Here is a 72,089-nt window from a genome sequence, read left to right on the forward strand (position 1 = left end):
GCAACCGAAGGACCCGGAGAAAACCCACAAGGTTGGACAGGTGACCTACTCACGTACAACCAGAGAATCAAAACCACACAAGTTGACTCAATGACATACCTTACGATACAGCATGCGCTAACTATTCAGCAATCCCCCCCACACACCCTACTCCTTGTCACGTACAACTGGGGAATCGAAACCACACCAAGTTGACTCAATGACATACCTTATGATACAGCATGCACAAGTTAACCATTCGGCCACCCAACCCCCCCTTAGTTATTGGAAATAGTTTTAAGTGTTTTTGTAAAGGAACTTCACGTGTCATTGATTTTTATTTCTGTAGACCTAGCCTTATTATTTATATATAGATGATTTCATTGTTTTCATTGTTTTAAACTGAATGAATTCAGATCGATAATTCTACTCAATGAACTTTTACAATTGTTTCGCATCGTTGAGAAGAATTTGTTCGATCAGAGGTACGTTTCAATTTAGTCCAACAATTAGTTGATCCTCAGATGCATGAGGAGCCACGGTGGCTAAGTGAGTAAGACGCTGGCTTGCTAGTCTAGAGGGTGTGTGTGAAAGAACCCCTGGCAGTCGCAGATGTGTTTCAATTTAGTCCATCAATTAGTTGATCCTCAGATGCATGAGGAGCCACGGTGGCTAAGTGAGTAAGATGCTGGCTTGCTAGTTTGGAGGATGTATGTGTGACAGAACCCTTGGCAGTTGCAGATTATAAAAACTAAATAAAAATGTGTAATTTTTATGTGCTCAATCCCCAAAATTTAGAAACCGGGCTACCCCCCCTGACAGAAATGTCTCAGGTTCGCTCCCATTATTGGCCAAGTTCCTCATGATTTTTGGGCATGGCTTTGCGGTGCAGAGCAGAGAGCTTGTCAAGGATGGTGTCTAGTTGTTCATATGGGATGAAAAACCTAGCTCCTGTGTACACATTTGAGTGCACTTAAAAGAACACTTGACAGTTGGAAGTCAAGATATGTGTAGGCTGTGACGCCGCTGCAAAGGAAAAAATTTTTATAGCATGCTGTAAGGCATATGCCGGTCTTCATTAGCACTGTCAGTGTCAAGTTTTTAGGGCCTGGAAGGAAAGTGACTAGTTCTTTGGATGGTATAAAAAACCAAGCTCATGTGTAAGGCATGTACATAAAATAGTAGACCATGGTGCCACTGCCAGATAAAGATTTCCCTGTAAGGCATATGTCCATCTTCATTATATTAGCCCCCATTCGATGCAGAATTTGTATTAACCAGTAGTCTGATTCCAGGTGTTTCTCATATATAATAACAGTTGATTTTATTCAGGTGAAAAAAAAACCCCTGTATACAGCTGTTTAACATTAAGACAGGTTTCAGGTAAAGGTCATATCTATAGCCTCTAGGTCTCTCTACTTGCTACAGGCAAAGATGTATAGGCTATATAAATCTCACACAAAAAGTTGAGTAGAAATACATAATAAATGTGTTTATAAATGTGACCATAAACGTAATGTGTACAGTTAATATCTATGTGTAAATGTAAGTAGTTATGATTTTTATCACTTCTTTTTTTAATCCAGAGGGTTGGGTGGCCAATTGGTTTAACACGTATGCTTCCAATCCCCGCTTTTATATGACGACATGGAGTAAGGTTGCCTGTCCAACCTTGTGAGTTTTCTGCGCGTCCCCTCGTTTCCAATTAACTGCTAAAGACCTCTACCTGCACACAAATTATTTAACTAAATTAACCATGTGTTAGTCCCAAAATGACCTATTTTGTGTTTAGTGGATGTTAACCCCATTTCTCTCGCTCATTTTTAACCATAATAACTTAATAGCTAGAGGTAATAAGACCTTATTAATATAATGTATTGAATAAGGTTAATATTTTTGTTTACATTATCCGTATTCTTTTCATCATAGAGTTGAATTAAACTTTTTTAAATTTAAGATCCTTGCACTTGTTGGTTTCCTCCCACAGCTAAAGTCCCTACATGCAAGCGTATTATTGAAATAAAATTGAACCATATGTTAGTTCTGAAATGACCTAGTTTGTGTCTTGTGGGTGTTAAACCACTGGGCAATGAAATGGAGTTAACTTTGTGGTACATCAAGTATTTACCAGTTGATAAACGGCTTGTGTCCAAAACAGGTGCTGGAATTAGAACTACTCTATTTTAAATACAGTCTTGTCAACTTTGTTTGTTGGGGGATATTACCTATACATTTATAGAGTCTTAGGGAATAGAATAAAAATTAGCTTTTTGTTAAAGCGGGAATCTTTTCTGCACTAGAATTTCAAGTATTGGTCTCGGGGGGAGGGGGGGGATATACCTGGGGTGAGAGAACAACACCACAATGTTCCCCCACATCTTGTCCTGCTGCTCATTTGATGTTCCGACGCCCCTGGTAGCATGTTCATGTTGTCGACAAATATAAACGATTTATGCCATGCGTAGAGACATTGCAAAACCAAAACAAACAATCAAAGCCCTCTCACGTAAATATCATAATATTGCATAAATATTATTATAAATTAATTCTCTGAGTATTTTAACCACATTTACCATATGTAAATTGAACCATATGTTAGTCCCGAAATAACCTAGTTTGTGTCGAGTGGACATTAAACCCCATCCCTCTCTCTCTCTCTCTCTCTCTCTCTCTAATATATATATATATATATATATATATTAGGTGTGGGTTCCATGCAATATATAAACTAACAACATTCCTTAAACCGGGATGTATTTATATGAGACAACATGTGTGGCAGGGCAGCTTGTTTTCTTAATATCATATTGTCAACATTCTGAGTACTTCAACTGGAATTTTAAGATGCTGATAAACCCACCAGCATTATTTTCTCTTATTTTCTGTTATTTTAAGATACGAAATTTTACATGAGATTATTAAAGATGCATTCTGTAAGAATTAGATAAAAGAGCCTTGAAACACCTGCTTCGACATAACTGCATAACTGTATCTATTGCTAATTTAATTATTATTTAAATTGCCTGTTTGATTTATATTCCATTGCAGTTCATCTTTAGTACACATAATTTAAAGTTGGGGCATTTCAATTGTTCCTTTTTTCTTTTTTTTTTTGTACAGCGCCTTTTAAAACCTGCATTATGTAAGATTTAGATAAAGAGCTGGCCATTCTTGCTATCATAGTTCAAAAATAGATAATGAAAAGGGAACACTTTGAAAATTTCAGTCTAATTACTTTATTCTGAGCAAAGTTTTGACAAGAATAGCATAGACTCGATTGTTATGGATAACATTCACTAGGTTTATTTAACTGCAACGTTTCATTCAGGATACTATCACCATTATCAAGCAATGAGGGTATCCTCATTGAAACGTTTTAGTTAATAAACCTAGTGAATATTATCCATAAAGCTGTCTGTTATTATAAATGTCTAAATAATAATTTATATAACGTTTGAATTTGAAGCCAGAAAAACGACCTGCAATATTGAACTCTTACATAATGCTGCTTTAATAAAGTACAGTATACAATGATATACCTGTTTAAAGTACAGTAAACAATGATATACCTGTTTAAAGTACAGTATACAATGATATACCTGTTTATATAATTAAGCCTATAACTATTTCTCATCCTATGATTATCAAGATTCTGAGTACAATGATTCAGAATCTCGATCTTGTACAGTCACTCACTTTGCATCACACTCTTACATATAGCACTAGATAACACTAAATTACTAGATTAACCTTAGTACCAAATTTACCTTTAGTTACTAGATGACCTGGCGCCTGGTACGTTCTGGCATTTTTATGCGCGAACTCTTAGGTTTTTTTTACTGGCATGCGCACAGGTACTATTTCTTTTTCTTTTAACAAGTACCCAAATCGGGGATTTCGTGCGGAGGTAGTTCGGAGGTAAACAGTCTGTTAAGTACAATACTTGCCACTGTACCTGTGTATCACTAATTATAAACCGAATGTGTGAAGACAGTTCATACATATCACTCAAAAATTTTTCAGTACAAACTCAGTTGATTCACGCTCGATTTACTACTAAACAAACCCATCGGTTTATTTTCTCAACAGTGTGACCCGAAGTGACCGCGGATTTATTGACCTTGTATGAACTTATCCATAGCTATATCCTTACACCAAGAGAAATTATCTAGTCTCGGTGAAAAGAACCATGGTCATCTGGTAGAAAATTACTTTTGTATTTTTTGGAACGGAAAACAGTGTTTTTAGAAGCAAACTAACCTGCCGCACATGAGGAAGTCATTATACTAATAATAAAAGGCGAGACCTCTTTTTGCGGCGCAGGCTTGTCACTGAGTAGTAAACCGTCCACAAACAATAATATAGGAAGCCTAGTGACGAGTGTAGTAAGTAGGCTATAGACTATAGGTTTGAGTCGAGATTACTCGCTATCAGTTTACTCTGTTTTTGCGATAACCAATTATGTGAGAAATACCATACTGACATTCGGTTTTTAAAAGTTGTACGCGAACTAAATGCGTTTGTTAGATACTGACAGAGCAGCCCCGAGTCGAACAATCGCCGCCCGAGCTGTCTTCGTCAGCTAGTTTCACAATATCGTGCAATAGGTGTATTAATGTGATTTTTAGGTTTAACCCAGCAAACAATGCCAAAATAGTGTTTTCACTGCTTACAGAAAACTGAAATTTAAAAAAAAAAATTTTTATGAGGGTGACCCTCCCACACACTCCCTATCGAGCTGCCGCTCGGTCTGCGCAGCCTCATGCCTGGCACATACTGTCAACATTGTATATTTTTCCGTTTCCGCCCTTCCCCCCCACAATATATATTTCACGGCTACGTTGCGACGGTACCAGCACACCCAGTTGTTGACACCCATTACATCACTCCTGTCTAACAAATCATAAAGCTGTGGTGTTACGGTGGCGGCATAGTATTTCACCGTAACACCACAGCCACTCTAACCATTCATAATACATCTAACTATCCCTTTACAGCACTTCACTCCCTACACATTTCCCCTCGTCCTACTTTCCCAAACGTCAACAACACATCTCATACATCCAGTTCGCTGATTAACCCTTGTACCACGTCTACTGGATTAACCTCAGTACCAAATTCACCTTAAGTTAGTAAATTCACCTCAGTACAAATTCACCTGTAGTTACAAAATCAACTTCAGAATAGCTCTACTATTTTTTCCCCTTGTAAATTGTACAGGACGGAGGAGAGGTCATTCTGATTGAACGAAAAACTGATGTCTGGTGAACACGGTGGGATGCATGCATAAAAACCATTGACAGTTGGAACTTGGAATACCTGACTTCATTCGCCCAGTCAGAGAAGAAAAGTAGGACGTTAAACCCCACTTCATTTAATTTTCATTGGAATAAGTGTAGACTGTAGCACCGCTGTCTGGTCAAAATTCCCTCATAAACCACACTGCATGGCATATGCCTGTCTTGATTAGCTGAGTTCGGAGCAGAAAAGTAGGATGTTAAACAGTGAACCCTATTTCATTTCCTTTAGAAGAGTTACTTAATTAACATTACTATCAAATTGCCTTTACTTCTAGTTATCATTCCATTATATAATTGGTTCCAATTTACCCCCACGTTCAAATAACACTCTTAAAGTAGACCTACACACAGAAAAATGTTAATGGAAGCAGTATGTGAAATTCTAAACCTTAACTTTGTTTGATATTTGTTAAAGTACATTTCTCTACTACACCTACATGCATGCATAGTGGCGTACACAGGATATTTGGGTAAGGGGGATGGGGGTGGTGGGAGTTGTGTCGTTCGTGAAAATTTTGACATATAACGGTGTCTAAGGTCACGACCATAACATTAAATTTGATCAGCTAAAACCACACTCAGATGTGTGTCCAGGGCACATTTTGTTCTCCTACAGTCATTGGAATAATATCGAACAAACAAACATGCTAAGCATTGCCATGATTGTGGCTTCACTTCACTGTAATCCAATACATGTATGTACCTAAATGAGAAGAAATATTGTCTCAGAACTTCTGATTTTATCAAATTCTCGGGTGGTCCCCCAGACCTCACACCAATCCTGACGTTGTCTAACCTCCCCCCTGTCTGTGACTAAGTGGGTAAGATGCTGGCTCGCTAGCCTGGAGGTCAGGTGTGCGATCCCTGCATTGGCCGAGAAAGTTCATCCAGATTTTCCTGCATGGTTCCCCCCTTGTCATTGATGCAGGACGGAGTGCCTGACAAGGACAGCTGTCTAGTCGTTTGGATGGTACGAAAAACCGAGGTCCCGTGTACACATTGGCGTGCACGTATAAGATTCCTTGACAGTTTGAATCTGATATAAGAGTAGACCGTAGTGCCGCTGTCTGGGAAAAACTTCCCTCATAACACACTGTATGCTGTATGCCTGTCTTCATTAGCCCAATTCGGAGCAGAACAGTAGGACATTTCATTTCCCCCACCCCTGTCTGCTCCCCACCGCCTCCCCACTGCTCTAATTCCTAAATATCCCTCTATATATGCTGCAGTTTACTGAATAAGATTTTGAAACATATGACATATATTAAAGTGTTATTTAGATGAGGGGAGGGGGGGTCAGACCCCCCAAGTCTCCTCTCTGAATCAACCCCTGTAAATGAAAATAATCGGCCATTGTTTGTTGTTTTTGGTGTTTTCTCAAGCCAGTTGTTTTATAATCTGTATTACATCACATGTAACATGAAGAACGCAAACTTTACAACATGAAATTCCTTTTATTTCTGCAGACATTAAGTTTTATTGGCGACTGTTTATTGTTAAAAGTTTAAAGATGTAATCATTAAATTTGGGATGGTCTTAAAATTCATGTCATTTAGATTATAATCCAAGTGGTATTTTACTTTTCTCAGCTATGATATCAGTGTGAAGAAAGTTTTAAAGCGACTTGCTGAATGTCAGTTCTTTGAATTTGTTAAATTGTTTCCATGGCTTTTAATAATTTGATTCGAAATATACAAGACACAATTTTATGGAGGGGGGTTGGGTGGCCGAATGGTTAACGCGTGTGCGTTTGATCATAAGGTCTGTCATTGAGTCAAGTGAGGTGGTTTAAAATCCCCGGCTGGTACGTGACAAGGAGTAGGGTCATTGTCCAACCTTGTGGGTTTTCTCTGGGTCCACCGGTTCCCTCTTACTGCTAAAAACACCTACGTGCTAGTAAATTATTGAAATAAATTGAACCATCATGGTACCGAAATGACCTATGGAGCACAATAACTGTTTATTACTGAAAAAGAGACATTTTGGGCAGGATTCTCTAGGCTTTGTCATTGTTTCGCCTGTGTCAGTGGATGGGATGATAAAACCAAGATCTGGTATACACACTGGAGTGCACGTAAAAGAATCTTTGACATTCGGAATTCTAAATAAGAGTTGGCCATAGCGCCACTGTCCAGGATCTTGGGATGAAAAAACGAGATTCTGTGTACACATTGTCATGTATGTAAAATTTCCCTCATAGCACATTGTATGGTGTATGCCAGACTTCATTAGCCCAGTTGGTGCAGTAAAGTAGGATGTTAAACCCTATTTAATTTCATTTTTATTTGCTTCTAAACATCATATTTAATACAAGTAAATGGCAGGGTAACTCAGTGGCTATAAACAATTTGGATTATTTAGGGAAGAATTTCAGTTTATTTGAACCAAAGAGAATATTTATGCAGTACTAATTACTGCAGGCATCATCTGTAAGCATGGGCGTCACATAGTAGGCCCAAACTCCTATTTATTTACAACAATTATAAGGATTAGTTAAGATTCTATCTGTATAAAACCTGTACATATCCCAATATGGTTTACATTGCTAAAATAAAACACAGAGAGAATCATCCTGGAAACATGTGTGAAGTGAAAAGTAACTGTGTTCCATAAAATTGTGTCTAGTTAGCCTGTCAGTAATATTTTGTTAATTTTTTTTGCCACTTATCAGAGTGAATTGCATGTAGGTACCCAAAAACATTATCGCCTAAACCAAATATTTATCGCCCGCTCAGCCACCCACGTAACAATAATACTTTGTACACAGTGTCTGGGCCAATGAGCAAACAAGTTGTGTATACAGCATGGCCACATGGTGTTTGTTTATATTTTTTAGGTGTTTTAAAAAAGGGTTAGGGTTAGGGTTAGGCTACGCCTCTGTCTGTAAGGTATCTTTATACCTTTCTTCACCCAACATCAATAATTATAAACAATTTGGAAAATTTGAGGGAAGAATATCCTTTATCTTTGATACCAAGGAATACATTTTTTGCCATATTATTTATAGAATGAATGCTCTGATGCTTTCTTTCTTCATTCTTCATAAATGGTTGAAACAATTTGGAATAGTTGAGGGAAGAATATCATTTCTTCAAAATCAAAGAGAATATTTATGCTGTATTAATAATTAATATTGAATGAATTCTCTGTAGGTATAAAATTTCTTTTGTTCATACATCATCAGTGCTATATGAAGCTTGACTGAACATCAGGAGAGTATGCAGTGGATGATTATCAGTGGGCAGACACTTGATTGATGAGTGTTCTGAGTTTTGTGAAGATCAAAAGATCATAAAGGTTTTAAAGTGGGTCAACAAACAATAATTGTTTTGAGTAGGTCAACAGATGATAATGTTTTTGTGTAGGTCAACAGATGATAATGGTTTTGAGTGGGTCAACAGATGATAGGTTTTGGGTAGGCCAACAGATGATAAAGATTTTGAGTAGGTCAACAGATGATAATGATTTTGTGTAGGTGAACTGATAATTATGGTTTTGAGTAGGTCAACATATGATGCCCAGACAGCAGCTTTTCTGCCTACTGTTTGTTAAATTCCAAGGATTCTTAATTATACATGCATGCCAGTGTATACAACTCAGGTTTTCATCTCATCTGGATGACAAAATGCTTTCAAAAGTAAATCAGTCAGAAGAATCTTGAGGAACCTTCTTGGTCATCAGTAGGATTGAACCCAGAGCCTACAGTGGGATTGAACCCAGAGCCTACAGTGGGATTGAACCCAGGGCCTACAGTGGGATTGAACCCAGGGCCTATATTGAAGTTGAACTCAGGTCCTGCAGTGGGATCAAACCTGGGTCCTCCAGTGGGATCAAACCAGGACCTGCTTGTTAGTGAGCCGATGTACTTACTCACTGAACCACCGTGATTCACTGAAGTATTAGGAACCTGGATATTATAACTAAATAATCACAATTAATTTTCATTTACTATTATTAAGACATGGATTAAATCTTTACATTTCATTGTAACTCTGGTTACATCACTCTTCTAGAACAGTCTTGGCAGGGAGGTTGGATGGCCGAATGGTTACCACGCGTGCATTGTATCATGAGGTCTGTCATTGAGTCAACTGGCGTGGTTTCGATTCCCCGGTTGTACTTGACAAGAAGTTGGGTCGACTGTCCAATCTCGTGGGTTTACTCCAGGTCCTCTGGTCTCCTCCCACTGCTAAAGACCCCTACACACAAGCGAATTATTGAAATAAAATTGAACCATATGTTAGTCCCGAAATGACCTATTTTGTGTCGAGTGGAAGTTAAACTCTCTCTCTTTCTCTCTCTCTCTCTCTCTCTGGATTAGCGCAGGACTCCTATATGTTCGTGGGGCACTTGGGCAATTGCCCATGCGTTAAGATGGCCCTGATTAGCCCTCCCTCTCTCTCTCTCCCTCTTTTTCTCTCTCTCTCTCTAAATAATGACATAAAAAGCTATTGAGTGAAGTTTATAGTAAAACATCTATGGATGACTTTTTTTCTAATTTTGTTTGATTGAATGCACCTGTTCAACTTATCTTCAACCCTAATTCTTGTCTTATGTACAGGTTCAACACTCCTCATGAATTTTAGTTTGTCTTGGGATTAACACAAACTTGATGAAAATAACACACTTGACAAAATCTTTTCTTATCTTTCCTGCCTTTATTATTTAACATTTGGTGTTTTTTTTTAAAAACCTATTAAAATACTGGCACACCACATTCTTTTTTTAAAGTTTGATTTCACCTGTTTTCAATCAGGATTTAGAGCATTTAAAAATTAACAATGTAGACTTTTAACACATGTCTTAATTAAAATGAGATATGTGCATGTTGGCTTGGGAGTGCTTTAATCTTTTTGAGTGTAAAAAATGTGCATGTCTTATTTTTAATCAAGATTGCAAGATATAAACCAGGGCCCTTATTCACAAAAACTTAAGCTAAGATACAATCGAAATTTTAAGAAATACTGCAATTCGATTGGATGACCAGTAAAATCAATTTTCATATATCCAATGATGTTGCAGTATTACTTACAATTTCGGTTGTAACTTAGTTTAAGTTTTCGTGAATAAGGGCCCTGTTCTATGAATGAGGAAATACTGGTTTTCATTAGCTGGTTATAGTCAGTACAATCTGATTCAAATATAGATCTATGTTTCGTTTCTTATTTTTATACTTTCTATGGCCTGCACTACATGTAGATCTGATAAGTTGTACTGGAAGGTCGCATCAGGGGTCGTACGAGCGTCATTTGCCCCTATGACGTCAGACATTGATTAATCAATCAGCTTTGACATTTCTAGTGGTTTACCCACATTTCTGTGTGTCGCACGCCAAGAACTTGTCATAATAGACCATTTCATTGGCTAATCCCTCACTCCAATCAGAACGCAGGTTATATAACAACTCTTCCAGATCCTAGTGTGGTACAGACAAATAAAACGAAATTTTGAACTACGTATAAAAAAAGAAACGAAATAGGATCTGTGTTTTAATCAGATTGTAGCCACTAGGACACACAAATTTGAATTGCTCTTTGGGAACACCTATTGAAATCCTGCTTCCTATTTCATGAGTTGTGGGAAATCATTTAAGATAAAGGGGTTGGGTTGGGTAGCCATATGGTTAACATGTGCGTGTTGCAACATAATGTCTGTCATTGAGTCAGATGGCGTAATTTTGATTCTCAGCTTGCACGTGACACGGAATAGTGATGCTTTCCAACCTTGTGGATTTTCTCAGGGTTCTCCAGTTTCCTGCCACTGCTAATAAAGACCCCTACGTGCAAGCAAATAAATAAAATAAACTTGAACCATGTTAGTCCCAAAATAACCTAGTTTGTGAACGTTAAACCCCATCATCTCTCTCTCTCTCTCTTCATTTAAATAATTGAGTGGACCAAATAAATTTCATGAATGTATATATATGTTTTACATGATTAGATAAGTGAATACAACATGTTTTATATTAAAATTTGTAAGATTTCCTGTTTGTAATAAAATGTCTAGAGTACAATAATCATTATTGTAAGTGTTACGTGTTTTTACGTGTTGTTATGTATATTGTACGTGTTACATGTTATGTGTATTTCCTCAATGGTTTCAAATCGGAAGAATGTCAATGGTTTCAAATCAGAAGAATGTGATAAAGAAAAAAAATCACTTGCTTGCTCTTCTCAAAAACCTTTAATTCAATATTTAATTTTTTTAAATTCTAAACAAAACATTTTTCCATAAGACCCTAAAAAAAAATTTGATTGCTTTAGCCCACCTCGATCTTATTTAGAGGTGCACAAAGTACGTCCTATTTTATGGAAAATATTGAAAGAAAACCACCCCTGAAAATGTTGTGTTGTACTGTATATAACTGTAAAGTTTATGATAAAGTAATGCACATGTTTTAAACATACATTACAGATTAAAGACATCTTGTAATAATAGATGGTTAAGTATTTTTGGTCTGCTGAGAATTCATTCAAATGTTACATCACCGTCTTGATCTTTAAGATATGTGTTTTAGGCCACACAAAATTTGATTTTCTGTTTTATGTTACTCAGGGTGTTGATAAATAACCACGTGAGTCACGTTAAAGATTTTTTGTTTCAAATTCCAAAACTTGGACATTTGGAACTAAAAGCTTTTGAACATCAGAACTCTGCACTTTTGGATGTTAAAGAAGTTTTTTCAAAGAAGTAATAAGAAGGAAATTTTTACTAGTTTTCCCAAAGAACAGGAATTCAAATTGGTCTGGCCTTATCATCATAAGAATGAAGAAAGACTTGGGTTTTGTATTCTATTATGTTTCCGGTTGTCAGTTTAATATCTAGGAAAGTATTTATCTCTAAACATTTACTGGAAGCTTGGTCAAGTGTAAATTTTAACTCAAAGACAGAAGGTTCTTTTTATGTATCATTTCTGATGTTTTATTTTAAGCTTAGATGAACTGTTATAGTCATTCAGATGGGCCAAAAAACCCAAGGTCCTGTATACACATTGGTCCTCATAGCACACTGTATGGCACAAGCCCATCTTCATTAGCCCAGTCGGAGCAGAACAGTAAGACGTTAAACCCCACAGGGTACTGTACCACCATTTTATGGGGAATGTTTTCATTATATCCCTGTGTTGGCAGAGCAATTTCCTCTGTATTTTCAAGCAGGAATGAGGACCTTACAAGGAATGTTGTTAAGTCATACGGATGATAAGAAAAACCCTTGGTCATATGTGCATGTAGCTTGGAATTCATTGAAGACTAGACGGAAACACCCCTGTCTGGACAATTTTTTTCTCATAGTACACTGTCTGGCATATGCCTGTCTTCATTAGCCCAGTCGGTGCAAAAAAGTAGGACTTTAAACCCCATTTCATTTCAGTTTCATTGAACAACACAGGATTAGTAATGGGTGCTGGAACCCCATTTATTTATGTGCCTTATTTTTAGGGGAAGAATTTCATTGCACCAATTGAATTTTGTGATTTGACTAGTTACCAGCATCCTGATTAGGGTCGATTGATCTTAACTTTTATTAATGATGGACAAGGAGTAGGGTCGCTTGTCCAACCTCGTGGGTTTTCTCTGAGTCCTTCAGTTTCCTCCCACTGCTAAAGACCCCTACACACAAGCGAATTATTGAAATAAAATTGAACCATATGTTAGTCCCAAAAGGACCTAGTTTGTGTTAAGTGGACATTAAACTCCATTTCTCTCCCTCTCTTATTAAAGATGAGAGATCTAGATATATAGGTTGAATGTTCACTTAACACAATCTAGGTAATTTTGGGACATAACCTGACAGACCTTCTGATCTAAAGTACATATGTTAAATCCCTCAACCCCAAAACCTGATAATGAGAGAAATGAAGCAAGTAAAAAAATCATGAGTCAAAATATTTGTAACTTTAGTATGGATTTTACAAATTCTGACCCAAAGCATTCTTCCAGAAGGATTTTACAAATTCTGACTCAAAGCATTCTTCAAGAAACATACAATAAATATTTGATTTATTTCTGTTATTCGACATTTGATCCCTACTATTAAGAATAAAGTTTGATAAAGACTTATGTTATTTGTGAGGGAGCAGATTATAGAAATAATGTATAAGATGTAAAGTGGTTCCAATTGTTCCTGGAAGTCTAGAAATGTCAATAGTGAGTGGAATTCTGATATACATGTAGATTATTAAATATAGAATGGAATGTAGATGATTCTTGTATGATTCAGAGACAAGATAGGGAGAAGGAGGGAGGGGGGAAGAGGTGTGCCTTTTTAGCGTCTATTCAACCATCAGTTTATACAATACTCTATTCCCGACAATAATTACATAAAATATTCAGAATAATAATAAATACCTAAAACTCTGCATAAATAATATGCATCCATATTTCGACGGGGGTTGGGTGGCTGAATTGTTTAATGCATTTACATGAGATCACAAGGTCTGTCATTGAGTCAAGTGGGGTGGTTTTGATTCCCCGCTTGTATGTGACACTGCTAATTAAAGACCCCTATGTGCAAGCAAATTACATAATAGAGCCATGTTAGTCCTTAAATGACCTAGTTTGTGTCCAATAGACGTTGAGCGGATGAGCCCAATTTCTCTCTCCATATATCAACATATATAGCTAGATTTTAGAAACTAGCATATCCTACTTTTACTTTCATCCTGCCAGGGGATCACGTGGGTAAGACGCTGGCTCGCTAGCCTGGAGGTCGGGTGTTTGATCCCTGCATTGGCCGAGAAAGTTCATCCAGATTTACCGGCGTGGTTTCCCTTGTCAGTGATGCAGGACGGAGGGCCTGACAAGGACAAATGTCTAGTCATTCGGATGGGACGAAAAACCGAGGTCCCGTGTACATATTGGCATGCACATAAAAGATCCCTCGGCAGTTGCAATTTGATACAAGAGTAGTCTGTAGCACCGCTGCCCGGGCAAAATTTCCCTCGTAGCACACTGTATGGTGTATGCCCGTCTTCATTAGCCCAGTTTAGGAGCAGAACATTAGGACGTTAAACCCCATTTCATTTCTTTTACTTTCATCCTGCCAAACGTTACTTTAAACTATCAAGATATAATTGTTTCTAGTGGATTAGTTCACAATTCTTTCATCTTCATATAGATATGTAAGGCGTGGATGTGTAGTGGATGGTGCTGGGTTGCATGAAAACAATCTAAGGAATTTTTCCAGTCAATGTTGTCGCCTGGTTGGTGTGTCACGCAGTAGTAAAATTATAACAAGGATGTCTTGTGAACTCAATCAATTTTGGCGGAGTTTGGTGGGCTGGGTGGTCAAGTGGTTGAATAAATGACAGACTTTATGATCAAAAGCACACACCTTAGATCATTTGCTGCCCCCCCCCATCCCTTGCGGTCTCTGTTAGAAGAAGAAATTGTAGAAATAATGAGATTAAGTGCCATCTAGATGAAATTGTAGATGTCTTAATCTTTTAGGATTGTTTAGGATTCTTTTGATAATGTTAAGAGAACATGTGTCAAAACGTCATGCTATGTGTGTACAGAACTGTAATTGTTTTCCATATAAATAAATCGGGTGGGGCGAGGTTGGATGGCCGAATGGTTAGCACATGCGCGTTGTATCATAAGGTCTGTCATTGAGTCAACTGGTGTGGTTTTGATTCCCTGGTTGTACGTGACAAGAAGTAGGATCGCCTGTCCAACCTTGTGGGTTTTCTTGGGGTCCTCCGGTTTCCTCTCACTGTTAAAGACCCCTACGCGCAAACAAATTATTGAAAAAAATTTGAACCATATGTTAGTCTCAAAATGACCTAGTTTGTGTCGAGTGGATGTTAAACCCCATTTTAATGTCTAAATCTTTTTGACTGTTCGGATAAAAATCGTGCTACTTAGGATTGGTTCTAATCTAAAAAAAAATGACCAATCTCAATGTCATGCAAATCTAAGACTATTTTTTCTCATGAAAGTCGAACAACTTTACTACCAATTAACCTACTTATGTTTTCATTGGTCAAAAGACTTCTATTTTAAGTCAGGATTAACCAAGTTTTGTTTATTCTAGAAGATGAAAGTGATTCATAAATAAGCCCAGTGTCATGAATGGTTTAAATGAATATTCAAATGACCTTTGAACCATTGTTATTGATATGTGCAGGGAGAATCTCACCATAATGTACTTGGTGACCCAGGATTTGACAGACTTTAAAGAGAGAGAGAGGAAGAGAGTAGTTTCCGGTTTTGTGGTTTATTTATAGAGATAACCTATACCTTTATACATCCATTAGTTAATGTGGCTACCTGTATTGTGGTTAGGGGGGTTGGATGGCTTAGTGGTTAGCACGTGCGCGCTGTATCATTAAGTCTGTCATTGAGTCAACTGGCGTGGTTTCGAATTCCCGGTTGTACGTGACAAGGAGTAGGGTCGCCTGTCCAACCTCGTGGGTTTTCTCCGGGTCCTCCGGTTTCCTCCCACTACTAAAGACCCCTACGCGCAATCAGCGAATTATAGAAATAAAATTGAACCATATGTTAGTCCCGAAATGACCTAGTTTGTGTCGAGTGGACGTTAAACCCCATTTCTCTCTCTCTCTGTATTGTGGTTAGTGGATATTAGTTGTTGAACAAGTTACAGATATATTGATTTTAATAGGTGACTTATTATTGTTGTTAGGAGGATGTTTGTGGTCCAACTTTATAAAGATATACATACATGTTATCAACAATTATTATTTGAAGTAAAAGTATGACAACATGACCAGTTTTATTGCCCAAACTTTGATTAACGTAACAAGAGTAGTAAAATCACCTTGTTCACATAAAAGTGTGGTTGGATGGCCGAATGGTTAGCACGTGAGTGCTGTATCATAAGATCTGTCATCGAGTCAACTGACATGGTTTCGATTCCCCGGCTGTACGTGACAAGAAGTAGGGTCATCTGTCCAACTTCGTGAGCTTTCTCCGGGTTCTCCAGTTTTCGCCCACTATGTTAGTCCCAAAATGGCCTAGTTTGTGTCTAGTGGATGTTAAACTCTCTCTCTCTCTCTCTCTCTCTCTCTCTCTCTCTCTCTCTACATTTAAATCATGTAGTTGATACACTGTTAAAGCATTGCTAGTTAAAAAGAATTTTAAAAAAATATTCCACATAATAATTGAGTGGACCAAATAAATTTCATGGATGTATATATGTTTTTCACGATTAGATAAGTAAATACAACATGTTTTATATTAAAATTTGTAAGATTTTCTGTTTGTAATAAAATGTCTAGAGTACAATAATCATTATTGTAAGTGTTACGTGTTGTTACGTGTTACGTGTTATGTGTATTTCCTCAATGGTTTCAAATCAGAAGAATGTGAGAGGAGTATCGTGCATTTCACAAGTCATCATTTTCATTCTTCTCAGGCCTCAAGCAGAGGTGTGGAGATATTTTGGGTGTAGTTGAAACTATAAATAAATGTATTACATGTTTGCCATCTTAAGTAGCTCAATTCTGTTATATAATTATTTGAACATGAATTATTTCATCGATGAAATTAGTGTTCCTGAAACCAGATAAGGATATTTAAAAAAAAAATAGTCCCAAGTGATTGGGGTTAAAAGGTAAGGCCTAATGCTGATTTGGTCAAAGATAACAAGATGCAAACCGGACTAGAGACGTAGACCTAGCCCTAACCCTTACCCACAATCTTGTCAACAATCACGTGCCATAACCCTATTTACATCTTGCGACGAAATCTGCAGTAGGCCTTAACTTTTATCTTTTACAATGTTATATCCATTCTTTGACATGATCGTGTTCTCTATACTATATGTTCTCCAAAAGTATGGATGGTGTACAATGTGATTTATTAATGACTAAGATGAAGCAATATATAAAAGTATTTAACATAATATTAACATATACATGACATATACCTTTAAGAATAAAAAATAAAGTCATAATTCCATCTTAAAACTTTGGTTGGGCTTGAATTAACAAAATAATGAAAATGAATGACCAAACACATCAATTTTTGTAAAGCCGTGGCCAAGATTTTTATTTGTATCTTTTCTAAACTACACCCTTTTAGGTCAGTCGGTCGGTCGGTAATGACGTTTAACGTCCACTTCCACCAAGGGTGATATCGTGGACAAGCCCCTTTCAGGATACAGTACACCATTTTATGTCATCAGGACAAAATTCCCATGGATTCTGATAGTGAAATGACACATACACAGTACCATGTAAAATAGCTCTTGTAGTAATTATATGTAATTAGTTGTTTCACATGATGTGCAATATATTGTTTAAATGATGATAGCTTCTGATATTTTGATGTTTGTTTTCTTAATTAAATAATCAGTTTGAGAATATTTACCGGTAAGAGTGGATTAAGGTGTGAAAAATTAGATAGGCCCTATTGTTCATAAACTAGATGGGCCCTGTTGTCCATTAATTAGATGGGCCATATTGTCCATAAACTAGATAGGCCCTATTGTCCATTAATTAAATGGACCCTATTGTCCATTAATTAAATGGACCCTATTGTCCATTAATTAGATGGGCTCCTATTGTCCATTAATTAGATGGGCTCCTATTGTCCATTAACTAGATGTGCTCCTATTGTCCATTAATTAGATGTGCTCCTATTGTCTTTCAATTATATGGGATCCTATTATCCATAAACTAGACAGTCCCTATTGTCCACTTATTAGATGGGCCCTATTGTCCATAAATTAAATCGGCCCTATTGTCAATCAATTGAAAATGACAATCAGCGATTTTAAAATAGAACATTTAAGTGTCTGTCTCACCCTGAATGAAACTAATCATTTGTTAGGCCCTATGGTGACTTTAAAATAGCCTATTAGATAAGTCAAAAAATAAAGACATTGTTAATCTTGCTGTTAATGTAGATAATAATTACTTTGCTATGATGTCTCAAATAACTTATTACATGGGTTTTTTGTTTGTGGGGCTCGCTAGCCTGGAGGTCGGGTGTTCGATCCCTGCAATGGCCGAGAAAGTTCATCAAGATTTTCTGGTGTGGTTCCCCCTTGTCAGTGATGCAGGACCGAGGGCTTGACAAGGACAGCTGTCTAGTCGTTCGGATGGTACAAAAAAAAATCAAGGTCCCGTGTACACATTGGCGTGCACATAAAAGATCCCCGACAGTTGGAATTCAATATAAGAGTAGGTGTAGTCCGGTCAAAATTTCCCTCCTAGCACACTGTATGCCCGTCTTCATTAGCCCAGTTGGGGTAGATCAGTAGGATGTTAAACACCATTTCATTTTTTTATTTGTAAAGTTTGGGCTTATTTATTAAATAAAGTGGTGGACTCTAGTTACAATGATGTATGTTACTGAATAAGGTTGGAGGTATAATATCAGGTTACAGGATTTCAATTTATTTTAATTGGGTTAGTTTCGGCCCAGGATTAATATAAATATTACAAATGGGGGTTAGGAGGGGACATGTATCCTGTTCCCTTTTTTGGAAATTTGAAACCAGGATCATGTCATTTCAGGATGTGCCCAGGGAACTTTATAGCAATGGGAGGAAATCAGAGCATTGAAACAACACTCATCAACTCAGTGACAGACCTTTTGCTCTAAAGCGCAAGCCTTAAACCGCTTGGCAACCCCTTACACCCCACCACCTAAAACCAGGATCATTGTCCATGTTTTTTACTTTATATTTATAAAGGTCCAACCAAATTAATTTTCTGTTTGAGTGAAGTTTTTTTTTTAAATACCAAAAGGAAAACATTTTGGAAGCTAAAATCTTTTGAGAAAAGCAACTAAAAACATTTTTCAACGACATAGCAGATTAAATTTAAAAAAAATTGTGATTGTTGAGGTCTAAATCGTAATTACTGAATGTTATTTAATACAAGTCAAGCAGACACTTGTAAATTACTAAAAATGTACTTTAATAAAAGTCAAGCAGACGCTTGTAAATTACTAAAAATGTACTTTAATATAAGTCAAGCAGACACTCGTTCGGCTCCTTGTGATATATGAGTCGGGTCTTTGAAATAATTAATCTGAGGTTAATCCCTCACCCATGTAAAACGTGACCCTTGGATCCTGACCTGGAATAAATCACTCCTTTAAACCGTGTGTCGCACACCCCTACACAAAACCAGCAAAGATATTCGACAATTTTGTCTAATATTTTGGGTAAATGTTTGAGTAGAATGCTTAATCACAGTGCAGAACAGGCGACCCTACTCCTTGTCACATACAAACGGGGAATCAAAACCACGCCAGTTGACTCAATGACAGACCTTATGATACAGGGCACACATGCTAACCATTCAGCCATTCAACTCGCCCATCAAAAACAACTTTAATTCAAGACTAAAAAAGGCTACCATACTCACAGGCTCCTCTTCAGTCCATCCAATGATATATGGGTTGTACCAATGGAACCCAACAATAATGTTATAGAGGAAAGCCCAAGTATAGTTCCATGTCGCTATAAAACTTGGTAGCTTTTGTCCAGGTCTCAAGAAAACATATGCGGTAAAATTTTCAATTTCCACTTAGGTCAGGCTGGATTAAGGTTGATGCTGACTGGACTGCAGCCAGGGGCACAAATATTAAAGGGCGGGCCCCAAATTAGTTTTAAAAAAAAATAATAATTATGATTTTATTAATTATATTGTATATGTCTGTTCCAAATCTATCTATCATACAGATTGCATTGGTGTGATCGGGACGGACACTGACTAGAATATGACCTCTTTTTGATATTGATGTAAGGGCTCCAGAGACAATTTCAGCCATGGGCCCCATGCTTAATCTGGCCCTACTCTAGGTTAATCTGGCCTCTCACTCAATGAATGAACTTTCTGGAGACACTTGACTTGTCACAGAGTATTTTTACTATGTTTACAACATAATTTTGTTTAGGATGGTCATATTCCGGTAGCTAATTTATTTTTTTGAATTGTGTGTATTCATTTGCACTGAAGTGTAAACAGATCCCTGAGAACCATTTATGAATATATCCTGTTGCGTACAGGGGGTGTGTATATATGATGTAATTTACAACATAAATAATTATTGTATATTTTATTGTTTACATCCTATATATGTGGATATAAACATAATGGTTTCTTTTGAATTTAAATGGACAATCTGTGAGTAATTTCTTTACATCTTTTGTGCCACGGAGTGATTGTATAGTATTCATTGAGTGGCATTTAGTACATTTAGTCCATTTAACAATTGAGCACAATAAAGAACACAACCCAGTTAATATGGAAAATTAAAGGGTGTGATGTGGGATCGTGAAATGAAATGAAAGGAAATGGGGTGTACTGTTTTGCTCCGAACTGGGCTAATGAAGACAGGCATACGCCATACAGTGTGCTATGAGGGAAATTTTGCCCAGACAGCGGCACTATGGCCTACTCTTATATCGAATTCCAACTGTCAAGGGATCTTTTACGTGCACGCCAATGTGTACACGGGACCTCAGTTTTTCATCTCTTCCGAACGACTAGACAGCTGTCTTTGTCAGCCCCTCTTTCCTGCCTTACTGACAACGGAGAACCACGTCGTAGAATCTGGATGAACTTTCTCGGGCAATGCAGGGATCGAACACCCGACCTCCAGGTTAGCGAGCCAGCGCCTTACCCACTTAGCCAACGTGATTCCCCCGAGGTGGAATCGTATATACTAATCCTTGAGTAGCATTTTACCATAGAGCTCTATAAGAAAATATATATGGAAAATATACCAGATATAGTGTGAAATTTTGATGTAATGTCATGCTCTAGTGATTGTTTTCAATGTTTATTATTGATTGGGAGTCACTATGCTTGCCATAGGCGTACGTGGCCGAACTTGTTTGGGGGGGCCAGCATATTTTCCCGACAAATATATTTCTTTAGAGTCCGCCCGTGAGCGCCGGAGCCATGAAGCGTCCGATGGGGGACGAAAATTTTGAAAACCAGACGGCCGTAGACGCGATTTCCAGGCTTTTCGAATACTTTCTAGTAATTTGGAGTGGGTAGTAAATTATGTCAGTTGCAGCATAAAAACTGGTAAAAAGTCATCTTTAAAATACAAGCTCTATTACTACGAAAACAAGAACAAGTCGAACGATTTACTTTTGCCACATTTTTCATTTTATGAGACTTCACATTTTTTATCCAGATCTCAGATGTATAGAAGACTTGTATATACTTTATCGACTTTTAATATATGAATGACCATTTTAAAAGAGTTCAAATTTACAATCTATATATTCCGTATTACGATTTACTTTTGCCACGTTTTCCATTATATGACAGTTCACATTTTTTATCCATATCTAAGATAGATAGATCTAGAATCAAGATAGAAGACTTTTTGAACTTGTAAAATTTATATACTTTTAATATATGAAAGACCATTTTAGTTCAAGGCATAAACAGAGGGTTTATACTGCTTTTCAGCTGCTCACTTCTATCACTGGGCTCGTCCGGTGCATGGAGTTGGATGCCAGTATACAGGAACACAGTACTCAAGAACGTGCTAGTTCTATTCAGATGGCGTGCATGTTCATCATTGACTGGACTGCTTTCTTTTCGCTTCCATATTATTAAAAATATTCAAAACCCGACAGACGGCACGACGCTTCCCGACAAACTGAGCATTCATTCCCGACAAGGCCATACCCCTACCCCATTTTCAAAAACTCCTCGGCTAATGACCGATCTCACAATTCTGAGCTCTTTTCAGATTTCTATTTTTTTTTTCACGAAAATATTTGGGGGGGGGGAATTGAAACCACAGTAACTTGACTCAATGATAGACGTTCCAATGCAATTTGACAGTTGGAAATTCAAAAGTTACGGGACACAAATTCTTGTATCTCACATTGCACATGTGACCATAGAAATATAAATTAACGTATGTTAGTTTCAAAATGGCCATAATATTGTGTTGACAAGGCATTAAACCTTATCCCTTTCCATTCAAATTGACCAAAGCATTGTGTTGATGAGACACTTGAGTAAATTCTAGCAGATATACTCTTATCATGAGCAATCTGAAATCAACATAAGCTTAAAGATACATTATGGGAGATAAGATAAAGAGCTGGCAGTTCTCACTATAATAGTTAAAAACTAGATAATGTAAAGGCAATTTGCTGAAAATTTCAGTCAAATTGATCCACCATGAACCGAGAATTAAGCCCTTGAAATTTCAGCATAGACTCGATCATCATTACTAAAGTCTGTGCGATAAACAGCATAGTCTCGATTATCCATTTAATCGTTAAATCGTGAAGGAAAGTTATGCAGTAAATCAGCTCATAATCCACTAAAGATCGCAGGCTAGCGATGCCATCTAGAGTTGATTATGGTTTGGATAAGTTAATTAATGTCTAATTGATAATTTAGATAACATTTAAGGCCTAAAGAAAGACTTGTAATTGGCAGATTTAACTCTTGCATAATGTATGTTTAGATAAGAGAATGGTGCACAGACATTAGACCACGACCGTCACATCAATTTGAACATTTTTCTTTTAAAATTAACTTCTTATTTTTCGTTGGAAAAATAAAAATTTAAAATCAAAAAAAATACTTAAAGGGACAATAACACTCTTGCTGGCTTGACAGCTCCAGAAAATAAAAAATAGCCTTATTCTAAGTACTAGATGTGTTAGTGTCTTACCTGTTGTGTAAATTATCCATTAAATCCTATTTAACTTGTCCAAGTCACATTTGAAAAGCTTTACGTCAGGCTTTTCAAATCATTTAGTTGAATTTTTCCAATTTTTTAAATTAGGTGTGTTAAGATGAAATTTGTATCATCAATTAATTGGAATATTGTAAAATAGTACAATTTGTTGACCAGAATAAAGATTGGGACATATTATTCAGTTACAACAAGAGTGGTATTGAGCCTTTAATAATGCTCTTCTGAAAAACTTTTAAGTTAGTTCCATATTTTTGATATTCACTGAAGCACAATTTGCTATTTAGAAATTTCAACATTAATTGACAAAATTTTTTGTCAGTAGAAAAATTTGTAATATGGACATTAATTGATATATAATTTTAGTCAGTTTTTTTTTTGATTTTTGAAGCAAAATTTGCAATTTTAGTAAATGTATTTTAATTCACTGAAGTACAATTTATTTTCATTCATTTAAGCAAAATTTTGACATTAAATAAAGATAAGATGATATGTCCCTTTAGCTGGTTAAATTTAATAGATGGAAGAAGGACTGTCATTAGTGAGGAAACCACCACTTTATATGACTTTAACCAATGAATAGCTAGGACCTATACGTGATGAATATAGAGTGTGGTATAGGAGAGTATGCGTTATTGTATGTATACTGGTATACACCTATAGGTTATAAAGTATCTATTACTGTGTATATGATGAAATAAGGTGATTGTGTACTTTGATGTATGTAGGTGGGTGAGAAGACTATATATATTTATAAATAAACTGCCTTACTATAACTTTAGAAACTTTTATTGTAACTTATGACACCTGATGAGCTTTACTAGAGAATTTACGGACACACATACAAGTACCAAGGTAAGCATTTGAAACAGATGTCATTGACTTATATTATTTAAGTATTTAGGCTTGCGGTTAAGACATATTTTAAGTGTGCTCTGTAATTGAGACATGAATAACCAGTTAGAAACATATACAAATGATTTATTTACGATTCCCTCATATTTTTTATTGAGCTTGCTATAGATTTTGTAAGTATTTTAAGTATGCTCTAGTAATCAAGGCATGAATAACCAGTTAGAAATGTGTACAAATGTTTAAGTTCTTATACACGATAACCTCATATTTTTAGTGAGCTTACTAGAGAATTTACGGACATAGGTACAAAGGTAATAAGTGTTTGTAACGTATGTCATTGATTGTATGACATGAATAACCAGTTAGAAATGTGTACAAATGTTTTAAATTCCTATTTGCAATTCCCTCATATTATTAATGGATTTAAGAGTTCAGGAAATACTTTTATAGCAAAATTATGTTTCTCTCAGTCAATAATGTCATGCTGATAAAATAGAGTACTGATATATCACTGTAACCCAGGTATCATTTAATCTTGTGTATCTAGCACTAATTTCTTTCACATCATTTATCAATTGGGTTGTTTATTTTTAAACAGTGATTGAGAAATTAAACACTTGTAAATTGGACACTCGACATTATCAAAATTAATCAGTCAGCTTTAAACTGGACACAAGTACAAATTAGATGATTTTTGGTGATTTTAAACGATTTTTACGAATTTTTAAACAAAGATTTGATATTAAACAAATGTGAAAGAAATTAGTGCTAGATACACAAGATTAAATGATATCTGGGTTACAGTGTTAACCGGTAGTTATTTGATAAGATCTCATGTAGTTTACACATAGTAGAAATTTCTGCCATAGAGATAGTAGCTGATGATTATGATGCTGCTGCTTCTGAGGACAAATTCCCTGCTGATGATACATATAATACATAACAGATCCATTTTGTTGGAGGGAAGGGATGAACTTGAAAAGGGAACATTTGCTTGTGGGGAGTGAATCAAGATGGAGACTTTTCTGGACTTTCCCCCCACCCATCACTCCACACACACCCCTCACCCACCAGGGAATGGATTTAGGTGAAGATTTTTCTTGATTTTGCCAGCCACCCATCCCATTCCAAAATCCTTTGAAGCTCTTTGGGGGGAAAAAAGTCATTTGCCTTTCTGAAAGTTAGTTTCGGCAGAATTGGCCTTTAGAAAAAATATGCGAGTAATATAAGGTAAATAAGATTGACAAACTAGAAAAATTTGGATGCAAAAGAATCCTGTTTGTTTTGGAGTTGGTTTCTTTTTCACTTTTTTAACTTTTCAAGGTTTGATAGTCTACCTTCTAGTCTACTAGAAAATTATTACTGTCTAGATATAGAAATATATAACATAACTGTCTAGATATAGAAATATATAACATAACTGTCTAGATATAGAAACATATAACATAACTGTCTAGATATAGATACATATAACATAACTGTCTAGATATAGATACATATAACATAACTGTCTCCACCTTTAATCTCTTTACAAATACACTAAAATCAATTAGCAATTTTAATCGTTGAATTTTTAACTACTGTAGTAATAAATTATCCCACGACACTTAACCTTAACCTTCGGGTGATAAAAATAGTTTTCATGATTTGTATCATTTACAAAAATAGAAAGATTTTTAGGCTTGGTATACATGTGCTATTTATTTGATACTAAAGCACAATTTGTTAACTGTGCTGCTCTTTCAGAAGTGGTATCAGCTGTTCTGGTAAGAGTGAACTGCCTTGTACATCATACCTGTCACTGCTCAAACTATAGTTAACTGGCTATACAAACTTCTCAAATAAATAAGGAGTGGCTGTACTGAAGTTGAGTGAGAAGTGGTATCAAATGTTCTTGAAAGAGTAAACATGTCAAGCTGCCTTGTGCATCACACCTGTCATTACTCAGGCTATATGAACTTCTCTGGAATGAATCAAGATCGCTTTTTTCAAGGGCCCTGAACACTCGAATAGAATATTCCAGGTTCGAATCCTGACATGGGCTGAGTATAGCACAGGCTGCACTTTAAAGATCCCCTGACAGTTGGAAATAGAAATAAGAGTAGGCTGTCTGAGCAAAACTTACATCATAGCACACTGAATGTCATATGCCTGTCTTTATTTGTCCATTTGGTGCAGAAAAGTAAAAAATTAAATCACATTTCATTTCAGTACGTGCCATTTTTACTGTGGTCGTGAAAGTGAAATGGGATTTGTCATTGAATTCTTTATAAAGCCACGGACCCGTAGCTTGTTATCTTGGTAAAAAGGTATTTGTGAATAGGTGGTTTTTAGGGTTGAAGAGGAAAAACACATCCACATTCACAGGTTTTCTACCCTCTCTAAAGACCCCAACAAACAAATGAATTATTGAAATAAAATTACAATATGTTAGGCCCAAGATGACCTACTTTGTATTGAGTGGTTGTTAGACCCTAATGCACTCTCTGTCTCTCTGTCTCTCTGTCTCTCTCTCTCTCTCTCTCTCTCTCATATCTAATACCACTTTTCTTTTTTTTGCCTTGAGAATGTCCAATACCAGTACTGAAAATATATTGTTCAAAACGGTGTGTGAAAAGACTAAAGTCACCAAAAATAACATCTGATCTTATTAAATAAAAACTATTCTAATGTATTATATAAAGATAGTTTTGTAAGTTGTTGTCCTATATGTAGTTAGTTTATAACAGGCCTGCTACCTGACAAATAAATTTGTTACAAGTTGTCTTTTTTTATTAAACATTTTTGGCAGCTAAAATATTCCAGTTGGCAGAAATAAAAATATGATCATTTTTTTATATAAAAATTATTATCCATTTTGGCAGAAAAAAATTGAAAGCCCCTGTCAACCCTGGCCATCTTCATTAGCAAAGTAAACACCATTTTTATTTCATTTCATCCCGCCTTAATTAGCCCAATCAGTGCAGTAAAGTAAAATATTAAACCCAATTTTTATTTCATTTCCAACTCAGTAAATTTGCATACTTAGAAATTATGTTGTATATTTTGACACAGTGATCTTAGAATACACCTCTCCCTTATGAGATAAAAAACCTGTTTGACACAGTGATCTTAGAATACACCTCTCCCTTATGAGATAAAAAACCTGTTTTCTTTAGAGAGTATTTTATTTGTAAAGAATCGAAGATTCAAAGTTCAACTTTACGTTGTTGTTTTTTTTTCTCAGATATTTTGATATAGATGAGAGTGTTGAGGGTGTGTGTGTATATTTAAGCTAGGTTGTAAGTGGAATCATTTTCAACTTGACGAGGTGAGATGGATAGCTCTTCATCTTGTATTTTCTGATCAAACACTTTCTCTGTTGACATATCTTATTTGACGTGGAATCGTATTGTATTATACCCAGCCCTGAGTTAATCATTTTCTTTTCATGTATAATGTAACTGGGTTTGTCATGATCCAAGTGAAATGTTTGGGAGAAAAAGTTCTTGGATGAACCGTTTAGTTGCAGTGTCGAGATTTTATGGTTATAATATATTCTTATTGGCATTCTACCCAACCCTGAGTTAAAAATTTTCTTTTCGTGAAACTAGGTTAGTCGGTGTTTGATAGAAAGCTCATGGATGAACCACTTAGTTGTAGTGTCGTGATCTTGAGTAATTAATGAATACTAAACCGTATATTATATTGAACACCCTAAGATTACATTCTTCACACAGAGAACTATATGCTTTGAGAATAGATCTCTGCCCTGAATGACCACCATGTTCAAACATGTATAGTATACTACTACTTTGTCATGTGGCTCTAATCCGGGATTTACATCTTTCATACACACACAGACTAAATAACATTTTCAATTTTATTAACTGGAAGAAGCAGAATAAATAGTTCTCCAAATTCCCGAAGTATAGTTAGTGTTTTCTAATAAAATCAAAAATTTAGGACTTAAAATCTTGGTCATCTAGTCTTGTTTCTGTTTTCAATAGTAACTAATTATAGTATTTATACAGACAGCGTAAGTTTTGTAGTTTTGTATGCCCAAGACTGCTGACTGAACATCTCAAGATACAATCAGGTTTTTATCGTACTGAACACTCCAGTCAGGGCAGCATACAAAACATTTATTGTACAATTAAGGCCGTTGAGAGGAAAAAAATATGCCAAGAGGTTTCAGCAAATTCCAACTTTAAAGGGGTGTTTTACCAGCACACAATTAATTGATTATTATATTTCAATATTTTCCAGGTATAACTAAAATATATTCAATTTAAAAGTCGAAAGAAAAGATAAAAGTCGTTACATTGAAAAGTGAAGAAATATAGGACAATTATTTAGCAACTAAAAATTTATTATTCAAGGGTGAGTATTTTTGATTAAAAATTTTATTATAATAATTAATTTGTTATATTCATGGAATATTCGGTGGATTTTTAATGACAGGAGATGAATCTCTTGCAGTTGTTATTTCTTGTTTGGCGGAGGTCTGCTGTGTTCATGCATAGATTTGCCACTAAATTGACAAAAAAGTGAATCGTCAAATTTCCGGATATCATGTGCGATCTGAAAATAACACAATTTGTCAACATAGTTTGTGAATAGGGGTAGGGCTATTTTAGAGTGATCTTGAATTATTTCTATTCATGATAAGGCAAGTACTTCACTTTCATAAAAATACATTTTAAACCCAAAATAACCCCAAATGTTTGCAAGTAGTTACCTCACACAAATACTGATAACTGAGTTTTGAAGCTGAACCCAATAAATATACAATAAATAGATATTAAACCAAATTAATATAACATATATCAAGATAATTATGAATTGTAATCTTTGATTTTCAATAATTATAGGGTATGTATTTTCTAGTCTGCTTCTTAACTTAAATTGAAATTAAATTTGAATAATATTTTAGTAAGAACGTTTCGTACAGTCTGTAAAGCAAGGCTCTTCTTTCAGTCAAATTTGGCAGTCATGACTGACTTGCATTGAAATCAACTGACTGCAGAACTTAAAGGTCAGTCAATTAGGCTACATACCATGTAGTTCGAATTTCAAAGATTATCACCAATAAATACATGTGTAAAAATGACCTATGATCAAATTTATTTTGAAAATTGGGATAATGTGAAAAATTGTCGTCTTTATTTGAAAAATATATTGCTAATAATAAATAAAAAATATATGTCCAAAATTGATCAGCTGACAAATTTTAAAATATATTTTAAAAATGTGAATAATGTTAAAACTTGTCATTTTTAAAAAAAACAACACCCAAACCATCTTCCTAATCTGAGGTAAAAATATATCCAAAATTGATCAGCTGTCACAATTTTGAAGTAAAATCTCTGCCTTAGTTTATCTTTATGGATTGTTTTAGTGAGGATGTTATGGGTTTCTCCCACCCCTTGACATCACAATGTCAACTAACCGCCACTTAAAAATTACATGTAGAGTTTGACCTCATCAAAAATTGCCTGTGACAGTTTGACCTCTTGAAAACATCAAACATAAAAATAACTTGTAATACAAACACTTCAGTGTCATCTCAAGTCATTTTGATTTACTTCTTTCCACCTACTCTTAACACAATCACAATTGTCAGAAGCTCATATAATCTTGATCAATAGGCAATGACATAAAGGTCTTCCAGTCTCTCAATTTTGTCAGTAGATAGGAAATAAAAGAATACACATGACACAATTCTGTGAAAAAACAATTACTGTGAATGTACATATCGAGTCATGAAATGCAGAATCCGACTCACAATTGTGATTTCTGCCATTAATTCTTTGACATGACATGCATTGATTCATATAGATTGTCCAGAAATATGACCATACCAATAGATCGAGATTTCAGTTACATTTATTAAATGAACTGGAAATCTACAGGACACAGTTAGTCTATGGAATACAATACAGTACACAGTTAGTCTATGGAATACAATACAAGACACAATTAGTCTATTGAATACAATACAAGACACAATTAGTCTATGGAATACAATACAAGACACAATTAGTCTATAGAATACAATACAAGACACAATTAGTCTATGGAATACAATACAGGACACAGTTAGTCTATGGAATACAATACAGGACACAATTAGTCTATGGACTACAATTACTGTTTATTACTGAGCAGAAAATCATAGTCAAAACATTGCTCAGTATGAAACAGTATTCCATAAAATTGTGTACTGTGTATTTCCAAATCAATTTAATAAATACTTGTCTATTCTCACCATTTTGTCAATTTATGCATATGCTGTCTGATAATAGATAATATTCAGGAGTGAAAGAATAATTTATGTCTAATATACTATAGACTCCCTTCACTCAACCAGTGTATATAAATAAAACCATTGAAATATTTAAATAGACATAGATATATAACAAGTCTAGGAAATGTTCTCCTCCAGACCATTCAATATTTGAAGAATGACAAAACAACTGGATTCTCCAGTTTTTTAATTGCTAGACTCCTGTTTTTTCATTTGGTGGTGGTGGTGGTGGTGTGTGTGTGTGGGGGGGGGGAATGTATGCATGTCAGATTGACAGTTTTTCAGGTACAAATGAAATCATTATGTCTTTCTCTGCTTAAATTAGGATGAGATTACACAGCAATAAAATACATGTCTTAAATGTCTTACAAAAAAAAGGGAGTATGTAATTAGATATTACAGAAGAGATTGTGGTTACACCAGTAGGTTGACTATATCGAGTTTTTCATGTTGACTTTAACACAATGGTAGGATTTAACTCAAACAGCCTCAAAGATAGAAAATATGTTCTTCAAACACTGGGTCTATTGACGGAGGTTAAGCCCTTAATATCATAATACGATTTAAAGGTTAAGCAAACATATGGGTCGCATCTACATTCATACATGTATTTTTTATGCTGTATTGTATGTATGGGAACCGCAGTGGTGTCGAACCATAGGGGACTGGAACTAGACCACTTAGTAGCACCTCTCTATTTAGAAAAACGTGAAGGTCACATCCCCATTCATACATGCTTTTATAACTACATCTCTATACAGTGGTGTCTAAGTGTAGGGGACTGGATCTAGACCACTTATTAGTCCCACCACTTTATTTAGACAATCATGAAGGTCACATCTGCATTCATACATAGGGGACAGCAGTGTGGTGTCGAATACTAGGGAGATGGAGTCAGACCACTTAGTCCTACCACTCTATTTAGACAAACATGAAGACCACATAAGGTGTCGAATACTAGTCCTGTATTTAGACAAACGTGAAGACCATATAAGGGACCGCAGGGGTGTCGATACTGGGGAGATGGAGTCAGACCACTATTTTACAAACATGATGATCACATCTATATTCCTACATGCTTATATAAATACATCCCAGTATAGGGAAAATATAGTGGTGTCGAACAATAGTATACTGGAGTTGGACCACTCATTTTATCACCAACCCTTTGTCTCTTCTGTGCTGTTGTGTCGAATGGCATGGCACTGGTTCTAGACCACTTAACCTTCCCTCCCTCTAGATAATGAGATGAAAGAAAATCAAATCATAACAAGAATATTAATTTACAGCTTAAAGGCATCCATAATATCTAATTTTGATCAAAAGGATATATATTCAAATTACGTATAATTTCTAGACATCAATTATAACTGCTTGTATTTACAAATTAATATGTGGGGGATGGGATTGGCTATCAAACACAGGCAAAAACATTTGTTGCCGAGGGCAAACGGTCCACCCAGGGAGGAGTCCTTCATTGTAAAATGCGGAACTATGTATTTGAATTTAAGATTTGAAGACATTTTTTGCCCAGGGCACAAGGTCCACCAAGGGAGGAGTCCTTTATTGCAAAGTTATTTTTTATAAATGGTAAACAACAATATATCTATTGTAAATATTTACTGTTTTTTTTTTTTTTTAAATTTTGGTAACTGGGTTGTGCCTCAATAAAATAATCAAAAATTCAACCACAAAGAATTCTTCACGGAGTTAATCACTCCAGAAGAGAAGATCCACCAAGGGAGGAGTCCTTTATTGCAAAATACTGTACATTTGAATTTAATAAAAGTCCAAGTATGATGACAATATACCTGTTGTAAATATTTAATATTTTTTAAAACATTTGGGTAACTGGGTTACACCTCAATAAAATAATCAACAAATCAACGACATAAAATACTTCATGGTGTTAATCACTCCATGTGGGGGAGTGTAATTTATATAAAAATCAAAAAGGCGTAACGTAATAAATTTACTGGTAATGAATTGTGTTCAATCATGTGTAACGCAACAATTGACATCAATATATGTTTTATAGCATGATGTCCATCGACCAATCAAAATCACTTTAACATAGGTAACAAAGTGCACGTTTCGCAATTGATCGTGATTTACTCCTCCCAAGATCATAATTTATAGTAAAAGATAGAAATGATAGTAGGGTTGTAGTAAATTTACTAAAAATAATGTTATTCATGGAATGACATGAAATGAATTAGGGTTTTCTTCACCAAAAGGGTTAATGAAGACAAGCATACATCATACAGTGCTATGAGGTTAATAACATGGAATGTCATGAAATGAACTGGGGTTTTCTTCACCAAAAGGGTTAATGAAGACGAGCATACACCATACAGTGCTATGAGGGGAATAACATGGAATGTCATGAAATGAACTGGTGTTTTCTTCACCAAAAGGGTTAATGAAGACGAGCATACACCATACAGTGCTATGAGGGGAATGACATGAAATGACATGAAATGAACTGGGTGTTTTTTCACCAGCAGGGTTAATGAAGTCCAACATACTTCATACAGTGTGCAATAGATCAATTTAGCCTGGTAGGCGAAGCTATGACCTCCACTTATTTATGTATCTCAACTGTCAAGTGACCTTAGGTTTTTTATCTCATCTGAATGACGGGTGGTGGGGGGGGGGAGATGGCCGAATGGTTAAGTCTGTCATTGAGACAACTGGCGCGGTTTCGATTCCCCGGTTGTACGATACAAGGAGAAGGGCTGCCTGTCTCACCTCATGGGTTTTCTCCGAGCCCTCCGGTTTCCTCTCACTGCTAAAGACCCCTACGCGCAAGCCAATTATTGAAATAAAATTGAATCATATGTTAGTCCCAAAATGACCTAGTTTGTGTTGATTGGACATTAAACACCATTTCCCTCTCTCTGAATGACACTGTTCTTGCCCTCCATCCCGCACTAATGACAAAGGAAAACCTTGCTAGAAAATTTTGAGGAAATGTCTTTGCTAACACCAGGAGGAAAATCTGAGACCTCCTGATTTGTGAACCAGCGTCTTATTCACTAAACCACCGCGACTCCCTTGATGATTCAAGTTTGGGTTGCGTCACAAACTCTGATTTAAGGATCTTAATTAGCTAATTGTAGGCGGCTTCGGGCGAACAATTTTTAAAAAAACTGATTGGTAAAACAGTGAACCGGCCACTATTGTATCATAAATCATTCGACTTTCGATTCAGTTAAAAAGCGTTAATTATATTTCTTCAAATTACTTGTTGACTAAGAAGTCAGTCGAGGAGTATGAGAGGACAGACTAGCGAAGTGGGACAGAGAGAAAGGTCAGAGATAAGGGGTAGAAAAGAAGGTGTAGTAAGCCATTGACATTTAAAGTCACTAATTTAACAGTCTAGCCATCTGAAGTAGATGCGATGTTAAACTCCATTTCGTTGTATAAGTTTGTTTGAAATGAACTTTGACCTTAAAGGAGACAAAATTAATGTCATCGTTCTGTACATGAAGTATAGTAGGGATTTATAATTCATTATTACTGTATATACTGTCCGCCCTGTAATTTGTCTAACCAGCTTCCTCAGGGGGCAGATTCAGGAATTTGAGCAGGAGAGGGTCCGGGGAGGAGACGGCATCCAGTTTGGCGAGAGATGTGGAGTATTACCCGAGAATGTGATATAATCAGAAACTCTTAGACAATATTTCTGCTCATTGTGCAGAATACACATATATAAGAAGAGTATTGCACATTTGTTATTTTGATGAATGCAACAGAAACAAGATAAGTTCTATATGAGGCAAAGAAATGTGATGCAAATAAGTAAAATAGAGAGAGATATATATATATAGAGAGAGAGAAAGAGACAGAGAGAGAGAGACAGAGACAGAGACAGACAGACATGGGCTTAACTCCAGCTTGTGCTTAGGGGTCTTTAGCAGTGGGAGGAAACCAGAAGACGCGGAGAAAACCCACGAGGCTGGACAGGCGACCCTACTCCTTGTCACATACAAGTGGAGAATCGAAACCATGCCACATGACTCAATGACAGACCTTATGATGGAACGGGCACATGTTAACCATTTGGCCACAGAACCCTTCAATTTCTGAAAGAATTTCTGAGAAAATCTTAAAAAAATTTTTAATTGTAAAAGTTGTTCATATAATATTAGACAAAGAAATGTGCTGCATGCAAATAAGTAAAATAGATCAACTTCCAGTGAAAATTATCCAAATTTTTGTTGTCACATTTTTTGGGGCAGTTTTCATTGTTTAATACATGAGAGAAGGTAAAACAAACATGGCCGCAATGAGATTAAAGAGAGAGAGAGACGATGTGTTGTGTTTACTGATGAGCGTAATTTGTTGACATAACAAACAATTAGAATCTAATTGACATTCTTCACCAAATAAACAGCCAAATATACACAACTCAACAAATATATCTTTTAAACTTTTTTGTGGGGAGGAATGTATACATACAATTTAGTCTGTTTCTCTTGTTATTATTCTTGTCGGGGGTTGGATGGCCGAATGGTTAGCGCGTGTGTGCTGTATCATAAGGTCTGTCATTGAGTCAACTGGCGTGGTTTCGATTCCCCAGTTATACATGACAAGTATAGGGTCGTCAGGGCAGTTTTCTCCGGGTCCTCTGGTTTCCTCCCACTGCTAAAGACCCTACACGCAAGCGAATTATTGAAATAAAATTGAACCACATGTTAGTCCCGAAATGACCGAGTTTGTGTAGAGTGTAATAATGATTTCTGGTGGGCATATACTGATGTATTACCATACATATCATTCCAACATTTGTATTCCTGCCTACCATAATATTTATAATTGATTATATTTTCAGATTGTGAATTAGTACCTATAACAAGTGTTTATTTAAGACAAGTGGAGATAACTGTGATAAGAATTACGATGAAGAGTATTTATATAACTGTGATATTCACCGTGTTGTGTTCATCTTTATTACAACTAACACAAGGTAAGATAACTCTGGGGCAGCGAAGGCTGTCATGCTGTCGTCCTGCTTATTGAAATCTTCTTTTGTACTTGTTGACCTCTGCCTATTTGGCACATACTGTGGGGTTGCGTGTCCTTAGATCCTAAGGTGTGTCATTTGATCAAGTGACGAGACATGCTTTCGTCTACCCAAATTCACGGGCTTTCTTCGGGTCCTCTAGTTTTCTAAAATTGTACCATATGATAGTCACAAAATGACCTAGTTTGTGTCTGTTGCCTCTGCTAACCTCAGCAGGTTGAACCCCAAAAACGTCCGACAAATAAAATTTTGAAGCCAAAACTCTGCGTACATGGTGAATTCAAAAAGGATTTCTTAAAATACATCAGCATAAATGTCTGCTGGCAATAAACTTATCTTGTCATTATAGAATGCACTCAATGAATCTAGTTAAATGCCTCGTTAGAAGGTCTCCCCCACAAAAAATATTACACAAAGAATTTGTATCAGTTCTTGGTAAAACTGACTACATTATTAGAGACTGTATAGAATAGAAATGATTATTTAATGGATTCTCGCTATGAATGTAAACAGATTATGAATCTAAATGGTGTTCGTAATAGTTTAAAGTACCTGCTAAACGCCATCTAGATATATAGCTGCCTCTATGTCCTTGTGTTTTTTTTAACAGTTTGTTTGGTTAATTCATCATGTGGTACGTGTTACATATCATATAATTCACGTTTTTCACACTGCTTGTGACGTTTAAATACTTAAGATTTCTCATAAATGTTCTTGGCACGTACGCAGAATGTATGATTGAAAGGATTGGATTTGATTTAAACAATAAAATAAGATTGATGTTAAATACACACATTGTTGAAAACTAAGGATTCAAAAGCAAGTTCATATTAATTTTTCTCCTTATAAATATACTACACAATACAATTAGAATATGTAAACTTCATATATAAAATAATTTAGCAGTTTCATAATATATTATATATGTTATATTTGCTATTAATCGTGCATGTTAGTAAATTTAATAGTTTGTGTCACTTTTACTGCATTACCATTTCATATTAATATACTTGCTTCGTATTATATTTTTAAGACTCAGATGCAGTGAAAAGAGTAATTTGTTAAAATGCTACTTGACATTGAGAAATATTGTTTTTACTGCTATTGTTCGTCAAATTGGATTCGCTCAGAAAGATGGCTGGCATGCAGGGTTGTCATTTCAGTTATATTTAAAATTCTTGACTGATTGGACAATTTACCTGTCTGTAAATTTAATTGACATAAAATCAGAATTTCTAAGAATTTAAAGAGGTATTATGGGAGATTAGATAAAGCGTTGACTGTTAATAGTTAAAAAATAGATAACGTAAATAGAATATGTTGAAATTTTTTGTCAAATTGTTCCACTCTGAACCAAGATATTGGCCTAGCCTTGATCATCATTTCTAAGCTCGGTATGATAAAAAAAAAGTCTTGATTATCCATTTTGGGATTTAATCATCAGTTAGTGTTGAGAAGCAGATCGGATTCAAATCCAGTAAATATTGTAGGCTAACGATGACATCGAGAGTTGATTATGGTCTGGATAGGTTATTTAATGTCTAATTAATAATTTAGATAACATTTCAGGCCTAAAGAAAGACCTGCAGTAGGCAGATTTAGCTCTTGTATATTTTAATGTATGTTTCATGGAATTAAACTATTTATGGACTGATAATCCTATTTTTGAGATCCAACTTTCACCATAGTAATTTGCAAGAGATTTGAAATCTCTCGAATAACGATCAGCGCCTTTCGATAAAGAAGTAGATATGTAGACATGGTTTTGCAGGGACATGGGGAGAGCGTAACGAGATGGATGATTTTAATTTGTATTTTGTTTTTAATTTACGAATATTCTAATTTTTTTTTTTATAATTGTAGGAAATGCGTGTTGTTCGTACCCGTGTCAGAATCAAGGTATCTGTAATACGAAGGGTTTTGATTCGTACACGTGTGATTGTACCGGTCTAGATTACTACGGTGATAACTGTGAACATCGTGAGTATAGAGAATTTTCTATTAAAAATAAAATGAAATGAGGTTTAATGAACTAACAGGGCTAAATGAAGACAGGTTTAATGTCCTACTGTTCTACACCAACAGGGCCAAATGAAGACATTTTTTTTAGTTGAAGATATTGCAGTTTAAATGATTAAAAATCTGCAAAACACAATAGTAACCCTTTAATTAGGACTCAGTACCTATTTGTGGAAACTTATACTAAATATTTTAGGAATTCAGGAATGGTAACTCTTTAAAGATACATTATGTAAGATTTAGATAAAGAGCTGACAGTTCTCACTATAATGGTTAAAAACTTGATAATGAAAATGGAATATGTTGAAAATTTCAGTCAAATTACTTTATTTGGAGAATATTTTATATGTGGAGCAGTATTTAATGATAAAATTAACAATTAATTATTGCGTGATTCTAGAACATACTGCATTTTTCGAGACGGGCCCATTACCTTCATGTAAGCACTTTGTTTTTCTGATAAAAACAAAAATCAAAATCAAAGATATACGATATAACTAAACTAGTGTAAATTATATTTGTTATATTGAAAGTTGTGTGTGTGTAAGGGCCTAGAGAGGGATGGGAGGGGGAGGGGGTAACGTTATTATTTTGATATTTTAACTTAGTGTCATAAAATACTTGTTCTTGTTATTTTGTATGATATTTTTCACAGTCATCATAATTATCTACATACAGCCTTCAGTTACCCTTCAGGTACAGGCTGACATTTCAGTCGCTTATTTTTTGTAGGACACGAACCCAAAGATACATAATTATGACGGATGATGACAAATTAACGCATGAAAATAGCCCGGGAAGTTAGCAAACATATTTTTTTCTTTAATTTTGCTGTGATTTATAGATCATTCAGCTCCAAGTATGATAAAGACTTGGCTTCGGGGCTTATGTCCGTCTGAATTGGCCTGTTTAAAACCATGTGTCTTTTTATTTCATTCATTTTTTATATGCCCACATTGAAATGTGGTTGTATACTGCCATCACCCCTGTCCGTCAGTCCATCCGTCCAGCCCCCACAATTACTTGTGGACACTCTACAGGCTAAAGTTAATATCCGATTGACTTTGAATTTATACACAGTGTTTAGAGTCATGAGATGAAAAATCCTATTGATTTGTGGACGCTCTAGAGGCTAATGTTAATATGAATTGTTCAAGGCCATGAGACAAACAATTGAAACAAATTCTAACAATTTCTGATAATTACTTCATGGGTTATTACTTGTAATAAGATTTTCATGTGTTGTAAACGTTCTCATTACTGACAAAAGAAAAAATATGCAGGACAGTGGTGCAGGACAGAGGGGCTGAACAAGGAGTATTGTTTAGTCATTCGGATGGGACGAAAAACCAAGGTCCCATGTGCACATTTGCATGCACGTAGAAGAACCCTTAACAATTGGATTTTGAAATAAGATATATGCCGTAGCATCGGTGTTCGCGCAAAATTTCTCTTATAACACACTGCATGGCGTAATCAAACACAGCTCCTGTGTTTGTGTCAGAAATATTTGTGTTGAGGAGACATTTTCTATATAATATTTATTGTTTATTTTAGCGACACTATGGAAGAGATTTGTGTTATTAATAAAGCCGAGTCCAGAAGGCTTACATCATCTATTGGTTAATAATAAATGGTTGTGGACGTTAATTAATAATATATCCTACCTCAAAAATAAAGCCATGAAACGTATTTATACAAGTAAGTATTATACCTTTTTCTATATGCTTTACTTATATCACAAGGAACAAGACCACACTAATGAAGATAGGCCACACCAATCTGTTTCACAAAGGTATTGCGAAAGTCTTCTAATAATTCCGTAAAAGATGACTGCTTTTAACATGCAACGTCAATCATTGGCTCAATGGTACGTGCATTGTTATAAGATGTTACTGGTCCGGGCAGAATGGTGCCATTTACTCATTTTACATACTCATTAACACTAAATAGGAAATATATTTTACCTACATATACTTCAAACACCTTTATTTATTTTTCTAATGCTTAAAAAAAATGTTCCAGAATTTAATTTGCAAAAGGGAAAAAGTTAATATTGGGGGCTCATTAAGCCACACCGATGTCATCCCTATCAGTGATTGTAGAGTCAAAGCGAATATTCACTGCAGATCAGTGTGAGGCCACACCTGATCTATTTTTTAATCTGGAATTAGTTCTATACACTTGGTTCTCTTCTTGTGCTTTTTGGAGGATGTGTGGCCGAATGGTTTAAAGGGTGTGCATGAAACCATAAGGTCTGTCATTGAGTCAAGTGGCGTGATTGTGATTCCCCGCTTGTATGTAACAAGGAGTAGGGTCACCTATCCATCCGTGTGGGTTTTCTCCAGGTCCTCCAGTTTCCTGGGGGGTTGGATGACCGAATGGTTAGCATGTGCGCGCTGTATTATGAGGTCCCTCATTGAGCCAACTGAAGTGGTTGCGATTCCCTGGTTGTATGTGACAAGGAGTAGGGTCGCCTGTCCTACCTCGTGGGTTTTCTCTGGGTCCTCCGGTTTCCTCCCACTGCTAAAGACCCCTACACACAAGCTAAGTATTGAAATAAAATTGAACCATATGTTAGTCCCGAAATGACCTAGTTTGTGTCAAGTGGACGTTAAACCCTGTTTCTCTCTCTCTCTCCCTCCAGTTTCCTCCCACTGCTAAAGACCTAAATGCGCAATCGAATTGTTGAAATTAAATTGAACCATATGTTAGTCCCGAAATGACCTAGATTGTGTTGAGTGGACGTTAAACCCATTTCGTTCTGTCTATCTCTTGCTTTCATTACAGACAAAAGAAATAATATGCGACAAACCTTGTTGACTGCTTGGACAGCTTACCTGCTGTAGGTGTATGTTTTGTTGCCTGGCATCCTACCTTTTTTGTTGTAATTATACCTACTATGTTTTGTTTATTCTAGTGAGATCTATAATGGTTGACAGTCCGGCAGTGTATGAATCTGTACATGAATATCCTACACTAGAGGCAGCTTTAAACTATACCTACTTCGCTAGAACTTTACCTCCTGTACCTACAGAATGTCCTACACCACTAGGGGTCAAAGGTCAGTCTTATTCACCTCACAATATTTGTGCAAAAATTTAACTCATAGCACATTGTATGGTGTATGCCAGTCTTCATTAGCCCAGTCAGTGCAGAAAAGTTGGACGTTAATATAAGGTGCATTTCATTTCAAAATGTCAATTTAAATCCTTTATTAGCACTTGGTAGATGTAAATATTGACTATGACTATCTACTTGAAGAGAGTAAGAGAGACATGATACAGTTCATAACGATATATCCCTTCATTGACAGTCCGAAATCCCCCGAAAATTACTGCACCTGAGATCTGGAGGGTTTGGCCGGTCCAAGTGCTAAAACATTAATTAAAGATTATCAGTATTCTGGTCCCATTAATACCTTATTCTAACAGATGTCTAGTCTTGGGGAATATGCCGTTATGTGCGAAAGCACAAGGGCTATATCTATATATTATGCAATGTCTTGCACGAGACCATTAAACAACTTAAAATATGGACACTATCCAGAACATGCATTTCTATGAAATATGTGACACGGGTACAATATTTCAACTAATATAAATAATGTACGCTTGGCACATTTCCCCGCCAACATCAAAGGATGACGTCACATCTGTATTTTAAATAACTTTATTAAATACAATTGTGAAGACAAGTGGAATCTCAAAACACAAAAGGAGTGCATATTAATTATTCCTCCAACCATGTAGGAATAATGGCCCCCGGGATCCATTTACTTGATTAGATATTTGTTGTTTATTTCTTGCAATGTCTATATATTCTGTCTTGTCCGTAGGTTTATCTTGTAGATTTTGTTTTGTGTGTAGTGCGGTCCTCCTGTACTTCTATTAGGAACCGAACAGTTTATTTTGTTGAATACAATGTCTTCCTGTGCAATCATTGACCTGCACAAAAAAAGACCCCATAGCTGTTCAAATTTGACAAAGAGTATGAAAAAACACTGTCTGGCCAATATTTCTCAGAAAACATATATAATGCATGGTGTTTGCTGGTCTTTTTAGCTTGGTCGGAGGTACAGAAATGTTGGACCTTTCGCCCTTTTCCTTATTTTTTAATATTAAAATGATTTTTATGTATATTTTTTAGGAAAGAAAGTTTTACCAGATGTGGATTTATTAGTAGATAAATTTTTCAAACGGACTACATTTTTACCCGATCCATTAGGAAGCAGTGTTTTATTTACGTTCTTCGCACAACATTTTACGCATCAATTCTTCAAAACAGATTTTAAAGCTGGTCCTGCTTATCAGTGGGGTGGCCATGGGGTAAATATATTTTTATTGTTATTTAAAAACTGCTGCACCAAAGACCTTTAATTTTATATATTCGATAAACAATTTGATTGCTCAATGCTTTACAAAAGATTAATGTGCCAAATAATAAATAATGTCCAATATTTAATTTAGGATTGCGGGTGGGGACATCTGCCTCACTGTTAACACAATTGGTGTGAATCATTGGCCTCACGAGAGGATGCACCTTATCAACATTCAGAGTTATCCCTTCTCCCAGTCTGATTAAAAAACAGATCCATATTTGTTTCATTTTTTTTATAATTTTGACGGCGTCTACTGCATGAAGATCTGACCAGCTGTAGTGGGAGGTTGTGTCAGGGGTCATACAAGCAGCTTTTGACCCTATGACATCAGACATTTGATTAACCAATCGACGTTGATGTTTTTAGTAGGTAACCTACACAGTTTCGGGCATCGCACGCCAAGAACTCGCTGCGACCTCACATCACCCAGAATGCAGGTTATATAACAACTCTCCCAGATCCTAGTGTAATAAAGACAAGTAAAATGAAATTTTGAAAAAAGAAACGAAATAGCATCTGTGTTTTAATTTGATTGCCCTTCTCCACTTTTTCCCAAAATCTTGTTAACATGATAGAGGCGACAGTTTTCAACAGATGTTTTATAAATTTGTTGTGAATTATTGTAAATCATTAAAGGATGAACATTATTGATATTTATATTTTTTTAGGTTGACGTTTCTCATATATATGGTCGTGATAAACAATCTGAGTTAACTTTACGTTCTATGAAAGATGGTAAAATGAAGATGCAGGTATTAAACGGTGAAGAATTTCCACCATATTTAAAAGACGCACCTGTACACATGATCTATCCTCCCGGAACACCCGATAACAAACAATTTGCTCTGGGACAACAGGTAATTGATTATTCTTGTATTTCATGGGGGTTTGGTGTTAAATCTTATATATTTTTAAATAGTTGGCTTGCTAACCTGGAGATCTCAGGATCACTCCCGGTGTTGGCTGAGAAAGTTGTAATCAGGAGTTTCCAGCATAGCTTCCCCTTCCCTTATTGTACATGACAATACGTAGGGTCGTCTGTCCAACTTCGTGGACTTTCTCTGGGTTCACTTGTTTCCTCCCACTGCTAAACATCCCTACCCGCAAACGAATTATAGAAATAAAAAAAAATTGAACCATATGTTAGTCCCAAAATGACCTAGTTTATGTAGAGTAGACGTTAAACCCCATTTCTCTCGCTCTCTTCCCCTTGTATGTCTGTCTTCATTAGCCGAGTCAGTGCAGAACAGTATGACATTAAAGCCCATTTCATTTCATTTATGTATTGTATAGGTATTGTATAGAAAATTTCTCAGCTAAAACTGGGTTTCAGGATTTTTGCCAAATTAAATCGTATCTATGTTATTTTGTAGGTATTTGGCTTATTACCTGGTTTATTTGTTTACGCTACGATCTGGTTACGTGAACACAACCGTGTTTGTGATGTATTAAAACAAGAACATCCTGAGTGGGATGACGAACGATTATTTCAAACAGCTAAACTAATTATTACTGGTGAGTTTTATTTTAATTTACGTCTAATGTACACATGTTTGATAGAAGTGCAGGACGGGGGCCCTGACATGGAATAGTGTCTAATCAATCGGATAGGACAAAAAAACGATGTTCTGTAAACACATTGGCCTGCATATAAAATAACACTTGGAATCCGTAATAAGAGTAGGCTGTTTGCCGCTGTCTAGGCAAAATTAGCCCAGTCGGTGCAGAAAAGTAGTCGGTTAAACCCCATTGCATTTTATTTAATCAAATATATACAACTGATTGAATACAGTTCTAGCTGTGTTTGTGTCAGGCTTTTACCATGTGTACTAAATAATGTTCTCTGTTTTTTGTTTATGTCTTTTTTATGGATTAATGTGTTGTGATTGTTGTAATTTTAATTTAGTTGTTAAAGCGTATGTTTGTCTTGATTAGCCCAGTGGGTGCAGAAAAATAGGCCGTTAATTTAATTACTATTTTGACAAAACTATCCTAACCTATTTTAAATGTTATATATTTCAGGTGAGACTATTAAAATAGTTATTGAAGATTACGTTCAACATCTGAGTAATTACCATTATAAACTGTCCTTTAACCCAGAACTACTTTTTGGGGAGGAATTTCAATACCAGAACCGAATCACAATCGAGTTCAATCATCTGTATCATTGGCACCCTTTGATGCCCGATGAGTTTAATATCAGTGGTACTGTTTATCCGATCAAAGATTTTGTGTTTCAATCTGATCTGGTCATCAAGCATGGAATGAAAAGTTTTGTGGATTCATTCTCTAAACAAAGAGCTGGCATGGTAAGTTTTTGAAAACATTATTTTTTTTATTCAGGACCCTCAGTGAATCAGTGAGTAAGGCGCTGTCTCACTAACCAGGAGGTCCCAGGTTCGATCTTGGTGATGACAGAAAAAGTTCCTCAGAATTTTTCAGCATGGTTTCTGCTTGTCAGTGGTGCAGGATGAGGGCCTGACAAGGCGGCTGTCTAACCATCCGGATGACACAAAAACATTGCCGTGCACATAAAAGAACCCATGACAGTAGGAATTCGATATAATAGTAGACCGTAGCGGCGCTGTCCAGCCAAAATTTCCTTCATATAATAGCACACTACATGGCGTATGCCCGTTCTTCATTAGCCCAGTCGGTGCAGAACTGTAGGACGTTAAACCCTATTTCATTTCACATCCAAGGTTCGATCTTGCTGTTGCATGGCCAAGAAAGTTTCTTTTAAATTTCGAAACTGGTTGGCCTTGTTAGTGTTGCAGGAAACAGCATCTAGTTGTTTGGAAGGGACAATAACCTGATTGATTTTTGCCTTAATTGAAATTTTTTTAACCAGTGGCAAATTTTCTTTCAGGGGATGAATTTTGTGTCACCGGGCCATAAATTTGTTGATTCTGGATTTGTTCATATTCTTTTCAACTATAAATCTGAATTTAAGAAGAAAATATTGATATATGCCATTATAATTTGAATTTTTTCTTTGTTTATTTAGATGAGTCATCATAATCATTGTTATATGACATTAAGTGTTGTCAGGGATACGATAAAACATGGGAGAGAACTCCGGCTACAGTCATTAAACAGATATAGACAGAGATTTGGTCTACCCGCATATAAAAGTTTCCAAGAATTGACTGGTACGTATTTTTTTCTTGTTCATTATATGTGGTCTTTCTATTTTCTGAGGAAAAAACATCCAATATACAGCAAACAAACATAAGAAAAAAAAACTATATCCTTTGAAATTTTTTTTTTTCTTTTTTAACTGAGTTGGCTCACTGACAAGAGATCTCATGTTTGATTTGAGCAAAATTTCCCTCACAGCACACTACATGGGGTATCTGTGTCTTCATTAACCCATGCCCACATATAACCCATATCCACATTAAACCATGTCCATATTAGCCCATATCCATATTAACCCATGTCCACATTAAACCATGTCCACATTAGCCCTGTAGGATGTTAAATCCCATTTCAAGCAATCATAATACGTGTAGCTGAAACATATTTGTTGTGTTTTATTATGTCATGATTCTACTCACACCACGTCAGTTGTCGGGACTGACAGAAATAGGGCAGGACTAAATTCTGTGTCTCTTGATTGAATTTCTCTCAATTCGGGACATTGTAGACCACTGAGAATTATAGGTGAAACCCTATTTTGTGTGTAGTGTGGTCCTCCCTGCCGGTACTGCTAGAAGGCCTATAGTCTGTTTCCGAATACAGTACTTGTTAATCGTGGTTTTAAAAGATGTTGATTTTTGTCTTAAAGTTTGTTTTTTTTTATAGGAGAAACAAAGATGGCTGCCGAGTTAGAGGAACTATACGGGGATATTGACGGCCTAGAATTTTACGTTGGGTTAATTGTAGAAAAGAGACGAGAAAAGGCCATGTTTGGTTCCAGTATCGTTGAAATCGGAGGTCCTTATTCTGTAAAAGGATTAATGTCAAACCCAATATGTAGCCCCAAATTCTGGAAACCTTCAACATTTGGCGGTGAAGTCGGATTTAATTTAATAAAAACAGCCTCCATACAAAAACTGTTTTGTCAGAATATCAAGGGTGAATGTCCGACAGTTTCATTTCAAGTTCCCAATTATGTGGAGGGGGACGTTGAAGACTTTATTAAAAAATTCCATGATGAGTTATAGCATAATTATTAAATTAGAGATTTATTTAAATTTTATTTTATTTAAATTTTCATTGTTAGCTTCGTCCATATTATGTATCATCATTTTAACTAGAACCACTGATCGTCATTTTAATTAGAACCACTGATCGTCATTTTAATTAGAACTACTAATTGTCATTTTAGGGATTTAATGCGTGAGCATGAAATCTTAAGGTCTGTAATTGAGTCAAGTGGCATGGTTTGATTCCCATGTGACAAGGAGTAGGGTCACCTATCCAACCTCGTGTGTTTTTTTTCCGGGTCCTCAGATTTCCTCCACCTACGCGCAAGTGAATTATTGAATTTAAATTGAACCATATTTTAGTCTCGATTTGACCTAGTTTGTGTCGAGTGGACATTAAACCCCATCTCTTTCTCTCTCTAGCAGTCCAAATTTAATATGGTTCGATTCCGTTTGTATTTATATAAATATATTATCAATTGAAAATCTCACAGCATTCCTCTGCGGACAATATAAACAAGTTATTGGCACCTCTCACTGCAACCCAGGTATCATTTAATCTCGTGTATTTAGCACTGATTTCTTTAACATTCATTCAATTTTAAAACTTTGTTTGAAAATTTGTAAAAATCATTTAAAACCACAAAAAATAATATAATTTGTACCTGTGTCCAGTATAAAACTGACCATTCAATTTTGATAATGAACGTCCAATTCACAAGTGTTTAATTTCTCGATAACTGTTAAAAAATAAACAACACAATTTATAATTGATGTATAATGATTGATTTTTGAACAGTGGCCAGGAAATTAAATACTTGTAAATTGGACACTCATTATCAAAATTAATCAGTCAGTTTTAAACTGGACACAAGTACAAATTGGGTGATTTTTGGTGGTTTTCAAACAAAGTTTTGATATTGAATTACTGTGAAAGAAATTAATGCTAAATACACAATGTCTGTCGATTAACATCCATTGATGGGCTTTACAATCCAAGTTAATCCAAGCCAGTTGATTATCTACGGTTTGGTTTTATTAATTAGATATTAAATATGCATTAGGTAAGATTAGATAAATAACTAACAGGTCTCGATTTTAATAGTTAAATATTAGATAATGAAAAAGGAATATATTGAAAATTTCAGTCAAATTACTTTATTCTGAGCGAAGTTCTGACTGTTTGAAGAATAGTGTTGTCTTGATTATCATTGCTACCATTGTTATGATAATAAACAAAATGTTGATTATTGGTTTTTAAATTAAATTATTAAATGGCAATCGTGTTTCAATCCGTCCGATGGTCTAGAGAGTTGATTATGGGCATATTTAGCTCTTAGATAATGCATTTTGAAGTGTGGATAAAGTTGTGAGAAGTTAGATATTGTACAAAATCTGCAAATGACGATCAGTGGTTTCAAATCAAGTCTGTATTTATTATTCATCTTCAATAATCAGATGTTATCTCATTTGGATCACAGTGTATATGCCTGATTTTTACGCTCTAGCAGTGGCGGATACAGGGGTGCTTTGCGGCTCTCCCAATAAAATTGTAAAATTTAAGGTACAATGGATCTGGACCATGGAGGTGTATATATATATACACCTCTATGATCTGGACGCAAATATCATCCCAACCAAGAAGTAGAATAATAAGAGAATATTTTATACTATTATTTATGGAGGGCCCAGGCCTGTAGCTGCCTTCCCAACTTAATAGTGCTAAAACTGCTATTTCATATTTATTGCATTATATGTATGATTTCTGAATTTGAAAAATATTTATTTTAATGTTTATTCTTATTTATGGGATGAATATTGATGTTGTTTGTGAATCTCATACCGGTCGTTATTTAGATATTATTGTTGGTCCTCCTTATATTGATGTTATTGGCCTGTCCTTATTTAGATGTTATTGCTGGTCCTTATTAATGTTATTGACCGGTCCTTATTTAGATGTCATTGCCGGTCCTTATACATGTCATTGGCTGGTCCTTATTTAGATGTTATATCCGATCCTTATATATAGGCTATAGATGTCATTGACCAGTCCTTATTTAGATGTTATATCCGATCCTTATATATAGGCTATAGATGTCATTGACCGGTCCTTATTTAGATGTTGGTCCATAGATGTCATTGTCGGATCGTATTTAGATGTCATTGACCGGTCCTTATTTAGATGTTATTGCCAGTCTTTATATTATAGATGTCATTGGCCAGTCCTTATTTAGATGTTATAATATAGGCAGTCCTAATTTAGAATCGGCCTACACATATTTTTAAAGTTTTCATCTGCAATGTCTTGTAAATAGTAAAATAAAATCATAGTAAGATATTTAATTGTAAATAATACAATATTAATACATCACCAGGGGCCTGTTTCACAAAATTTTAACTAAGATAAAATCCAAATTGTAGTAATTTGATTGGATAATATTAGATTGATTTTAGTGCTTAGCCAATCAAAACTGAAGTATCTACTAAATAATATTTGGATTTTATCTTTAGTTAAGGTTTCGAGAAACAGTGTCCAGAGCATACATTATGTAATAAATATTACAATTATTAAAATTAGGATGAAAAATAGGTTTTTGAGATATAAAAAACAAATTGCTTAATTCCACATTAATTTCTTTGTATATCAAATTGTTTGTTCATTTATTTATATCACTTGGTGCCTTGAAAAGACTAAGAGCAAAAGTGATATAATTCATTCTGGTATGTCCCTGAACATCCCCAAACCGTTCCAAATTACTGCTGCCTATTCTGCCTGTGTCATGTAAATAGCTGTCTGTAATATAGGACGCTTTATTAGTTCTTGTGATATATAACCAGTACAAGATTAAGACTCTGCTGGTCCTAAGGCACATTTTGATAGGTGGCCTGAAAATACAAATATTCTGGGTTCACTGATAAAAGGAAGAAAGTTAAATTTAACAAAAGAAAATTTATTACAAAGCAAATCAGAACCAATTCCTTTTTTTGTGACAGTACTGTAATTACTATACGATTACAGTAGTTAGATAACAACTTTTTTTACTTTATTTTTTGTGGCCTGAATTTTTGACTGAACGTATGGCACATGCCTTATTTGTCGAAGGGTTAATTCGGCACTAGTGAATTCCACAGCTATTCATGTTTCATGTGACTGGCCGTTTGGGGCAGTCTAATTGAGCACTAGCTGAGGAAATAAAGATTCTGCCTCATCAGTAAAAGTAATTATATCTCTTGTTGTAGGTTAGTTTTATTTTAAAGGGTAATTCCCACCTAATGTTGTGAAGTCCATGTTAGTGATATTTAAAGAATTCTGTATAGTTTTCACCTAAAACTTGTGCCACTTCCCACATAAAGCACATCATTATCAAATATTTTATCCAGCAACAGTAAGCCATGTTTTCATGGAAAAATACATCTTGTATTCTTCTACTGTCCCGTCTAAATATTAAGGCCACCTGCAGATTCTGTCAAGGTCACGAGATGTAAACAGGGCTAGCATTAACCCTAACCCTAGCCCTTACCCTAACCCACAATCCTCAACAACAATCATGTGCCCTAACACTGTTTACATCTTGTGACCATGACAAAATCTGCAGTGACTTTAATAATTAGATCTGACCAAATAGGGTCCCCATGCATATGAACAACAAGTATGATAATACTATATGGAACAAGAACCAAACATGACATCATTGTCGCCATCTTGGAATTGTGATGTCATATCAAAAGTTAATCTCTGGCATCGATTCACAATTGTCAAAGGAACAAACATGTCAAGTTTCATGTCAATCATACTTGAAATGGACGAACCTTGCGATTTTTTTGAAGAGCGTCACCCACAACTAGATGAACAACAAGATGAGTAGCAGTTGGAGTCAGGTTTCTGGTCCAATTATCTCTTTAAAGGCATTTATAAATCCTGAATTTAAATTGGCATTACTTATCTTGTATATTTTAGTTATTTTTGTTAAGTATATAAATATGTTTATTTCTCACGAGTGTTTGTAGATCTATATATGTGAATAAATGTTAACAACAATCATGGTTTTAGTTGGTTGTAATTTCAATATAAATGTAGTTTTAACAATAAATTTATGTTTTAAAGTAAAATAAAAATGAAGAAATTAAATCAGTGGCCTGTGTCCCCCCATCCTCTCTTGCAAACACTTTAGTAGGGGTGCCAAAATTTTATGGGCTTTATTGTTGAGCAGTGTCGCCAAATTGTTATTGATTTTATAAGTATTTGGTTGGTTCATTAACTAGAGGAGGAGGGAGGGGGGGGGCTTGGCTGAATGGTTAATGCATGCGCATTGTATCATAAGGTCTGTCATTGAGTCAAGTGGTGTGATTTTGATTCCCCACTTGTAAGTGACAAAGAGTAGGCCCGCTTGTCCAATCTTGAGGGTTTTCTCTGGGTATTCTGGTTTCCTCCCACTGCTAAAGACCCATATGCACAAGTGATTGATTGAAATAAAATTGAACTGTATGTTAGTCCTGAAATGACCTAGTTTGTGTCAAGCGGACATTAAACCACATCTCTCTCTCTCTCTTAGCTAGAGGAAGTTTTCCAAGGTGTGCCGATTTCACAAAATATGAGTTGTCATATATGGATCAATTTGTACCCCAAATTGCTTTTCAACAACAAAATGGGTTAAAAATTGAAAAATGAGTAGCATTCACATTAAAACTTCAAAATCAGTGCTTACGTCATTCGTAGACCTAGATCACGGTTATTACATGTATTTCCCCTGGTTGTACGTGACAAGGAGTAGGGTTGCCTGTCCAACCTCGTGGGTTTTCTCTGGGCCCTCCCACTGCTAAAGACCCCTACACGCAAGTGAAGTATTGAAATAAATGTGTTAGTCCCGAAATGACCTAGTTTGTGTCGAGTGGATGTTAAACCCCATTTCTCTCTCTCTCAAGGATACTTTTACGTGTACACAGTGGACTTCGGTTTAATGTCCCATCTGATCAACTAGATACTGTCTTTGTCATGCCCTCCATCCTGCACCATTGACATGGGGAAACCGTGCTGAAAAATCCAAAGGAACTTTCTTAGCCATCACCAGTAGCGAACCTGTGACTTCTAAGTTAGTGAGCCAGCATCTTGCTCACTGAGCCATCGCAGTTTTCCAATTCCTTAAAACAGTCTGAAAATCCTGATTATGAGATGAATGTGAAGTTTAGCCACATGATCCTATGATAAAATATAAAAACCCCACTACAGCATCAGGCTATTTTGAATGGTTTGTCTGTTAATCAGAGAGAGGTTGGATGGCCGAATGGTTAGCATGTGAGCATTGTATCATTAAGGTCTGTCATTGAGTCAACTGGCATGGCTTTGATTCGCCGGTTCTACGTGACAAGGAGTATGGTCACCTGTCCAACCTCGTGGGTTTTCTGCGGGTCGTCCCACTGCTAAAGACCCCTACGCTATTTTGAATGGTTTGTCTGTTAAACAGAGGGAGGTTGGATGGCAGAATGGTTAGTGTGTGCGCGTTGTATCAGTAAGGTCTGTCATTGAGTCAACTGGCACGGTTTTGATTCCCTGGTTGTACGTGACAAGGAGTATGGTTGCCTGTCCAACCTTGTGGGTTTTCTCCGGGTCGTTCCACTGCTAAAGACCCCTATGCTATTTTGAATGGTTTGTCTGTTAAGCAGAGGGACGTTGGATGGCAGAATGGCTAGTGTGTGCGCGTTGTATCATTAAGGTCTGTCATTGAGTCAACTGGCAAGGTTTTGATTCCCTGGTTGCACGTGACAAGAAGTATGGTTGCCTGTCCAACCAGTGCAAGTGAATTATTGAAATAAATTGAACCATGTGTTAGTCCCAAAATGACCTAGTTTGTGTCAAGTGGATATTAAGCCCCATCTCTCTCTCTCTCTGTTAACCAGAATGTTGTTTATATGACCTAATTTTGTTCCCACTTCTTTCAGAAATCCTGCCTACCCCATGAAAACATTATTAGGTAAAAACAATTTTCTTAATTTTCAATAATTTTATTCCAAAAGTGATTTTTTAATAATTTATGAATAAAATAAACAAATGAATAAATAAAATTTGTAAATAAAATTTTTAAGCAGTTCAAACTTGAAATAAATAATATCATTCAAATAAATATTATCGTTCAAATTTGAAATAAATAATACCATTTATTTGTAAATAAAATAAAAGAACAAAACAAAATATGTGTAACATTACTATTCTGATATATCCTGCATTTTAGATCATAAGATCTATCATTGAGTCAAGTGGTGTGCTTTCCATTCCACACTTGTACGTGACAAGGAGTATGGTTTTCTCCGGGTCCTCCGGTTACTTCTCACTGCTTAAGCAAATTATTGAAATACAATTGTACTATATGTTAGCCCCTGGAGCCAAGATAGCCACTTTTACAACAATGTGAACATGTGATTTTCTATGACAACCTTAAGCTATAGAGGGTGTGGAAAAACCTCTTCCTGGTCATTTAAATTTCAGTTTTTACAAAAAGTTAACATGTTCATCTATAGAATAATTATACATTGATAAGAAAACATGAATTTCAACAATGAGGGAACCCTCATTGAAACATTGCAGTTAATAAACCTAGTGAATGTTGTCCATAAAGCTCTTTGTTATTATAAATCTGACAATTTACTGAAATTTTAACTTGTCAGAGAAAATGGTGACATTTTAACTTGTCAGAGAAAATGGTGACATTTTAACTTGTCATAGAAAATGGGGACATTTTAACTACGCTACAACAAGGACATCATTAGATTATTTCTTACATTAGTGGTCACATTTAAATTTGTTGAAGAAATTTACACTTAATTCCTAAATATTTTCTATTATTCTTCAAAGATCAATTAACAAAACCTTCATTAAATTATAAACCCAGGAAATGGTCAGACTAAAAATTATAATAAAATACAATGAATTAATACAATAATTAAACAAAAATATGACTATAAAATTTAATGAATCGATATTTGAATAAAAAATATGACTAGTTTTCATCAATCGATATTTGAATAAATAAAATAAACATGCAAAAGCCACTGATCATCATTTGAGGGATAGTTCTTTGCAAACTACAATATTTTAATAGTTGAGTTTCTATCAAGAATATCAGTACAAAAATGGTTTAATTCTGTTCAGTATTAACAAAGATATGATGATATGAAAATCAACCAACTTTAAGAATCTTTAATAGATGATTTAAACAAGACAATGCCACCTATAAAGGTCTGTTTAGACTGAGCGCAAACACGACCCCAACCACAAACTGCGACCTCTGTGATTTTCTGCACGAATCATTGATCGATACATACAGAAATTGGCAGATGAAAGTGGTCACAAAGCTGTCTCGAGATACGTCACTTGCATTTGACCTCGCACTCTGATTGGCTAATGACAGTCATCTTTCAAAAACATTCGCTCGGGAGGCAAACTCTGCGGTTTTCCATGAAAACAAAAATTCGAGAACATTTACCGTTAGTAAGAACGTCCTTATTGAAATAGAATATAAGCAATGGAAGCCAATAGCTGCGTTCGCGGTCACAGTTGTGGTCACGGTTACGTTCAAGGACCTTAAGTGTTGTGTAAAATATTTTGATGGATCTCTTTTTAATCTGATTAAAACAAACCCAGAGGATTATCAAACATTGATATTTTCATTTTATCTCAATTAAATGTTAAATAATCAATCTGAAAAATCACATATTGTCAAAAAAATGGAAATGATGATCAGAGGCTATCACATGACAAATACATGTATTCAATTATTTCTGATATAAAAATACTATATCCTCTATCTATATAAAGCTATAATACCTACCAATATATATATATATCATTACATATTTTTATATGCCAGAGCTATTATTGATATGAACAGCGTTGTGGAAAACAGCCAGTCATATTCAAATACTTAAAGAGTCGTATGTGGTGGTCTTATTATAGCTAAAGGCAAAGTCACTTTTCTGTGGTGGGGACTGTGAATTATCACCACATTTTGGTCCCACAACTTTTCAGACTCCAAACAATTGATAGTTTGTACTCAGTTTGACGATGGTCCAGACTTTCAGTCGGTTTGGCATCGACTGTGCAAGGTTGACAAAGAAAATGTGTCTACTTGTTCTGGTGGTACGAAAAATCAAGGTCCACCTGTGTTCAGATTGGCGTGCACGTAAAAGAACCCTTGACAGTTGAAAATCAAAGAAGAGGGAAACACCACTCTCTGGGCAAAATTCTCCTAGTTCAGGTAATTATTTTCCAACTGTTCGTCATAACCTTATACTTAAATTAAGTATGACTTTAGTACCAGTAAGACCACTGCATACAACATCCATTGTTTACTCTTTAATTATCCTTAAATTATTAATAAATTATGCAAAATTATTAAATTATTAATAAATTATGCAAAATTATTAATAAATTATGCAAAATTATTAATAAATATTATTATTAATAATTATTATTATTAATAATTATTATTATTAATAATTATTATTATTAATATTATTATTAATAAATATTATTAATAAATATTATTAATAAATATTATTAATACATATTATTAATAAATATTATTAATAAATATTTTTAATAAATATTATTAATAAATATTATTAATAAATTATTCAATATTATTAATAAATTATACTTCAATTTTTAATAAATTATTCAATATTATTAATACATTTTCATTAAATAATTAATGAATTATTCAATATTATTCATAACTTATTCTTAAGTTGTTAATATATTATTCAATATTGCACCAAATTATAATACATGTACATAATAACAAAACTAATATTCACCTTTTTGATTGTAATTTAATATATATAGATTTAAATGTAACAATTATCATTTCAGAAGATTTATCATTGGAAATTTTGTTATACTTGTTGGAGTGTAGGGTGTCTAATGGTGTAACAAGTGTGCTTTAGATCATAGGTTCTGTCACTGAATCAAGTGACGTGGTTTCGATTTCACACTTGTATGTGGCAAGGATTGGGATCGTTCATCCAACCTCGTGGGTTTTCTCCAGGTCTTCTTGTTTCCTTGCACAGCAAAAAGCCTCCTACACTTGACTTAAGTGAATTATTTAAATGGAATTGAACCATGTTAGTCCCAAAATAACCTGGTTTGTGCTGAGTGGAAGTTAAACCCCATTACTCCATCTTGTTTCTGGTTGGAGTGGAACAATAACTATTTTACAAATAGTGTATATAAACATCCCGGGAGACTGAAGGGGGACAACTCTTATATAATATTCCTGGAGACTAAAAGGAGACAGCTCTTTTTAATATGGATGCAGTCAGCAGCTATGATAAGACTATATACTAATCTCAAGCATACAATGAACTATTTCTTATTTCATACAATTAACAAAATATTTTTACCCTTATCTTTATAAAACATGGGAAGACAATGAAACAATCAAGTTTATGGGAGACTAAAGGGAGACAACACACTCCAAATGCTGAACTAATAGCAGTAGAATAAACTACAGACTTTCTTGCCTGTTTCTGTCAAATCCATGAAGTCCTGCAAACTATCTGCACATATTATTAAAGGACTATGGCACCCACAACGTTTTGTAGGTACAACCTATCTGTTCAATTCTCCATTATATCATACATTTTGACTATAATTCTAGTCATGATCAACAAGGCTGTCTGATACAACCATTGGTGTTACCAATATGTGCCTGGTTAAAAGAGGCTAGTTTGAATTTGACCTTTTTTTTCCTTGGCTGCTCCTTGTAGCATGCAGAGTCAACTGTGTGAAAATATATTTCCTGTAACATCTTTTCAGCCAATGGAAAACAGACAGAACTTTTCAACCAATCAAAGACAGACAGAAACATTTCCTCCTGTTGGGTTAATGCGACAATATTTTTATATGCCATTCACATAATCAGTTTCATATCAATATTTCTCCATTACTAGCGTCAATCATTTTATCCATGGGGATTTCGTTGTTCATGGACTGTTCTGCTTTCGCTGGTTTATATCGTCCCTGACGACGTCGTTTACGTTTAGTATACCATACCGCGTATATTAAAACTAATAATACTAGAATTAATACAATAAGTATACTAGCAATTATTATTGCGTTGTTATTTGGTGCTTCACCATCTTGTCCTGCTGCAGATTCTTCACATAAAACACCTGAAAAATAAAATAACATTATTGTGTGGTTCACTTCCAGAAGATATCTGACAGTGTGATTCTGTGTCAGTTTTTAAATAATCCAAAGTGAAAATTTGGTTATTTAGTGACTATCATTAACACTCAAAAGTGAGAACATTTTCTAGCACCTAGAGCATTCCCTTGTGGATTGAATAGTCGCATGTAACAAATATCATCCTTGTTATTATTATGAGATTAAGGGGTCAAATGAATGATGACAGTAGGGCTGTAAGGTTTTTCACATATGGAGCCCTATATAATTTTTAGGAATGTTATGAAACAATTGATGAAAATTGACTAAAAATCATACTTTTGCCTGAAAAGATCTCCTCCCTTGACCCCCCACCCCTCCACATATGCTTAAAACTCGTGTGAATGAAGGTTGATTTAAACGACATTTAAAGGATTGTTAATAGGAGTATCTATGATAAAACTTAATTTCAATTATTATTTAATCATTGACACAAGGTTTAACGCCTCTGATAGAGGGATTGTGGAATCCCTTGTAAATTATGATATCATGAAAGTCGAATCCCTTAAAGTAGCTAAGTCTCTAACTCAATATCATCAAAAATCTTCGACATTGAAAATACAAATTCTTTGTCAATTGAAATCAACAATGGTCTTGTGATCTTACAGGGAAAAGATGGGCTTCTGATATCCAATATTCAAGACAAAATAAACATTTTACCATTGGTACACGAATCGTGTACCATAATGCATTTCAGCGCCATTTGGAACAAGAGACTCAAAGAACGCGGCTAGACATATTCCACAAGTCATGCCAAATGGTGACGCTATATTCTTATCTGGAGAGCATGCGCAATAAATATCATCGGTGTAGACTGGAATAACCAGACACTAACAAAAGGCAGTGCCACATATGAGTTTCACTGAAATCTTTAGACAGGCCTCTTTTTCATTTGAATGAATACAAGCCAGGGGATTTTGTCTTGTTAAATACTCTATTTTATTTTAAAAATGTACTTGCATGCAAGAATTTTTAGCAGTGGAAGGAAACCGAGTACCCAGAAAAAAATTCACAAAGTATGGCAGTCAACCCTAATCCTCGTCACAAGCAAGTTTGAGATCAATTCCATGTCACTTGAGAGGGATTGGATGGCTGAATATTAAGCATGTGCGCGCTGTATCATAAGGCCTGTCATTGAGTCAACTGATGTGGTGTTGATTTCCCGGTACGTGACAAGGAGTAGGGTTGCCTATCCAACCTCGAGGGTTTTCTCCGGGTCCTCCGGTTTCTTCCCACTGCTAAAGACCCCTACGCGCAAGCGAATTATTGAAATAAAATTTAACCATATGTTAGTCCCAAAATGACCTAGTTTGTATCGAGTGGACATTAAATCCCATTTTTCTCTCTCTCCCATGACAATTGACACAATGACAGACCTTATGGTGTTTATTTCACTGATCATTGACCCATATATTTTGAACAATAAATCAAGTATTGGTAATATTCCCCAAGACTGTATTTGAAGAGGGGGGTTGGATGGCCGAATGGTTAGCACGCGCGCTGTATCATACGGTCTGTCATTGAGTCAACTGGCGGGGTTTCAAATCCCTGGTTGTACGTGACAAGGAGTAGGGTCGCCTGTCCAATCTCGTGGGTTTTCTCCGGGTCCTCCAGTTTCCTCCCACTGCTAAAGACCCCTACGCGCATGCGAATTATTGAAATAAAATTGAACCATGTGTTAGTACCATGTGTTAAACCCCTTTTTTCTCTCTCTTTCTGTATTTGAAGAATAGTAGTTTTATCAAGGATGTGTTACAAAATAATCTCCTTATCAGGTATAGTAGAATCTTTGCCCATGGGTATATTTTGCACTTTTTGGACAAATATATCTTCAGGAGGACATCTTTAAATTTACATCTTAAATTCAGTTTTCTTTCAATTTGAATGATGAAATACTTACCTATATGCAATGCATCACATTGACATGTATAATTCCCTTCTTTATTTACACACGTTGATCCATCTTTACAACCGTGACTACCATCATTACACTCATTAATGTCAACATCACAGGTTAGACCAGAATAACCAGTCTTACTACAATCACAATCATAATAGCCTAATTTATCCAGACATGTACCGTTGTTTTTACACGGTACACCAACACACTCGTTTATAGGAGTCTGACAAAAGTTTCCGCTGTAGCCAGTCCTTGAGCAATTGCAGAAATATCCATTAATCCCGTCCTCACAAAGTCCGCCATTACCACACATGTGATTGACACAATTATTGACGTTTGACTGACATTGTTCACCCGTGAAACCAGTCCCGCCGCAATCACAGATAAACTGGTTCATCAAGTCTACGCATGTTGCGTTATTTTGACAAGGGTTTGATTGACAGTCATTGATGTTTTCTCCACACGTCTGACCTGTCCAGCCAGACGGACAAACACAGCGAAACGAACCAAGTTGATTCTCACAAACACCTGGAGAGAAAAAATAACAATTAACAGTAAATACATGCAATGCAACAAAATCATTTATTTCCTAATTTTGTAAACAAACCGGGCTATTCGTCAGGCATGAAGCCATGCAGTGTTCTATTAGTAAGTGCAGGAGGACCGCACTACAAGTAAAACAAAAATCTACACGATAAACCGGCGGACAAGACAGAAAATAGACATTGCAAATATCAAATCAAGTGAATGGATCCGGGGGCCAGCTGTAAGCGTCCACTGAGGGAAATTTTGCCTGGAGATCACGGTTTCTGCCTACTTTTTTAGGAATTTCAACTGTCAAGGGTTCTTTCATGTGCAAACCAATGAGTTTTTGTAGAATTCAAAGGACCAGACACAGCAGTATTGACCTAGTAAAACCCTCGCAATGATCTGATATGCATTGAAAGAAATGAAATGGTGTTTAACATCCTACTGTTCTGCTCCGGACTTGGCTAATGAAGACAGGCACTACGGCCTATTCTTATATCGAATTCCAACTGTCAAGGAATCTTTTACGTGCACGCCAATGAGTACACTGGACCTCGGTTTTTCGTACCATTCGAACGACTAGACAGCTGTCCTTGTCAAGGGAGAACCATGCAGGAAATCTGGATGAATTTTCTCGGCCAATGCAGGGCAAATGAAGACAAGGGGAACTTTGTCCATACAGCCAAGTTTCCGCCTGGTATTAATGGAATTACAACTGTCGATGTTTCTTTTATATCCACACCAACAAGTTTTTGTACCAACTGAAGGACTAGACACTGCATCACTAGTAAAACTCTAGTGTATTATTATAAGAACATACCTCCATTAAAACACACGCTTGAATTGGAACATTCGTTGACGTCTGTCTGACATGTTGACCCTGTAAACCCTGTGTTCATACAATCACAAGTAAAACCTCCTAACGTATTCCTACACACTCCTTTATTATTACATGTAGTTGAGTCTGAACACTCGTCAATGTCTTGTTCACACTGGCTCCCTCTATATCCAATACTTGTACAATCACAGTCGTAAGATAAAGCTCTTATCGAACATTCGGAACGTGTAGCACACATCGCTCGTTGACATGTTTCATTGTGCCATCCGCACGTCGAAACAACGTCATGACAAGAGCAGACGCCTTGATAGTTACATTTTCCATTATTAAAACATGGCTGACTAAAACAAGCGTCTGCTATGCTTTCACATCGTGTTCCCGTATATCCTGGAAGACAATTACACGAATACTGATTTATACCATCCGAACATGCCGCACCATTTTTACATGTGTTACCAGCACAGTCATCTATATTTGTTTGACACAATCGTCCAGTAAAACCTGATAAACAATCACACTGGAAGCTCAAGGAAGAAGTATTTCTACACGTGGCGCCATTTTGACACGGGGACGAAGCGCACAATCGAATATCAAATTCACATCTTGTTCCGTCATAGCCCCGAGCACATTCGCAACGATATCCATTCACCAGGTCTCGACAAATACCATTGTTCAAACATGGAAGACTCACACAATCATTAATATTAGTTTCACAACGTTGTCCTGTGTAACCAGACGGGCAACTACAACGAAAACCGACATAAAATTTTTCAGTTGGTTGTTTTGAGCTATCGGTACATTGTCCACCATTGAGACATGGATTGGAAGAACATTCGTCAACATCGACCTCACAACGATCGCCGGAAAATCCTGGCAGACATATGCATTGATAGGTTCCTGCTGGTAGCGTTGAATTGAAGTAACAGAGGGCACCGTTAAGGCATGGATTAAACGCACACTGGTTAATAATAGTCTCGCAATTCTTGCCAGTACTGAATACAGAACATTCACAACGATACGAATCGCGATCGTTTCGACACTCTCCGCTATTTTTACAAGGAGAGCTGAAACAGAAATCCTTAAATTGGCAATAAACTCCGTAAAAACCAGAGGAGCACTGACAGGTGTAAGTAGAATTCGTTAAAATGCAAGTTGAATTATTGATACACAAATTATTCTTACAATAATTGAACGATTCACACTGATGACCTATATATTGATCAGAACAACCACAAGTATAGTTAGAGTTATCTTCAGTTGCTTGGCAACGTCCTCCATTAAAACATGGACTGGAAGAACAGACATAACGAAATTGACAATTATCGCCAAAATGGCTGGATGGACATTCACATTTATACGCGTTTATCAAATCTGTACAATTTCCGCCATTTTCACACGGTTTCGATAAACATTCGTTGAAATTTTCTGAACAGTTTTGTCCAGTAAAACCTGGATTACACAAACATGTAAAGTTTAAACCCGATACTAAACACTGATTGGTGTTCGCAGGGTCACATGGGTTTGAGTCACAGGGGGTCACACGATCAATGCAAAACTGTCCCCCAAATCCAGCCGTACAGTTGCAGGAGTAACTATTGTGACCATCGACGCAGGGAGCACCATTTTGACAGTTATTACCAATACAGTCATCAATACTGTCTGAACAATTTACCCCAGTCCACCCCTTGGAGCACGGACATGTGTAACTGTTCCACGTGTCGACGCATTCTGAATTGGATTTACATGGATTCAAAGAACAGACATCATCTCCTTGGCAACCAGATGATATATCAGTATCCATAGCAACGACACCTGGCTGAACAGAATGGCCAGTGAGATAGTTTATATTGACTTTGTTGAAGGAAACGTCTCGTAAACATCCCTTAAAGTGGCCAATCAGAAGGTTGGTATCACCTTAAATTGAGAAAATAAACAATAATTATCAGGAATTCAAGAGCAGAAATGGCTATTGAGATTGGTATTACCATAACATGAATATTCATGACCTTTGTATATAATATGAATAGTAATAATGAGCTACATGTTGACTTAGTTGTCATAGTAAAGCATGTCTTATGTACATCCCACCTGATGTGGTGTTGTAAGGGCTTATTGGATGGGAAAATAAAAATATAGTGTGGTCATTTAAGAAAAAATGATTAAAATATTGTCTTCATCAGGGGTTAAAACTCCATTCCCACCCGAACCTACCTGGTGTGAACGGTTTGGCACCAATAAAAACAGAAATAGTATTATTATAGATTTTATCATAGGGTGTAAATCGTGCCAATAGACGTTGACTTTCTTCATCAACGCTAATCTTCAAGTCTTCACCATCTTTCTTTATATAAATATAATGCCACAAACCATCTGATAAACTTGTACTGAATGTCACAGTTTCTGAAATCAAAAATAAAAATAATAGCATAAACTATAACACCTTATGGAAAACAGCTACTGATTTATTTAGGCGACGTTTCGAAGAATATTCTCTCAAAGTTTTCAATAAAAGACTGGCAGGCAATAAAATATTTTGAGTTAAAGCTGATCCTGACTGTGAATTTTGTCACACAATATCTAATTTTTCACAGCATAATACATGCTAAAACGTAATTAAATTGATTATTAACATTTCTGAAATCTGCCAGTTTGGGTTCAGCAGATTCAAATGAGTCCCATCAAGAGAACGTAACCTTATATAGGTGATGCTGGCTTGTTGATTGTTACAAAATTTTCAAATCATCATAGTAAATACTAAATGTAACTGAACCATTCTTGGACTGATATTCACAATATTCAAAATCCCTCACATAATGAGGCGTTTTTAGGAGATACCGATTATGGCTAATCGATTTGCAAATCCCATTCAATCCCGTTTACGGCAAATATTAGCCGTCGTATTTACCAAATCTTCCAATTTGCTAGCCTGCCGAATTGACGATTTGATATTCAAGATGCCGTCCCCCACATGCGACACAATGTGCTCGACATTGGTTCATTTTCTTTTAAATTTCACTTTAAAATATACATATTATGGAAAGTCCTAATAAGAATACAGATCATTTGGGAACATTCAACTGGTACAACTTCTTATTTTTATTTTTGGGCAATGTCTTCAAGAACAGGATAAAGGAAAATGAAACATTTTCTCTCAATTCTTCAGTCTTCAGCCATATTAAATTGCGAGATAACTCGTCGCGTTTATGATAACCGATTTGAATACCAACTCGAGACCCACATCATGTACAAACCAATCGAAACCGATTTCTCGTAAAAATGCCTATCAGTTTGAAATGTGTACTGATGTCTGATGATTGCACCATGATAATTTGCTTATCATTTTCACTACAGGCCCGGGACTGTACAGCGCATTGGACGCTTACAGCTAGCTAGAAAAATTCACTTGATATGATATTTGTTGTTTGTTGTGTCTGTATATTGTGTCCTGTCCATAGGGTTGCCTTGTGTATTTGGTGTGTGTGATGTGGTCTCCCTGCACTTTCTAATAAGTACAAAGTTGTTTTAGCATAACCTACCTGAACTGAATGAAGAGAATATTTGAGGTAAACCTTTAAACAGACCAATCTCCAGAGTAAATCTTCTATTATCTGATGTCGTAAATTCTATTAACATTAGGGTAGAAGTTTGTTGTCGTGTACGAAACTGTACAGCTATTTCCTCACCAAATGGAAATATTATCCTATTTATCTCTAAATGAGCAAAACTTGTTGTACCATTAAACGTTGAGGCAGACGCTGTCAGAAAAAAAAAATTGTGTAAAAATGGAGAATTTGTATGAAAATATGATCAAGTAAGAATTATTTGCAGATTGCAATAATTGGTGAATGACCAAATTATTGCTATGCCATTATTCAAAAACTAAGCATATCTATAGGTTAATCCACTTGTCATCAATTATCCGTGGTATCCGTAGACAGGACCTCATTCTAGACCTAGTAGACAGTGAACCACATTAAACCAATAGCAAATTGCCATTTCGTGGGGCCCAGTCAATGGGTCATCGCACAATATTTACAGATTCTTAAGGACTAAGTTGGGAGCCATCGTGGCTCAGTGGGTAGGACGTTTGATCCCTGCGTTGGGAAAGAAAGTTCATCAGGATTTTCCAGCGTGGTTCCCCCCGTCAGTGGCGCAGAACAGAGGGCCTGGCAAGGGACAACATATAGTTGATCGGATGGTACAAAAAAACGAGGCCCTGTGTAAACATTGACTTGCACGTAAAAGATCCCTTGGCAGTTGGAATTCGATATAAGAGTAGGTTATAGTGCCGCTATCCTGGCAAAATTTCCTTCACAGCGCAGTGTTTGGTGTATGCCCGCCTCCATTAGCCCAGTTGGAGCAGAACAGTAGGACGTTAAACCCAATTAACAGGGCCCTTTCTGTTATTAGAATAGCATCACTGCCTTAATAAATTTGCTCTTTCTTAATTAGTTTCCAGTAGCTCTTTAAAAAAAAAAATGGTTAACAGCATATGAAAACTAGACTTACCTTCAGTGCAGTTTGTACCACGATAATTGATGGGACATTGACAGGTTGGCCCTTCCCATTTTGATATACACACACCTTCATTTCTACATGGGGAGGGGCTACAATTCTCTTCACGTGGACAACCAGGAGATGGTTTGTCGGGATCGTTACCGAAGACAGATATTTTATTGGTGCTGAGATCAACAGGATTATAGTTGACTGCCAAATCACGAAGACATCCATCAAAACTAAATAATAATAATAAGAGGCTGCATACGAAATCTATATATATATTGCAGAGAAATCCCCAGTATATTTCAGTGATCATAACTGACTAATTTTGTGTTGAAGACACCTAGACATCTTTATTCTCATTTCAAGCAACTATCTTAAAGATACATTATGTAAGATTTAGATAAAGAGCTAGCCATTCTTGCTATCATAGTTCAAAAATAGATAATGTAAAATTAATGATTTTGAAATTTCATTCAAATTACTCTATTGCAAGCAAAGATATTAGCCTTTGAAAGTTTGACAAGACGTATGCACAAATTGCAAACACCATACTGGTTGTTCGAAGCTATGTCTCATTCCTCCATTTTTAAATTAAATCAAAATATGGTTGAACCATTCTAATCTACTTAATATCGGAGAAATCTGATGGCATCGGTGTTGATAATGGTATGGATAAGTTAATTAATGTCTAATTAATAATTCAGATAACATTTCAAGCCTAAAGAAAGACCTGCAATAGGCAGATTTAACTATTGCATAATGAAATATTTCAGCTCTGTGATAATTTCTAAGAAATATAAACTCAGAATATCTCAAATGATATTCAAATTACTTTCTACTGAGCCGAGTTATCACTGTTTGTAGCTCTTCCTTGCATAATGTATCCTTAAATGAAGAGGTTTTTTTGGAGAGCAAGTGAAAACTGAGGTTTGCTCTTTGTGGGTCTTTTGGATGGCCCCTCTTTATGCACCACAGAAAAGGGGAAAGCAGGCTGAAATCCCTGATGAACTTTCTCAGCCAGCACTCGGATCAAAAGAAAGAGCTACAAACCGTGATAACTGATCGTTTTTAACCTGTTCGTTAATTAACACACGGGTACAGAAAACGCACCGTCGCCGAGATTTTCACCCCTAGCAATAATTATATCACCACTCAGTCAATTTCTCACCTCTGTTAATTAACACACCGTTCTACAGATTTTAGCCTCTTCGTATTAGATTTGTTGCGATAATTAGAATTTTACCGATATTCATATAAATTTACCAAAATCGGGAGATATATATGCCCTAAACGTACAAATAACACTATTACTACTTCTCAGTGTATAATAGCAGAAGTGAGGAGTGGTTATTCATGAGCAAAACTATAGATGGACAATGCGGATTCTGTATTAACAATAATCCAAATTTTCTCACCCATTAAATGTTGGAGGTTTTTGTGGACGTTCTCTCCATTTGTCAACGGCAGGATGATCATGAAACTTTCCAAAAAATATTGGCATAGTAACCAACAACAGATTTCCTACAGTTCCTGTTGCCGTTCCATATACTCCAGTTTCTGTTGATACTGAAATATAAAAGGGGAAAGTAAGAATTCAATCTAATTCATATGAGATCAACACTTATATATCTATGCATGATGGAGTAAGGGTGCAATTTTGTATTCACTTAATGGCTATTCGAGAGAATTTGCGTGAATAATATAGTTAGAGCATATTTTTTAAAAAGTTTTATTTTGATATTCACTTAAATATACTGGCACAGAGTATATCTTTTCTCTGAAAAAACTAATGTACAAAGCATTGCCGTCATTTTTGCTCACTCCACTGTAATCCTATACAAGAATGCACCTAAATGAGCAGAAATATTGTCTCAAAAAGTAGTCCCCCCCCCGACTAAATGCCAAACTTGATGTTGTCTCCATCTTGGACCTGCCCGCTGCTGAAATTCCTGGAAACACCCCTGCATACCTTGCAATCTGTAGCGTCCACCAGTTAATGTTAAACTGATATAGTACCAGTCACCATTATTGATATTCTGACTAACGCGACTAATATAATCTGTATTACTTGACACCAGGTGGAGTCGTATCTGACCGTCGTCTATCATTAATGCAATTATATCAGATGTCATCTAGAAAAAAGAACAAATAAATGCATTGCATCTTTATTTCAAATAGTAAAATTTTCACTATTTCAATCAATCAATCATCTCAGAATTTGTGTACTTCAGATAAAGTTTCTTACATGCTTTAAAGTTTTTGTGGATTCTTCTTATGTTTGTGGGGGTTTGGATGGCCGAATGGTTAGTGCGTGTGCGTTGTATCATAAAGTATGTCACTGAGTCAACTGAGTCGTCTGTCCAACCTCGTTGGTTTTCTCCGGGTTCTCTGGTTTACTCCCACTGCTAAAGACCCCTACATGCAAACGAGTTATTGAAATAAAATTGAACCAGATGTTAGTCCCAAAATGACCTAGTTTGTGTAGAGTGGACGTTAAACCCCATTTCTCTCTCTCACTCTCCTTTAGCACTTTGACTGCCCGAAATGACAGAAAGTTACTACTTCTTCTATCAGTAACTCCATGAATCCAGTAGGGTATTTCGGGACTAACATATTATAACATAATGACTTATGTCATAGAGGCGTCCTGCCATATTAAAATACGTATTAGTGATTGTAACATAAACCTGTCGCTATCAATACCCGGCTGGAGATCTTGGTAGTATTCCTTATGTCATTGCGTAACTATAACTTGTTGTTGGCATGTCTTATCTAACTTTCTTTGTCTGATAAACTATATTGAATGTTAAACCTTCATATGATGCTTGATACATTAGACAGGTGTCTAATGAGCTCCTTTGTCTCGAATACGTTTATAAACTCAGAACAGAAACGAATCTTCAGGCGGGTCCAGGAGGCCATGCTAGGCGGGTGCCTAGATCAAGGTACCTAATGGATACGAGAGAGGTCCAGGCAGGGCTAGGAGTTAGGTCCGGCCAGGACTGAGCTAAGGCCATGGGCGCCTTGGCACGAGACGGTACGAGACGACAGCTTCTGGAGTTAGCACACTCATGCTAAGCCAAGCTAATTAAGTCATGACTCCTTCCATATAGTTAGTTCTACGGTCGTTTACATCACGATGTTTGTACCTAATATTGTAAGAAGCAGAATAAAACTATTATTAGATGTATATACCAGTGTTGTCATCAAAGAACCCGATTTAAGAACCAATACTGTCACATATTAATTGGCGCCGTAGACCAGAGCAACGTGCAAAGTCGTATACCACTAGAAGATCACAGGCCACAGATATTAGTCTACACGGGTAAGTCTTTTTCTAATCCTACCATGGCCGGTTAATAATGACATTGTGCTATAATGTATTATAATTTAACTGGGAAATCAGCAGTTTATCATCACGCGTCATTAAATATCATGGTGTAGTTACTAAATTTAATATATTGCCTTTCAAGCTAGTAGTGGAACAGGAAAATGGCTAAAACAAAATTGTATATATATTATTTGTTTTAAAATGCGTCATGTTGTTTTTAAAAGATTATGAATTATCATTGGTTGTTTTGAACACATATTTTGGCTTTTAAATTTAGTAGTAGCTAAGTATTATCAGGCTAATAACTGCGAAGTGAAATGTTTATGATTGTTTAATTATCTGGAATAGAGTTAAGCGTATCCTAATTGAGAGATATAGCTCTTTAATCACACGGTATTAACGGTTTTATCTCTTATAATTTTTTTTGTTGTTATTTTGTCTATATATATTTATGCCCCGAGGTTTACGGGAGACCCGATATTTACGGTAGAGAGTTTTATTTGTAATACCCCAAAGTTTTATTGGGAAATGCCCCGATATGTAACGGGAGAAGTTTATGTTAAGTGGTTTAACCCCAGGAGGGTTGTGCTCGGATTTAAGAGCGAACGTATCGTCTTATTTTGTGTTGTGTTTAAAAATTATAGAGATAAACCGTTAGTTCTTTCAAAAATATCTTATTTAAGATTGGTTAAATGTGTTCAGATCATTCATTATTCTTGAGATAAAACAATATGACTCCCTAATTTCAATTGTATCCATGTAAATAATACTGTAAATATCGTTAGATCGATATCTAAAGTCAAATCTGTTCCACTTGCTAATTTGATTAACTATTAATTAAGTTCACTCCATGATATATATGATAAGCAGATGATAAAACTTCGGCACGGGTGGCAGTTAATACTCTTCATATGCACATGTCATAACACGCCGTTTTGCCAGACGGTATGGAAAATGAAAAGACTACCGGTCAATAAGAAGAGCTGAACTAAACGGAGCAGGGAATATTCTGACCCCTCAACATTACTGGAACGAGGAAGGGCATCATATGTACCCCACCCCTACAGTTGGCTACGACAGTGCAGTAGCGGTCTAAGAAGATAATTACAGTAGTTTGTGTTCGCGATTCCACCAAATAATCGGTCTAAGAAGATAATTACAGTAGTTTGTGTTCGCGATTCCACCATTTATGTGAATAATAAGAGTAGTCTGTGTTTGTGATTCCAGGATCTCGTTTTTTTTTTTTTTTTTTTTCATTGACTCGCGTGTGTGACCGATTGTGTGTATATAACTTTCAAGTTCGTGTGTTTTTCATTGACCTTTTCATTTTTGGATATTATGACATTTTACATGTATATATAACTTTTAAATTCGTGTGTGTTTCATTTACCTTTTCTTTTTGTTTATAGACATTTTTGTATACGACATTTTACGAGTGTTGTTTGTTTTTATATATTTTTTCATTATTATTATTGTTGTTTATATCTTTATAAGAGTAGTAATTATCGACTCCATAGGTATCTAATTTTGTAATAGTCTTTAAAAGTTATTTCATATAATTCATAACTTTATTCAAACAAAGAGAGGTATATAACATAATGACTTATGTCATAGAGGCGTCCTGCCATATTAAAATACGTATTAGTGATTGTAACATAAACCTGTCGCTATCAATACCCGGCTGGAGATCTTGGTAGTATTCCTTATGTCATTGCGTAACTATAACTTGTTGTTGGCATGTCTTATCTAACTTTCTTTGTCTGATAAACTATATTGAATGTTAAACCTTCATATGATGCTTGATACATTAGACAGGTGTCTAATGAGCTCCTTTGTCTCGAATACGTTTATAAACTCAGAACAGAAACGAATCTTCAGGCGGGTCCAGGAGGCCATGCTAGGCGGGTGCCTAGATCAAGGTACCTAATGGATACGAGAGAGGTCCAGGCAGGGCTAGGAGTTAGGTCCGGCCAGGACTGAGCTAAGGCCATGGGCGCCTTGGCACGAGACGGTACGAGACGACAGCTTCTGGAGTTAGCACACTCATGCTAAGCCAAGCTAATTAAGTCATGACTCCTTCCATATAGTTAGTTCTACGGTCGTTTACATCACGATGTTTGTACCTAATATTGTAAGAAGCAGAATAAAACTATTATTAGATGTATATACCAGTGTTGTCATCAAAGAACCAGATTTAAGAACCAATACTGTCACAATATGGCTCAATTTTTTTTCAATAATTTGCTTGCGTGCAGGGGTCTTAAGCAGTGGGAGGAAAGCAGGGAACCCTGAGAAAACCCATGAGGTTGGACAGGCGACCATACTCCTTGTCACACACAAGTGGGGAATCAAAACCATGAAACTTGACTGAATGACAGACCTTCTGATACAACGCGCATACGCTAACCATTCAGTCACCTGACCCCCAAAGTGCTAAAGGATTTTACTATTAAAGTTGCAATACATCTGAAAAATCTAATCATTTAGTTCTTATGGCCTAATCATTTAGTTTTTATGGCCTAATCTCTAAGTAAGATGCTTACCGTATAGAGAATAATTCCAGAATCATTTCTAGTTGACATCCAAAATGATATCTCCAAGACTTCGGACCCTCCAGAGAAATGAAGCATAGAACTGGGTGTAAAATGAGCCATGTTCTGAAACTGACAGTTCTCTCCTGAATAACCTGGTCTACATTTACAATACTTTCTCGTCCAGACATCCACGCAGGTACCTCCATTTAAACACATGGTGGCGCTGCATGCTTCATGGTTTGTACATCCTGGTGACGGTTGTTGATTGGTGGTGATTGGCATCAAGTTCATGACCTCTGAATTTACCCTCAGATTCTGAATAAAAAAAATTTCATATAATCAATAAATAGATGGAAAGTAGAATGGAGATCATTTTCTGAATATTGGCAGAAACTCAAATTGACCAATGGTCAGCACAATATCAGAGATTGAAATTATGGTGAATCTTCAGGGGAATCATATTTTGTGATTCTTCTATACTCACTTATTCACATGCAAATCAAAACTGACAAGATAAACCTGCAGACAAGATAAATGCGATTTTTGAGGCTGATTCACCATATCTTGATGTTCGGTATTTTTGCGAACAGCATTTTTTTATCAGTACAAGTGAATAAATATCTGACATGTAGGGAAAAAACAGAATTATTTGATTGCATCAATTTTATGGCAACAATGATCTGCCTTTCTTTTCTTAACTTAAATGCAGGGCTGAGGGATTGACAAGGACAAAGTCTAGTTATTTGAATAGGATGGAAAAAAACAGGGTCCTGTGTATACTTGGCGTGCACGTAAATGAATCCTTGACAGTTGGAATTCTTGATAGCACATGGCATTGGTATATGCTCGTCTTCATTAGCAGAGTTGGTGCATGACAGTAGGACGTTAAACACCATTTCATTTTTCTTAACTTACCCCAAAGCAGCCAACAAATCCCTCTAAAGTATTAAATTTACTGCGGATGTAAGCTGTGACATTTGGTATACTGCCCAGATAAAATTCATTCTGTAAGTTTATTGTTATGTTACCATAGTTACGAGCTTGAGACAGGAAGCAAGATGGCTGACGATTACAGTTGTTAGGGTCGACCGTGACGACAATTTCTACAGGAGTCAAGACAATCTGGACAGCGTGAGTGTAAATTCCTCCTATAGGTTCTGATAACTGGATATTCCCTGCTATAGTCTCTATACCCAGACTGTGAGTTATCCATAACCTAGCTTTGTATAATTCGACACCGAGATGTTGTGGTTTACCATCATTAGAAGACTGGAAATAAAAATTAACAATTATTTCTTAATTTAAAAATAATATAACAGGAATGTAAATATCTGGTGTGCTGTGTGTTTGTATATCTGAGAACACTTAGATTGTTCTGTACATAGTGCATGTTCCATTTCGAACAGGAGCATCCTGCTGCAAAAGCAAGAAATTAAAGCTTATAGGCCCTATCGGTTAAATGTTGATGACAGAAGACAATTAGATTCTTGGAAAATGCTAAAATTATCATATTCTTTGAAACAATGAGATATAAAACATATGTCAAAACTGACAGGTCGTAAACCAGGGGTGTCCAACCTATTGTACAAGTTGGCACATTGAATTATTTCAAGTAGGAAGAGTCACATTGGATCACTCCAAGAGTTGCATTGGATCATTACAAGAGGCACAATGGATCATTCCCAGAGGCATAATGGATCCTTACAAGTGGCATATAATGGTCTAACATAAACAAAACCTAACTAAATTGATTTCAAATAAAAACAACTTTGGTGAAATCAAAACAGAATCAAAGTCTCATTAAGGTAAATAATGTTTCTATCTCTGTTAGAATTTAATCTTTTAAAGTTATATGGCACATGTGAAGCTGTATATAGATAATATGTAGGTGGCCACGGGGGGGGGGGGGGGTAATGGTGGCTAAGTGGGTAAGACACTAGCTCGCTAGCCTGGAGGTCAGGTGTTTGACCCCTGCATTGGCCAAGAAAGTACATCCAGATTTTGCGGTGTGGTTCCCTCTTGTCAGTGATGCAGGACATAGAGCCTGACAAAAACAGCTGTCTAGTCATTTGGATGGGATGACAAACCGAGGTCCCGTGTACAAATTAGTGTGCACGTAAAAGATCCCCGACAGTTGGTTTTTCGATATAAGAGTAGGCCATAACGCTGCTGTCAGGGCAAAATTTCCCTCATAGCACACTGTATGACGTATGCCTGTCTTCATTAGCCCAGTTCGGAGCAGAACAGTAGGACATTAAACCCCATTTCATTTCATTTTGTAGGTGTCCACCCCTGAATTAAATGTATAGAAATTGTAAATCCTCAATTTTACTTACTCCAGTTATATACATTATAACTCCATTTGTAACTGTTGTCGTAAAAGTAAAACTTATTTCTAATCTGTCTATGCTGCGTTTACGACGTCTGTTTGTTGTGGACACAATCGTCGGAATTTGTACGAAACTAAATCCATTAAAGTTTGCCATGGTAACCATTTCACAATTATCACCAGAGACACCTAGTGGACAGGAACATTTATAACTGTTGGCAACTGGTTCTGTACAGGTTCCGTTATT

At 35.9% G+C, this 72,089-nt stretch overlaps 3 protein-coding genes and 1 long non-coding RNA gene across 4 annotated transcripts in view; 2 read left to right on the forward strand and 2 right to left on the reverse strand.

The window, feature by feature from the left end:
- Window positions 1–15,797: 15,797 nt before the first annotated feature.
- Window positions 15,798–49,702, forward strand: LOC130013086 (uncharacterized). The gene is made up of 2 exons (XR_008788425.1): window positions 15,798–15,843; window positions 46,518–49,702. It is a non-coding gene; the product is annotated as an uncharacterized LOC130013086 (long non-coding RNA).
- On the forward strand, window positions 23,514–49,702 carry LOC126828648 (prostaglandin G/H synthase 2). The gene is made up of 12 exons (XM_050558547.2): window positions 23,514–23,791; window positions 28,040–28,153; window positions 34,918–35,052; window positions 36,973–37,089; window positions 38,686–38,829; window positions 40,049–40,192; window positions 41,278–41,456; window positions 42,178–42,366; window positions 42,883–43,024; window positions 43,532–43,818; window positions 44,517–44,661; window positions 45,317–49,702. The coding sequence occupies exons 3-12, from the start codon at window positions 34,986–34,988 to the stop codon at window positions 45,676–45,678; spliced, it is 1,776 nt and encodes a 591-aa protein (XP_050414504.1). The 5' UTR covers window positions 23,514–23,791; window positions 28,040–28,153; window positions 34,918–34,985; the 3' UTR covers window positions 45,679–49,702.
- A 4,728-nt stretch (window positions 49,703–54,430) lies between these two features.
- LOC126828572 (fibropellin-1) lies at window positions 54,431–69,821 on the reverse strand. Its single transcript, XM_050558424.1, has 9 exons — window positions 69,523–69,821; window positions 65,618–65,780; window positions 65,064–65,214; window positions 63,655–63,881; window positions 62,682–62,900; window positions 61,357–61,545; window positions 59,128–61,059; window positions 57,780–58,307; window positions 54,431–55,827 (listed from the first exon to the last, which is right to left on the reverse strand). The coding sequence occupies exons 1-9, from the start codon at window positions 69,802–69,804 to the stop codon at window positions 55,580–55,582; spliced, it is 3,939 nt and encodes a 1,312-aa protein (XP_050414381.1). The 5' UTR covers window positions 69,805–69,821; the 3' UTR covers window positions 54,431–55,579.
- A 953-nt stretch (window positions 69,822–70,774) lies between these two features.
- Window positions 70,775–72,089, reverse strand: part of LOC126812000 (fibropellin-1) — a 27,010-nt gene continuing 25,695 nt past the window's right edge. Inside the window, 2 exon segments of the mRNA XM_056098305.1 lie at window positions 70,775–70,782; window positions 72,023–72,089. The exon segment at window positions 72,023–72,089 is cut by the window's right edge and continues 164 nt beyond it. Coding sequence (XP_055954280.1) covers window positions 70,775–70,782; window positions 72,023–72,089 — 75 coding nt within the window.

This window comes from Patella vulgata, chromosome 1, assembly GCF_932274485.2.
Source record: "Patella vulgata chromosome 1, xgPatVulg1.2, whole genome shotgun sequence".
NCBI lineage: Eukaryota > Metazoa > Mollusca > Gastropoda > Patellidae > Patella > Patella vulgata.

Excerpts from the sequence above, each read along its gene's own strand:
- LOC126828648 (XM_050558547.2), top strand. The coding sequence starts at position 34,986 with ATGAAGAGTATTTATATAACTGTGATATTCACCGTGTTGTGTTCATCT. Across the intron at positions 38,830-40,048 it reads CATGAAACGTATTTATACAA|TGAGATCTATAATGGTTGAC; the intron begins GTAAGTATTATA and ends TGTTTATTCTAG. Across the intron at positions 43,025-43,531 it reads AGCTAAACTAATTATTACTG|GTGAGACTATTAAAATAGTT; the intron begins GTGAGTTTTATT and ends TATATATTTCAG.
- LOC126828572 (XM_050558424.1), bottom strand. The coding sequence starts at position 69,804 with ATGAACTTGATGCCAATCACCACCAATCAACAACCGTCACCAGGATGT. Across the intron at positions 65,215-65,617 it reads TGGACGCTACAGATTGCAAG|TATCAACAGAAACTGGAGTA; the intron begins GTATGCAGGGGT and ends TTTATATTTCAG. Across the intron at positions 58,308-59,127 it reads AAGCGTGTGTTTTAATGGAG|GTGTTTGTGAGAATCAACTT; the intron begins GTATGTTCTTAT and ends TTTTCTCTCCAG.